Source organism: Amphiura filiformis, chromosome 13 (genome assembly GCF_039555335.1).
Source record: "Amphiura filiformis chromosome 13, Afil_fr2py, whole genome shotgun sequence".
Lineage (NCBI taxonomy): Eukaryota > Metazoa > Echinodermata > Ophiuroidea > Amphilepidida > Amphiuridae > Amphiura > Amphiura filiformis.
Genome location: NC_092640.1, coordinates 49,166,453 through 49,238,541, shown reverse-complemented (window position 1 = coordinate 49,238,541; position 72,089 = coordinate 49,166,453). Strand labels below are relative to the sequence as shown.

At 38.7% G+C, this 72,089-nt stretch overlaps 1 protein-coding gene across 1 annotated transcript; it reads right to left on the bottom strand.

The window, feature by feature from the left end:
- Positions 1-18,440: 18,440 nt before the first annotated feature.
- LOC140168473 (cytochrome P450 2U1-like) lies at positions 18,441-41,474 on the bottom strand. The gene is made up of 3 exons (XM_072191871.1): positions 40,979-41,474; positions 20,163-21,107; positions 18,441-19,921 (listed from the first exon to the last, which is right to left on the bottom strand). The coding sequence occupies exons 1-3, from the start codon at positions 41,343-41,345 to the stop codon at positions 19,740-19,742; spliced, it is 1,494 nt and encodes a 497-aa protein (XP_072047972.1). The 5' UTR covers positions 41,346-41,474; the 3' UTR covers positions 18,441-19,739.
- Between the last annotated feature and the right edge of the window lie 30,615 nt (positions 41,475-72,089).

Sequence of the window (72,089 nt, the reverse complement as noted above, 5' to 3'; positions counted from 1 at the left end):
GAAATGTCAAGGACTTGAAAACTAACACGCATCAGTCGGTCAGCGCCATTTAATATAGGGCATAAAAGTGAATTTTTTAAAGTGCAAACGTGTTTGCTTACTATGGATTTGCAATAAAGCTGACTAGAGGATAACATAAAATGCAAATACATTTGAAATTAAGGACATCATACCAATAGATCGCACTAGAAGGGCTCACTGCGAGCATTAACACGATATCCTATACCACACATAAAGTATTTGGTTTCAAATAAAGCATATCTGTGGAGTAATACAACAAGATTATAAGACTGTGAACTGACGTACATAAGGATTTCACTCGACCGAAGATTGGAGTTCTCCAATATGTCATGTTGTTATGTGCTTAAAATGCAAACTAATGAACTTTATTCTTTGAAATGCATTTCAAGTGCTTAGGCTATGCAACGACCTTGTACAGTTATTTAAGTTTAAAACCTCTAAACTGCTGATACACTGGGCGATTTGATGGAAATGTTTGTTTTAAATCAGATATTCGGATTTATATGATACTGTAAGCAAATGTTTTCTTTTATTTAAGTAAATTCATTAAAAGCGACAACTATCTAGCATCGCTAGAAAGCAACGAAAATAAAACGCTATAATTTTGATGAAGGAGCAAAGTTTATCAAACCATAACCCCGCTTCTGGATATCGTTTGAAGTCAAATGTTTTTTAAGTTTATGATGTTTATTTTTTAAACACGAAATAAAACAAAATTGACCGGGGGAGGAATTTACGGCTCATTTGCCGTGGACGGTCACATATGACATGTAAAGGTTGATATCCTAAAGATGCTCTCAAAGATACACGAGGTCACCGTGACACACCGACATCGCCTGGCTAATAATTATTTGGTGCAGCAGAGATACTAAAATAAATACACGGGATCGATACACGTGAATTGCTATGCACGATTTTGATATCAGACGAAAATCTTCGGATACCGGGGTTGACAATGATGAATATATCCCATATCTCTCAAGAAACCAGATCTGGTCTCATACACTTGAAAATACGTGTTGAACAGATATGATAGTCGTTAGTTTGCGCTTTGAGAAAAGGCGTGAGTCTTGAACTCAAAATCTGACCAAAATTATAATTTTATATTGCGTTGGTCCTGTATGGACTACAGCGCGCAGGCATATAGCTGCACTCGCTACTCCAGTGGAGGCAGTATGACCATTGACCGCAATGTCGTATACAAGCTTACTCACACATCGAGAAATCAATTACCACGGCTATTGTCAGTAGCCTTAGGCAGGCCACTTGGCTACTGCGTCTCACATTAAAGGTGGAATAAAATGGCCGTGCGTGGCTGTGGATTCAACCTACCATGGCGATTTCTACCATGAAGATATCGGGGCGATAACACTGTGCCTGGTCACTGTACCTTTGAAATACAATAACGTAGGGTGATATCACGTGTACGTGTTCATTAATTTTCAAAATACATTGTGTTAATATAGCATTGAATTGCAACTATCACCACGATATGCGAATTATTAATTTACATTTTGAACAGATCAATCTGTATTATCATGCATTATGACATAGAAAGTGATAATCAAGAAAGTTGCAATATAACCATTACAGTACGTCATGTGAGTCTAGTAACGAATCCTGTTAGTGAGCCGATGTATGTTTACCCGGACAACGAGATCTTTATATTGGCTCAACTGCTTCACCTTTTCAAGTTGAACGACTTGAAAAGCGAACTTGATTTAATTTGTTTTGGTTCATCGCAGGTTTATTTTAAACCAACGAACTCTTTAAATATAAAAGCATTTCAAGAAAGAAATATTGCAAACTATCAATTGAACATATAGTATTATTTGGTTTCTAAGACAGTTAAAATATCAATACTATACTTTCAGGAACACTTTTCAAGTTAAGCAGTGGAAGAAATGTCAAGGACTTGAAAACTAACACGCATCAGTCGGTCAGCGCCATTTAATATAGGGCATAAAAGTGAGTTTTTTCAAGTGCAAACGTGTTTGCTTACTATGGATTTGCAATAAAGGTGACTAGAGGATAACATAAAATGCAAATACATTTGAAATTAAGGACATCATACCAATAGATCGCACTAGAAGGGCTCACTGCGAGCATTAACACGATATCCTATACCACACATAAAGTATTTGGTTTCAAATAAAGCATATCTGTGGAGTAATACAACCAGATTATAAGACTGGGAACTGACGCACATAAGGACTTCACTCGACCGAAGATTGGAGTTCTCCAATATGTCATGTTGTTATGTGCTTAAAATGCAAACTAATGAACTTTATTCTTTGAAATGCATTTCAAGTGCTTAGGCTATGCAACGACCTTGTACAGTTATTTTAAGTTTAAAACCTCTAAACTGCTGATACACTGGGCGATCAGATAATCGAATTTATATGATACTGTAAGCAAATGTTTTCTTTTATTTAAGTAAATTCATTAAAAGCGACAACTATCTAGCATCGCTAGAAAGCAACGAAAATAAAACAACTAAAGAAAAGGTATTGCGAGAAGAAAACTATTTCAAGCATATAAATATTTCTTTTCGGTCAGCAAACTTTACTTGATATGTTTACACTTTATTACACACATTTTCTAGTACACAACAACAACAGCTAAGGCTAAAAAAATAAAGTTATGTCTCAAAGCCCATGCCTGTTAAAAAAACGAATGCGGGATGCGGCGTTGATTTTGTTTGCTTTTTTATAAAGATTGTTAAAACTTAATTTTAGTCATTTTCGAATGTTCAAACGTATACACAGCATACAATTGTGGTTGATCGACACATTTGAAGTACAAATATAACTTGTTTTATGTCTAAACAATGCAAATATTAAATCAAGTAAATTTTCTACAATATATGTCTCAGAATGCAATGATTTTACGGCAAAAACCTATTAAAAATTGACTTTGCCGTTTCAGCTGCCATGGACGCGCTAAGAAAAAGGTTAACACGAGCAGGGACAACATGTGTGTTTAGCTTAACATGCTGTAACATTAATGTTTGAATAGGTAGCAAGATGCTGATACCATCACGAATATAGAAGGACGTTGGGTGTTTGCAAACAAAGAGGAATGGCGAACACCGCAATCGATGTTAAGAGGCATGGAATGTAATAACTGCATGGTGTTACCTCACTCTCACTGAAATCAAACACACAGCAAACGGGAAGGTCTTAAGGGATGGGTTTATTAAAGTAGCGTTCTCCGAAAAGTTTTTCGATAAATTCATTAATTTCTCAAAAAGTAAAAATCTCAGTTTAATAAATAACGGTTAAAATGAAAGCCATTATTTTGGGCCTAATTATCGTATCATTATAATAAGTCTGGCACCAATGCAAGCATTTGTTTTGGTGTCCCAAATTCATAGTAAAATATGCTGACGCTATTTTTTACAAATCGCCTGGAATTGCATATTTAGGTTTCAGCGATTGCTGAAAAAGTGGGGTATGTTTCTGAAAAGCGTTTCCGCTTGGAATGTAGATGCCTATTGTTGAGCTAAATGTCTATGATTTTAATTTATAAGCTCTTTCATTGACAATTTGCAACGTCTTTTTCATACCATACGGATCGCCTGCTTGAATCCCGATATTTAAAAAAAATATCGGGATTTTAAACCAAACAACCAGCAAAAAGAGTTCTCTAAACTGTCCTCTAACCGCAGATAACATTAGATCGACTGTGCTATTGGTAGAATTTAAACGAGAACCAAAAGTGTTCGCCGAAGTCATGCAAATATGGACTATCGGAGAATATAGCGTTTTTGTAAGAAGTTGCATTTTTGACAATGTTTTATATGTTCTTGCTATGAAGAACATTAAGAATTTACTTCAAACGTCGTATGTAGTTTACATACCTATTCCGGTTCGGCTATGTATATATTAGAATCCTTGATCGTCGTTATTTGCAATGTCTTTTGCACTTTTCTCCTCCATAAAATGGCGAAAATATTCCTATTACAGAACAACACCTCCAATCACTTTAAAATACCACAGCACTATATAGCTTGCGTTGACAGTTCTGACAGAATACAAGTCACTCTGCATTGAGCGCATTGGAATCCCAATTCTTTCTCACATTGATTGATTTCAAACAATTGATTCGAACCAACGCCCTTGATCCTAATGTACTGTGTTCAGAAGTTTTGAATTGAGTTATCAAATTTGTAACAGCTGGACTCAGTCTTGCGTATAATAAGCGTCACATTGTAATTCACATTAGATAAATGAATGTGAAATGAATAAGAGAGTAATTTATCGGTGAGTTATGTACTGGGACTGTTTTCTATATAACTGTATTATTTCTTGTTGTTTTCTATTATATTTGTTGGTTTAGTTTATCGCTATAGCTCCAAGATATATTATATTAGTATAGTGCGTTTTATTTTTTAATTCATCCTATTATTTTGGCTTCAGATGGACATAAACCATTTTTTACAGTTATTGCTGATATTATTTCTTTATTTTTGGTAAACCGAAATAATAAACTATAAAACCATTAACTGATAGAATATATTTCCTATAAGGCGCGTGAAAGTCGATTCCGAGTTTATCGTCCCCCGCCCGTGTCACTTTTTGGAAACAAAAATACCCGCATCAAATTTTCAAAAATGCCAAAATAATTCATTATTTTCAAAGTATCAGTGTTTTCACCAGTTTTAGCAATTGGAAACATATATTTTTGTTTGTAAAACATATATTCATAACTTGGAAGCATGAAACCAGGCTCTTTTCTAATTTTTCTAGTCCTTACCCATATAAAAAAAAACATGTTTATAAATCATATGTATGAGTTTGGCTTCAAATCAACACGCATTTTAGGTCAATAATGAAATCTGATGAAATAATGAAAAATGAAAAAAGATAAAGTCACCTCACCAACCTGAAAAAAGTAACGATAAACTCGGAATTGACTTTCATGGGCCTAATCTATACTGTCATGTTGGTGCAAATTAGAGCATTTGAGATTGTTCATCAGGTGGTAAAAGTTGTTCCTGAGAGCATCCGAAAGTCCCGCTGCCTTTAAATTTCAAGCCGTAACAGTATCAGAAATGTTGAATGATATCAGGCAGCTGTTAATTGCCTAACCCACCCTCCCCAAGCCTCGAAATAAGCAGGCACCCAGGAGCCAATGGTCATAACATTTTGGCTCCTGGTCCACACCAAAACCAGGCTCCTCTTTTTTTTTCAAATTAATAGAGCCTGTTAGTTAAATCGGTTTTTGTATGTAACATGTACAATTAAAAATTAAATGACTCATAGCTCTTTAAAAATGCCTCCTGGTTCACTAGATAATCACAGGACCAGGAACCGCTTTTTCCAAATGTGTGGTTCCTGGTCCAGATCTGCTTATTTCGATGCTTGCCCCTAATAATATAAACCCCGGGCCATAAACACAACACATGCCCCCCACATCCACACACCTCGCTCTGCTTTCACTTTGCAATGGAGCTTATAACTCCCCATTAATAACTCAGGAAATCATTTTGTATTCTTACATGTCAAAACTAAGCATACGCCTGTCATTATTTTGCTATCGGGGGAGCACTTCATTATATTATATGAGATCTACTAATGACGCCTACTAATTTCAAAAGACTTTTTGGCAACATTATCAGTGATAAATATAATAAAAGTTGTCAATGAAACAATAAAATCGTCTAAATCATGATGACGATAGATCCAATGGGAAACAAGTGGGTGTGTGTGTGGGGGGGGGGGGGGAGGGGGGATGACAAACCATGTGCTGGGTGATAGCGAAAGGTAAGGGCTATTCATTGATCCCAGAGAAAGTATAAAATGGTAAAACAAATTTAAATTCTATATAAAATGCCTAAAAGTGAAGGATAAATCATTAAAATTGTCATTAGATATTTTAAAACGTTTTGGCAAGAACCGAGGAAAGCAGTATAGTATTGATAAAATTATAGCCCCGTTCCATATTTTTTTAATCTTTTAAATCTCCTCTTGGGATTGTTCTTCATTATTGCCAATGCCATGATTGCTTTTTATAGTCTGGTACAACTGGTACAACATGTTTGACATATTTAATCAGTGGCGTAGATTTCTTTTTGACATGGGGGGAATGGAGTTGGAAAAAATTGAAGTATAGTCAATCGAGCGACAATATATGGCAATTATGGTACAATTGCGCGCTAAGTGCTCGAAAAATTTTGGTATTTTGAAGCTAAACTGATGAAATAAGGTGTAAAAGTAGAATAAATGCGCACGAATCGCGTGAAAATTTGCACTTTTGGGGCTAAAATGGGCAAATATGAGGTTAATTTGATCAGAAACCCATTATCAGGCATCGACATGGGGGGTGACTGTATGGACCATCCCTGGCAAAATATTGGGGGTAAATCCCCATCCCCCAGGATCTACGCCTATGCATGATATTTTTGGATTTGAGTATTTTTTGATGTTTTTCATAGTGCAATAGTATTTTGGTTAAATTAATATTTTGCGTGCAATAATATGACCGAGTGCTTTCTGATCTAATACTTTTTTCCCTATAGATGCAATTGTTGATGTCTTTTAAAAGTTTTCTTAAAGTGTTTAATATTTATATGTATGTTCAAATTGTAATTTTACATGTAATTTGGCCGTTTGGCCACGATATGTGTAAAATAAAATACCGATATTAAATAATAATAATAGCTGATTTCTCTACTAAGTAGAGAAATTACAGATTCATGTAAAATAACTTACTTTGTCTTTAATACAGGGCTTAAGGTTTGCACATCGAAACTAACAAAGATACTGGACAAGGTGCTAAAATCTAAATTTTGCTGATTCATGGATTTCTACATTCTCCGGATGAAATCACTGAACAGGCTTTTTACAGCCCTACATACATGTAGGCCTACTACGCATCAGTCATATTCACCACAGACCCTAGAAAATAACGCCACTGAGCTATATGGAAGTCCCCCCCCCCCCGGACAAGACAAATTTCAATACCATTTAAAGTTAGAAGTACTTGCCCACTGAAGCATGATTAATAGCTGCTAGTATTGCATAATATTATTACTATAGTCTGGTCAGTACTAAAATCGCAGTGATTTAAAAATATTACTATAGTCTGGTCAGTACTAAAAGCGCAGAGTGACTTTATTTATTGCATTTTTAATTAAAAGAACCACTTTTTAGGTAAGTTACACAGCTGAAGTTGTGATAGTATTGAGATACAACAATATCATGGTATAAACAAGAATATGTTCCTTTGGTAAAAATTTCTATAGTCTCTACCCTTAAAGGGGCATTTCGTGATCCACAGCCTCATCCCCCACTTTTCTCAAAAAAGTTGAGATTTTTATATCACTGGAAACCTCTGGCTACATAATGTTTATGTACAAAATATTTCTTGCAGATTAATTCATTTAGCAAAGTTATCGTGAAATTTGAATTTCGTTCTGGTGCACCAGAACGAAATTACAACGTATTGTCTATGGAGCAGTGTAATACATATAATCATGCATAACTCGCAAACGCAAATTCGGAATCAACTGAAATTTTGGGAATAGGCTTTTCTCGTGGATATGTACTGAAAAATGTAATACAATGAGGATGATAGGATCACGAAACACTCCTTTAAGTGTCATTCTTTGCGTGATTTCCCAAAATCACTTGATGACAACGAGTCGTGATGACTCAAGGCCAAAAGCACCGATATCTAAGTCTTTGATCTAAAGTAAAGCATGATTTAACAATAATCCTGCGAGTGAACATAAGTACATACAATCAGGGAGAATCAGTATACACTAACGTTTAATAATTTACTTGTCCAGCAGCCTTCTTCGTGTTATTGATTTCAAAGTTCTGATGCATGTCCTGATTCTCTTGTCCTGTAAATATCACTGTTCAACGAAGTCCACTAAAGACTTGATATCATTTGCATGTAATTTTCGTACAGTTGGCTATTTCCAAAACAGGGTTATTTTCACCTTTCACACAATTTCTTAAGAAAAACAAGCCTGCCTCCTTATCCGCTATGTTTCCACTAATATTGACAGATGTTCATAAACCAGACTTCAGACTTCATTTCTTGGAACAGGTACGCACTTTGACGTATTCTAGATCTACTCCAATGTTACTGGATTATAGTGCATTGACTAGATAACATATTTCTGGCTCGCAATAGGTTCCTTCCTTTGAAGGCATGGACTGTATGTAAGCACCCCGATGAGCCCAAAACAACACTAAACTGTGTAGACTTGTGTTTACATTTGCCTATATAGGGGCCTACCAAACATCAGAAAAATTCCATTATATTAATAGACAATTACTATTATTTCACAAGTTATATGTAATCTGGGAACTTCCAAAAATTAGTATTAACACTAACCTTTTACATTACATAAATCCCTGCAGGGAATTCCAATATGATGTCTTATCCACTTTACAATCTCAGAGGAATATCAAATCCATAACTAGTCCTAGTTTTGTTTACGGTGATTTAGAGGATCCCAAAATACCTTTACACGCCACCTCCTTGCAACGGAGGTTTCCCATCTTTGATGGAAGTAACTAGTATTGTAAACAAATTAAATTATCCAGGGCCTACCTACCTACCTATCCTCTTCGGGCCCTGTGGCCCATAAGGCTGCAAGTCTCCTCCTCCAGCTGTCCCTTTCTCTAGCTACTGGCTTGGCTTCGCTCCATGACCTCCACCCTAATTTCTTCATTTCTTTTTCCACTGTTCGCCTGCATGTTGTCTTAGGATGACCAACATTCCTTCTACCTTCTGGAGCCCAGTGTTGTCATGCAGTGGCTATTATCTTCCATCCTTAGCACATGGCCAATCCATTTCCACCTCCTTCCCCAGGGCACCGGGCAATTTATTCTTCGGCGAGCTCAACATCTCCATCGTGAAGAAAACTATGTTTTTAAATCCTTTTTCCCTTTCCTAGAAGATCAGACCGAGCGGCAATTGCCATGAATGACCAACATTATGTAAGTTAATTCCATTTTAGATAAGTAGATTTAACCATTTTATCATTGATTGCCATTAATCTGGCTTATTTTGTTTTTCTTATATTCAATCAATTTTCACCATTTGTATAACCTTTTCAAAAACTTCATGGTCACATTATGGATGATTTGGTGCCAATATTGTGCTTCAGAAACGAAACAAAAAAACACAGAAAATTATTGTGATTGTATATTTACGTAGCAAACCACAATCGATTTAATTTCTGAGATTGCTCAAACTTGTTGTTTGACTATAGTATTTTAAAAGACTATAGCATTTTAACCATCTTAAAAGATGGTTATTTTGTTATATAAGATTAAAGTAGAAGTGTTTGTATTATGCAAATCCGCGTATTTACGCCCAAAATACATAAGCTAATCGTAGATCCATCCTTTGCGCTCATTTTAGTTATACAATTTTACCCGCATGTAAGACCGACCATCTGTGGTGAAACCCACCATTGGTTTCTACAGTAACATTGACGATTTTACTTCCCTCTTGTAATTTTATAGAGATATTGACTTCCTACTTATTTGTTAGTATTTTCGCAGAATGTTCAATTTTAATCAATCAGTTTTGCCGATTTGTGAACATTTCCCGATTTTGCAAGAGGGTGCTCAGATGTTGACGTCATAGCGTTATTATGGGGGAATATTTGTATTTATTTTGGTATCGTGGATATGAGATGTATAGCTATACGATTTTTACTTCCCTCTTGTGATTTTAAAGAGATATTGACTTCCTACTTACTTGGTATCGTGGATATGAGATGTATAGCTATACAATATATAATTGAAAATTAAGGGGTTGTACATCCCCTTCCTTTCATGATGCAGTCATGTCTACAGTAGAATCCACCATGACCTTGCAGGACTTAAACCCCATTAAAAGCTATTAATCCAAGATAACACTCATTGAAAACAGCTCAACTGATTAAATCAGATCTTCTCTGGTCAAATCCACACTTCACATGTTTCTGTTTTACCTGAGAAATGAGCAATGAGCTGGTATTATAGTTGGGTGAACGATTATAAAGCGAACACAAGGTAATAATACCGTGTGAGCTTTTGTTTACGAAATGAGACAATAGTCTGCTTATTGTTAACCAGCGTTCTTGAAAATGAGAAGCATAATGGTTCACAGACTTAATACGGTTTGGAAATAATTTCTTCATATTTGTTGGTGTTATCTGTCGTTTACATATCCTTCCTAAAACACAAAAGTGCGAATATTTTCAAACACCTAAATTAGCTAAAAGTTTAGGACATGTTACAAAACTATATTTTCTAGAATTTCAGAAAATACTTTAAATATTGGCCGGTTATTTTACTGCAGTATGTGTAGTACATGTTACGAAATATGGCTCAATGGTACTAAGGTTAAGCATCGATAGACAACATTTTGGCGAAAATGAGAAATATCAAATAAAACAACTTCAGAAGCATTATGTTGTTTGGTGTTATTTATATAACAGCAGCTAGAGCAAGTGTTATTAGGATCGGATTTACAGTAAAAATACTACAAAGAATGAGAGATCAACTGCATCTAACTTTATAATGTAATTATTGTAATTTCGCTGTCGATGTGATGATGTAACAGGATTAACTACCATAGCAACATATGAATACAAATTTTGATTGTATCGCCCCGCACTACAACATTCACGCGATACATATGCATTGAACCATAGACGTAAAAGAAATGCTAATCACTAGCAGCTGTAAGATTAGTATCATTAAAAAGAGCGCTATTGCATTTGATATATGAGTGCATGAGTGCATCCTGCTTGTAGTGCAGGACGATTTATTAAAAAATGTTATTCATATATCGTTATTGTAGTTAATCAGATTATTACATCATTCGACAGCTAATATTCAACGAACTGCAGCATTTATTTATATTAAGATTATTACTCTATTTAGAGTAATGTTTAACTTCTAACGAATGTTTGAACACGTTAAAAATAATATATTCCCGCCAAATATTCGACACAACATAAAATACATCGTCTGTCTACATCTATGTGGCAGACTAACAGTGGGATATATTTAGGATCATAGTAAACGTCACAACACAATATTACTTTATAAACTTAGAATCTTAATAAAAACGTGAGTACGTCTGAAAGCAAGACGACAAATAGAATCAAAATGAGAACTTTTATCTCGTATCTCGTACATCAGCCATGTTTTATATCAACATATACATTACCACTAATGTTTTATCCAGCCACTTATCTCTTCCCATAAAAACCATAAGCCGACAATTGAAGTCAACCAAAGTATAAGACCTACTTTCATGACTTAAGTCGTCCGGCGTTCCACATTAGTTGACCAAGAATTGTAGATAGAGTACGTTAATAGTATGTGTTTTTCGTCTAGCGCATTTGAAATGATTGCGCATATATTTTTCACCGGGTCTACTCTTTATGGTGGTGGACCAATCATAATGTAGTTGTGGAAGTTTTAAAACACACGGTATGTATCGCCGTTCTGGTAAACCCTTGAAGCGATAATCCGTCATGCTTACACGTGTATGTTAAGGGGAATCCATAACATCGTCCCCAAGACGACTCGCCTTACAAACATTGTACAACACTTTTTTTGGATTAAAATTTATCATCCCATTTGCCAATGAACCATACCTGGAGTCTTGGGTTGGTTCTTTCGTAGCTCTAGGGTTAGTTAAGCCCCACTTAGAGATTTAAAAAAAAAGTTGTAGTTGATAAAAGTTTAACGTAATTGTAAAAAAGGTTATGCCGACAGATGTTGGTTGAAGTAAAATCAATTTTAACATTGCATTATTTGGTATTATAAGAACTATAAACCTTATGATGTCATAAGCCGTGGTTAACCAATGAACGGGGCTGTTCTTTCCTAATTAAGAAGAAACAGTAAAGTTCATTGGTCACACCATATTCAATTAATGAAACGACTGATTTATTTAAGTTATACTACCCAATATTGCTTCTCCGTGCCACTTTGTACGACCATCATGTAACGATGTGAAAACCCGTCAAAATAATGATTAAATATTTAATTTATTGATTCATAATTTTCAGTACCACTTAGCACTTAAGTTTAATCCAATTTAGGTAGTTATTTTATTAAAATATCAAACTAATATTGTAAAAATATTGGGACATATCTCTTTTTCAGTCATTGATGGTGTCGGCAGAGTAAGAAAGCTTTTAGAATTTCCATTGTAATTCCTCACAATCATATTACACGACCTGTATATTAAAATGTTACTTTACAAAAAACGTCAATAATAGGCCTAATTTTTATTTTACTGATCCATAATTCCCATTCATATTTCACACTTAGCTCTGAGTGTATCTTGTAACCCTGTAAATTTAGTGCATTTTGGTTTTATTAGAATGGATGACATTTTGTAAGTGCAAGGCGAAATAAAAAAAAAAAGAAATGATGAACTAAAGAAAGAAAAAATGATGAACTAAGGGAGTGTTCATAAATACTTTGGTGGCGGTATACTCGCAGGATATGACATTTCGTTGATTTTCTGCATGGTCAAGGAGCCTTTTAGGCGTTTCTTCCTCATGCCGCTATCACCATGATGGTATATAGCGACTGTTCCTTGGAGTCAGTAGGTAACTGCGAAAGCTGGATTTGTTAGAAGCTGTAAGAAAACCATCATATTCGCTTGTTTTGTAATACTATTGACCAAGACCTGATATCCTTCTGATAAAGGCGAGTATCCATTGAGCAAGTATAGATGATAAACAATAGTTACCACTTTTAGCACATTAATTTCACTCATAACAGATCAAAAGTGGAAACGTGTGTAAGTTTAACCCTAGAACTACTGAGCCATATTTTGTAACATGGACTACAAAGGGGTGGGGTGTTGCAACCCACCTAATTTTCAATTATAAACGTCATATGCCGTTATATTTGGTACCAAAGTATAGCTATAGGTCTACTCTCTCCAGTGATTCCAAAAAAAGTCCACATTCCTGAGTCATAATATCGCTATGACGTCATAATGTGAGCACACCCTTGCAAACTTGGGAAATGTTGGCTATCTACAAAAGTATAGGCAAAATAGATTCGGCCAAAAAAATCTACGATTTTAAATCTAAAGTGCGATTTTCACCGAATTTTCTCATAAATATAAAATGAAATGACTATTTCAACCTAATTAACAAGTAAAAAGTCAATATATCTTGGAATAATTTTACAAGAGTGAAATGAAAATCATGATGGGCCTCACCTCCCCCACCCCATGGCCATCTTTGATGGTCGGTCCTACCCCCGGGTAAGATGCTTGGGCAAACATTTTATCACTAAAATGAGCGCAATGGATGGATCTACGATTAGCTTAAGTCGTTTGGACGTAAATACGCGTGTGTGTTTTTTTATGGCGGATGAAAAACCTTTGGGGTGGTACAACTCCTTGCTTAGTTCTAGGGGCTTATCACTTTACTTATTGAGTTATAATGATTTCCATAATATGATGTTTCATATTATGGCCGCCAAGGTCTTCAAGTTCCCAGGTTTAGAGATAGAACTAGTTTACATTTTACGGGATATACAACATTTTCAATCGTCTTTGGACTACCTTTTTAAATCATAATAGATCAATGGACATCAAATGTGATCCTTATAGTGTTAGTTAGTATTAGTATTAACAATTGGTTTAATGACGCCATTTTGAATGTTTTGGGCATCTATGTTCCATTCATAAGTGATTATATTGTAACACGGCGACTTTAGATTTAAAACAAAAATTTAAGTCCCAAGAGCTATATGATAATAGATAAAATCAATATAAAATTTGCAATTTTGGCCACCATTTGATTTTTTAGCATAGGGCAGCCATTCTAGATTTCATCAACTCTCTAAATGACTTGGTCATGTACACTATAGCCTATATGTCAGAAACATACCTAGACACCAATATCGCTACCATCAGCCTAAGAATATCTTTCAAGTAATTTTTACTAAAATTCACTATTTTAGCCGCCATTTTGAATTTTGAACCATAGGGCAACATGTTTGGATTTTGTAAACTAGCTAAATGACTTTGTCATGTCCCCAAACATATAACTGGACACCAAAATCACCACCAGCGGCCTGAGAATGCCGTTCAAATGATATAGACTAATATTCAACATTTTGACCGCCATTTTGAATTTTTTTGGGCATAGGGCATTTTGGATTTTTATAAGCAATATAAATGACTGTTTCATGTCCACAAACATATACCTACACCCAAATTACGACCATCGGGCCGAGAGCGGCGTTCAAATAAGTTAGAATAATTTTCGGCATTTTGGCGGCCATTTTGATTTTTTTTTGTATAAGGCAGCCATTTTGAATTTTGATTAACTATGTAAATAACTTTTTCATGTCCACAGACATATTCATAGACACTCAAATCACCACCATCGGCCTGATAAAGCCGTTCAAATAAGTTTGGCTAAAATTCACCATTTTGGCCGCCATTTTGAATTTTGGAACATAAGGAAGCCATTTTGGATTTCATAAACTGTCTAAATGACTTTCTCATGTCCATAAACATATATTTAGACACCAAAATTACCACCATTGGCCTTAGAATACATCGGAAAAAGCACTTTGGGCACATTTTTAATTAAAATGGACTACGGGAGCGTGTTCTACGCAAAATTTCAGTCTAGAAACCGTATCAAACATAAAGTGAACACTATTTCCCATCCGCGCGTGAATGAGAGCCCGACTATTTCTTCATCACATACTTTTAGAAATATATACATTTAGAATATGTAACAATATTATGAATAGCTCTTCTATAATTCGAGCAACCACCCTCTGAAATTGGGTAAAGTTGTTTTGGCCCACACTGTACAGGCGTCAACATTGGGGTGATGATTGTATGGATACATTGGGTGGATTTATACCCCATCCCCCGGGATCTACCCCTATGGTCATTAACTCATTAGCTAAAAATAACCGTTTGGAGTTATTACTCATTGGAGTCATAGTGTTACACCCAAATTTTAAAGTGCGCATTTTTTTTTATTTGTAGCTTGAGATTACACAATTGAATACTTAACATTCATGCGCGCTGAGCGCGCAAAATGTTTGGAATGTACATGCCTTCTCATACATTTAACCCCGGAATTTTACCCTCAATTGTTGTTGATTCCCCCCTATTAAGGACTGATTTATTTTGACACCCCCTTTTAAGGACACAAATTTTGTTTGACACTCCCTAGGAAAGAAAGAAAAAAAAGAAAGAAAGAAAGAAAGAAAGAAAGAAAGAAAGAAAGAAAGAAAGAAAGAAAGAAAGAAAGAAAGAAAGAAAGAAAGAAAGAAAGAAAAAGAAAGAAAGAAAGAAAGAAAGAAAGAAAGAAAGAAGAAAAAAAGAAAGAAAGAAAGAAAGAAAGAAAGTCCTATTCCTTTTGACTTATTTAATTAATGATTAGAGCTGATAATAGTATGTTGACATAAAAATCCTTTAACAATATTTTAAGGGATAACCGTACTTCTCTGTCATTTGAGTCCATGTAAAAATATTTCTATTAAATTCGTTTTAGAAAAGTTATATAAAAAGAACATAAGATGATGCAATAGGCAGTTTTGTCAACTAGAAACTAACTTTTATGCACTGCCCACGCTGTGAAAACAATCACTGAAAATACACGTTTTTCAAGAGAAAAATTGAAAAGAGAACATTCAACATCTTTGAACATGTCAAAGACACGACAAAGTGATTCATGTATTATTGTTTCATTTACTTCTCGTTTTGAAGTCTTTGATCGTCACAGGGTACCGGTATATATTTAAAGAAATACAATAAGCCTGCTGAAGCAACAATTGAATTGGAAAAATAATGCAATTGTGTTATATTGGAGATCATGGAAACGCATTTTATTGCAAGCAAATGACCTAGTTCATTTATCGATACTAAAAGACAGCCTTCTATTTTTTTATTGAATTTTAATGACCAATTCCACAATTGAAGACCTGAGCGCAAGAAGACCGTAAGCCCACTTGGCCTCTCAACATGTAAACACTAAAGTCGCATATAGTTTCGTATAGTTTTGTAATGTGTTATACATGTTCAGGGACCAAAACAAATCTTTCACAACCTTTCATGATGTTTTCACCCTGGAACATGTATTAAACATTATAAAACCCTAAGAAAATATACGTGGACTTACGGTCTTCTTGCGCTCAGGTATTCAATTTACTCATTCGGAAAATCGTAAATAATCATTTGTCAGTAGCATAGATGTATTAACTAGCCCTGCTTGTGTTCAAGCTAAAAGCCGTGTATTAAAGAAAAAATAATAAATTTTGCATGAATCTGTAATATGTTTAGTTAAGGTTACTTACCTTTTGCCTACAGTATAGAGACACTGTCACACTATAATAAAAAAAAAAACATATTTAAAGATTACCACGATGTCTTCGAATAAATGTATTTTCATTTGTTGTGTTAATAATACCCGGCTCTTTTCCTTCTGAAGTAATTGTATCACTTAAAAAAGAGACGTACCTTATTTCGGTCGTTTGCATCATCAGAGTATCCTCATATCACGTGGACATTTTGACCCCAAAAACGGACGAGGCTTTAGATTTCACGTTGCTGCTGTTGTAAAACTCATTTGATTTGATATCTTAACTTGGCAAAGTTTGGCAAAGTTTGGCTCTATTAGATTGTAAAACTCCGTGCTGGTACTAGCTTCGGGTTCTTTATTGAGATGCGTCATTCGTTGACGAGAAACTCGCTCTACTTACAAGCCGAGATACTTATGTTAACACAAATATAAATATAAGTCGGCCAATCGATTGCATATTTAAGATAAGTCACGCAAATACTACCAGACTCTGATTTGTTATCGCAACTTTTACATCATCATATACATTTGCTTAGCTTGCTATGACTTTCTCTTATCTTAGAGATTTACATATGCTCTGTCAATCCCCATTTCTTACAAGCCTTTCTTTTTAATTAAAATGCCTGACTCTATTGAACAAACCGTGTACTTGATGTAAGAGGGTTATTAGTTCAGCCTATTAAGACCAAATACCGATGAGCTATTTTTTTCTATTGTTGTCCTATTTTGCCATTAACCATCTACTCAAATTACCCGACCATTTTTACTTTGATTAAAAGTATGAAACTGATAGCTTCATATTGACGATGTCATATAAATGTACTTGATAAGTTTTAATCAAGGACGTTGTTCTAGGCTACGTCAACATGAAGAGACGGTATCAAAATAGTACTGGCCCATTGGAAAGAAAGGGCTAAACAATCCCAATTGTCTCAGTGACGCGTATACGGGATTTGAAGAGTTCGCGTCATTTTAAAGAAGACACTTCATGGGTTTTAAATCAAAAACAAAGTTTTAGATTCAAAACCCATTCAACTGCAATGCCGATACTCGCAGGACCTATTTTAGTACATCCTGTATAATGAAAGCCGTTCAAATGAAAAATGAGCATATGTGAGTTAGATCGAATGGAAATAAAAATAAGGGTGGGTTTAGGTGACAAAACACGTGTTAGGAATTAAAGCCATAATGTGTGATTTGCTTCACAGCGACGCCCTCAATTTTATTCGGATTTCTACTTTTTGCATATTTATAATGCCCAGTGGTGTACTCAAATATCACGTAAAAGACTAAGCCTGAAGTTCTTTAATAACAGTAACATGTAACTGTTTATATTAAAGCCGGGTCGACCCGGTTTTATTCAGAGTTCAACGATCAACTGGATGTGGACGTCAGCTTATGTGTACATATGAATGGCCAAGTGGACCAAAAAAACGTGTAAGATTATACGTGTAACCTTACACGTGTAAGATTGCATCTTATGCGTGTAAGATCGTATATAATACGTCTTAGAATCTAGCGGGTTGCTTAAATTGACGAATCATATATAAAGAATCTATATTTAAACCCCAGACAACCAATCATCTTACACGTATTCATCTTTGACCAATGAAATCTCGCCATAGCATTTCTTACACGCGTAAGAATTGCCTATTAGGGATGGGCGGTATTCCAGTTTGACGAATACATACGACGAGCGTCGAATAATCTCAGTCACGGTATCGATATGTACCACGGTAGATTTCGCAAACGTGATCATTTTAAGTTGCTTTAACCTTTTGAAATTTACTTTAACCTTTTGAAATTAATTGATATTGAGGACAAATTGACTCCAGATAACTGAGAAAAAAATAACCAGAAAGTGAGATAAATCGGGCCAACAATCGGAATAATTCCTGACAGAGTTTCGGAAAATGCCTTATTTACGATGTTGGTGACGAGCTCTATACTTATCCTTGGTACGCCGCTAATAATATCGCGTATCGTCCATCACGATTGTTTGTGATTTCTTACTCTGTGATTCGTCAACTTAAGAATCCCGCTTCATTCTTACACATGTAAGATGCAATCTTACACGTATAAGATGCATTCTTACGCGTATAAGATGCAATCTTACACGTGTAATCTTACACGTTTGTCTCACACGTTTTTTGGACCACTTGGCCATTCATATGTACACGTTTCAAGCGCGATGCTCCGTGTAGTATTGCATATTACGATCGGCGAGCGTAGTACACGCACTGTCGGCGCTGGAATAAAATCGCAATTTTCTTCGTTATACCTCATTTCTTTGGCTCGAAATTAAAAGGGATAATGTGATCACTGAAAATAGACATTTAAGGGTATACGAGGTATTGTTGGTCGGTGTTACCCGGTACTGCCCGGGTTGGTCCGATTTTATTTCTTTACCCAAAACTTTAACAATTATACCTCACCCGACGTTTCAAAATAAACCGCGTCAAGTGCCCTCTTTTTAAAATTAGCCAATGAAAAGAGATATAAAGCATAATGTGCATCCTTTTCATCAATTTTAATGACTTTATCCTTCTCTACTACCTTCATGATCTGAGTATCTAAGGCTTTGAATACAAAATAACACCACCGCGACATTTAAAGGTCATGCTTTAATTGCAGATACATTGTGCAGCTAGTATTCGCTGTAGAAGTGACGTAATGATCGGATTACCAACCATAGCAATTGATTAATACAATTTGTGCACTGCATTATATATTTAATGCTGATCACTCGTACCTGTAAGATTAGTATCTTTGAAAAGATCTGTATTGTATTCAATATGTGATTCCAGACATACACAGGTGATGAGTGCAACCTGTTTGTAGTGATATAGTAGCGATATAGTCAAAATTGTATTCATCTATTGCTACGGTAAGTAATCCGATTTATTACGTCACTTTTACGGCGACTAGGAAAACTGACAATGAGTTGCAGCATCATTTCGTATTTTGCAGAAACTTATTGAGACTGATGTTATTCCTATGTGAAGTTTTATTATTCTCACTTTAGAACGATAGTATACCCAGGTGCTTCGATTCATGTTAAACATTACGTCTAATTGTTTTCCCACAGCATGTTTTCGTACATTGTTCTTTCTCATTAGATCATATCAGAGTTTCAAACAGTGAGTGATCTTTTAATATCGGAGGACATTGGACATCTATGAACAGTAGTGTATCAAGTATTCGAAACAAGCACGATTCTATTTGAAGAGATAAGTCGTCGAAATGCACACTTTAAAAAATACACACAGTGACTATATAGAAACCGGAGAGGAGAGGAAAGTATAAAAAGGAAGAAAATATAAGAAATGAAAAATAAAATAAAACTTAAGGTTTTTATAGTTGCTCATAGTTGTCATAGTTGCCCGGTAACTTAGTTTCTGGGAAGAAATACAGCCCTGAATGGATTTGGTGTAAAAGTATGCCCGTATGTTCCTTCAACAACTACACATGGCACATCGTCTGGTTTGACAAGTGAAAATCGGTGAAGGAGATGGGTGAAAAAGACAAACAGCTCCATTTTGGCAATGTTTTCCCCTGGGCACATGCGACGACCTGTTGAAACAAAACACACAACATAGGAATAGTCAATTAAACATGTTATACCTGTCGAATGGTAAACATAGATAATTAATGTGACTCTCAAAACGATCAATTACATGCAAGATTTCAATATGCCCCTGACCTCAAGTGCAAGACAATGGAGTTGAGATGCATGAGGGTGCATCTTCTGATGAGGTCATAGGAAGATTCTTGTTTAATGTAAGTACATGTAAGTCAATTCGGCAATACTTACCGAGGCCGAAAGGAATAACCCCGCTCTTTTCAAAATACTCTCCATTTTCATCGATGAACCTTTCAGGTCTGAACTGGTTTGGTTCTGGAAATGCAGTCGGGTCTCTCATGACGGCGTAGGCGTTTGAAACGATTGTCGCACCTTTCGGAACATGGTACCCAGAGAGTAAAATCTCATTACCCGCCGCATGAAAATCAAGGAGTGGCAGCATTGTGACATGACGTTGTATCTCCAGCAACGCAGCTCTTGTATATGGGAGGTTGCTTTGATCGGAAAGCAGTGGAAGCCGATTACGGCCAACAACTGAATCTATTTCCTCTTGAATCTTCTGCTGGATACCTGGATGTGCCATCATGTACAAACAACACCATTCTAAGGTAGTAGACACCGTATCAATTCCCGCTAAAAACAAGAAATTCAAAGCAGTTTTCATATTGCGTTTTTGCAGGTACGAGTTAGGGTCTTCTGGTGGTGGTTTTTCATCCATTTCCTTCAAATATATATCAATGAAATCAAGTGGGTTCTCGGCATCGAAGTGTTCGCGATGTTCTTCAATAAGTTTGTCGAGAGAAGCCATTATATCTTCTTGAAGCTTCAACGTTTCCTTGCTGTCCTTACTTGGAAAATAGTACGGAAGAAGCAGAGTCCAGCCTCCAGCTCCAGCAAGTTGCAAACGTCTGTGATTAAGATCGAGCAGATGATTAAACTTTTTATCACCGTACTCATGGCGCTTCCGAAACAAGATCTTCGACATAACGTTGGCGGATGTGTTCGCCAAATAATGGCGTAGACTGCATGCCTTTTCCTTTTGAGTGTTTAACTCATCCACCAGAGCTTCAGATTCTTCCAAAATATCGGCTTCAAAGCTACGTTTCCCGATACCCAAACCTCGGAAAGTGGTGAGGAGAAACTTCCTTAGTTCGGCGTTGTGTTTGTAAGAATGCACTGTTAAAAGACAACATAAACAACAGTTATTCGGAAAAATGAACATAATTATGTCATTCAAATTCTTGAATTTGTATACCACCACCGCGAGGCACTCTGTTTTTGCAATGTCAATACTTCAGACTTCAGATTTTCAGGATAGTTCGGTCATGGTCAGAAACTCTATCTATTTTTGGGTGGTGTTCCAGGTCATATACTAAGGTCAAAGGTCATTTGAGGTCTACTTATTCGTGCTACCGTCCGGAGGCTGTATTTCGGGCATGGATGGGTGGATTGACTTCATAATGCCAGGATAGGTGCATCATGATCAGAAACTCTAGCTACTTTTTGGTGGGGTTCAGGATCATATACTAAGGAGGTCAAATGTCATTTTGAGGTCGACTTGTAAATACCATTATTTTGAGAATTACATTAAAAAAATAGAAGATAGCCTTTGAAGTGCAAACTTTAATAAATATTTCGCTGGAATGTACTGTTAGCTTTTGCCAAAATGATCATCCTCAATATAATGAAATCATCGAAAAATCAGGGGAGGGGAGGTGCAGCACTGCAGCTTACTTGTGCGAACATCGCGCGAATCCTACCCTTCACTTTATTATTTGATCACTGACCTTGAAATTGGCAATTTCCCGCGCTTCGCACGTAGTTTGTTTCAATAAGTTCAATGGTCGTGAATTCGAATTGCAAATTTTTGCGCGCTTCATGAGCATTTGTCCAATTCAACGGTTCATACTTGGATCATGTTAGCTTCAAATTATTGTTGTTATTAGAGAAACCTAATCTGGGAGCAAAATGCCACTTTCAAATTGCAAATGTGTGCGCGCTTTGTGCGAATTTGTCTCATTCAATGTTCATTTTGATTATTGGCAGCTAAACATACTACTTTCGCTCCGATTATGTTCAATGATTTTACACCAACCTCCCTCCGCATGTCACAAAAATTCATTGCCCGATCTTGTGACTGGCATTAAAATGAGAAACTTGTAGCACATACTTGTATATGAATACAACATGTATGCACATTTTGCACTGTAACTGCAACACATATGCCGACTTTACAAGCGGTTTGTGATGGACGGTCACATATAAAATTTACATAATCAGAATTCATAAAACTCACATATATCGGCTTATAAAGGGCATTCTTAGTGTAATATTTCGATCCTTGCGGTTTTTTATTTTCGTGTTTGATATGTTAAGTTTTATTTTAGTGCAATTTATAACTTCTACCTTATTGTATATGCAATGTGGAGATACTGAATCAAATCAAATCAAATCAAATTAAATCTAAAATCTAAAGAGAGTTTTAGTGTGAATTTAAACCCCTTAGTACCCACTGTACGAAAATCATGAATGCATGTTCCAGGGTGTTAGGAACAAATGTCATATAGTTTATTTATTGTTTTTATATATCATACTGGTAAACAGTTAATTGGCTAACCAAACATGGTCAAATGTGTATCACATCCATATCAAAACGATGCACTTGTCGGCTGCTACATGTGTCTCATTTCAAATAATAGCTAGGAATAAATACCAGACACATGAAGGTGGAGGTCACTTCAAATCATCCCCAAGTCACATGGTTAAGGAATGCTCTCTGTATTCGTAAACCTTGTGACTTGGGATGATTTGAAGTGACCTCCACTTGAGATGAGTTTGGTATTTATTCCTAGCTATTATTTGAAATGAGACACATGTAGCAGCCGACAAGTGCATCGTTTTGATATGGATGTACACAAATGTGAAGTGTGACTGTTTTCGTACTGTTGTTTGTTGGATCATAATACTGAAGGCCTGGGAGGGAAGATGCCAGTGGTGGCGCTAGTCAGAACTCTTGCCCCCCGTTCCCTTTGTAATAACCCAAAATTACGAAAATGTCCTCTTTTTGCGGTAATTTTGCATACAATTGGTTGATTTTGCACCCTGAAATTCACTTTGCCCCCCCATGCGCCCCTCCCGAAAAAAAAATCCTGCCGCTGCCACTGAAAGTGGCCCACATAAAATATGTGTTCCTAAAAAAACCCTTACCCCTCCTTGAGTTGCCCAACATGTTTACACTCCCCACAAACCCGCTCACAGGAGCTGACAAACAATGTTATAGTTAGGGGATAAAGTTCACTTTGGTGACCACTCTCTGGCTAGTAAGGTTTGACGATTGATTCGACTTCTATGGACCATTTAGAGAAAAAAATAGCCACCATGTCCCTCGCGAAAATCCCGGCATTTTTTGCTAGAGGCCAAAATCCAAAATGGCCGCCGCCACCATTTTGAAAATTTAAGTTTTGAACCAGAGCAACTATAATCATGCACAAAGACACTTTTTCGGATATGTCGACTACAAGGATTGCGATTCTGACATTAGTTTGACATTACGGCATCATTTTCACCCAGAAATCCAAGATGGTGGCCGGCACCATCTTGAAAAATTACGTTTTGAACAAGAGGACCTTAAATCGTGTACAAAGACACTTTTTTGGATAAGTCGACCACAAGGATTTCAAATTTGACAATACTTTGACATTACGAACTCCTATTTACCCAGAAATCCAAGATGGTGGCCGCCGCATGTCTTGAAAAAATAAGTTTTGAACCAGATTACCTAAAATCGTGTACAAAGACACTTTTTCCGTTAAGTCGACCAAAAGAAATTCGAATCTGACATTAATTTGACATTACAAAATAATTTTTGCCCAGAAATCCAAGATGGCCCCCATTTGGTAGAGCGTAAATGTGATTTTTGAATGAGAGCAGAAGCATAAGTGTGTCATTTCCGCCTTATCTGGGGTTCATGTCTCTTATATGGGGTTTCAACTGCCTTATCTTGGGTTTACATCCCTTATCTAGGGATAAGGCGCCTTATCTGTGGTTTAGACGGCCTTATCCTGGGTTTACGTTCCTTACCTGTGGCTAAGATGCCTTAACCTTAGCATATCGCAGTCTAAACCCAGATAAGGCATATAAACCCCAGATAATGCGCCGTAACCCCAGATAAGCGACGTAGACCCCAAATAAAGCAGTCTAAACCCCAAATAAGGCGCCTTAACCCTAAATAAGGAACGTAAACCCCAGAAAAGGCATCTAAACCCCACATAAGGTGCCTTAAGGTGCCCACATAAGGTGCCCAGATAAGGCGCCTTATCGGGGGTTTAAACTGTCATATCTGAGTTTACGTCTCTTATCTGGGGTTAAGGCGCCTTATCTTGGGTTTAGATGTCTTATCTGAGGTTTACGACCCTTATCTGGGGTTAACGACCCGTATCTAGAGTTTGGGCACCTTATGTGGTGTTTAGATGCCTTATCTTAGGTTTATGTTCCTCATTTAGGGTTAAAGCGCCTTATTTGGGGTTTAGACTGCTTTATCGGCTGTCTACGTCCCTTATCTGGGGTTACGGCGCATTATCTGGGGTTTAGATGCCTTATCTGGGTTTAGACTGCGATATGCTAAGGTTAAGGCATCTTAGCCACAGGTAAGGAACGTAAACCCAGGGTAAGGCCGTCTAAACCACAGGTAAGGCGCCTTATCCCTAGGTAAGGGATGTAAACCCACGATTAGACAGTTTAATCCCCATATAATGGACATGAACCCCAGATAAGGAGGAAATGACACACTTATGCTTCTGCTCCCATTCAAAAATCACATTTACGCTCTACCAAATGGGGGCCATCTTGGATTTCTGGGCAAAAATTATTTTTGTAACGTCAAATTAATGTCAGATTAGGATTTCTTGGGGTCGACTTACCGGAAAAAGTGTCTTTGTACACGATTTTAGGTAATTTGGTTCAAAACTTATTTTTTTCAAGATGGCCGGCGGCCACCATCTTGGATTTCTGGGTAAATATGAGTTCGTAATGTCAAAGTAATGTCAAATTTGAAATTCTTGTGGTCGACTTATCCAAAAAAGTGTCTTTGTACACGATTTAAGGTCCTCTTGTTCAAAACTAAATTTTTCAAGATGGTGCCGGCCACCATCTTGGATTTCTGGGTGAAAATGATGCCGTAATGTCAAACTAATGTCAGAATCGGAATCCTTGTACTCGACATATCCGAAAAGTGTCTTTGTGCATGATTATAGGTGCTCTGGTTCAAAATTAAATTTTCAAAAGGTGTCGGCGGCCATTTTGGATTTTGGCCTCTAGCGAAAAATGCCGGGATTTTCGCGAGGGACCTGGTGGCTATTTTTTTCTAAATGGACCATAGAAGTCGAATCAATCGTCAAACCTTACTAGCCAGAGAGTGGTCACCAAAGTGAACTTTTTCCCCTAACTATTATTGCACTCCGCAAGTTCTAAAAGGCCGCCCCAAATATTTGGAAAACATATAAGTTGGGAGCTGTGTAAATTTTGGTGGTATAGAGGTGAACATTGACTTGATTATATTGAAACGGGAGGAGCTGTAGGCTAATGTAGATTTTTTTAAGCTTACCTAATTTATTATGTCATCGCATTGTATTCGTTTATTGGGATTTTCGTCATGCAATGTCAGGACTTCCTGGCCCAAATTGATGCCAAAAACTGCATCGTTTATTTAATTTCCATGCATGTACGAAGCTAAATTGTCCACGTAAACAGTCCGATCCAAGGAAAATGGGGTTCTATCGGCACAAAATACGCCAATTTTACCTCGTGGATCGGCTGACATTTCGGTCCATTTCAGTATAAAACATGGTTCAAATTCTTAGATTTTCTATATTTATATTCCTCAGCAATTCAGGTTTCTGCTGATATGGTGCCCAATTTTGGAGGTGCAACCATTGTTTTAAAATTCCCCGCCACATTTCAATTTTTATTTTTGGAAAAGACGCCATTATTGTCATTTTGTCGTCGTGACTTCTTCACATTCGGCGAGGGGTTTCTCAAATAACAGTGCGAATTCGTAATACTTTATTTCTCATTAAATTATTATATTCATAAGAAAGCAGCTTCTCCCCAGTTTTGGAACTAGGTCAGTTTTATAGATTAATGAAGAATTAGTAAAATTATAGTTAGAAATAAAAGCAATTTAAAGAATTACTAATTACTAGGATTACCAGGAATTTTCAATCCTAAAAACACTTAATACGTCATAACAAATTATTGCCCAATCAGCTTTCAGTACGTCATTCCTCCAATTTTTCTAGGCCAATCAGCTTGAGGCATTCTCAAAAGAAAGAAAATTGTTCACTGTTCAAATTACTTCCGACCAGAGCAGACGTGTAAAAGGCATACTCGTGAAATTATCGTCTGCACTCAAATTTTGATATACTGTACACAGTGTCGACTTCCTATTCGATAAATATAAATTTAATACTCCGTTGGTGAGCGACGGGCGACTGGTATTTCACCGAACGCAAGAAAAGGAGTTCTATCTGATTGGCTAGCAATCGATCGCTTAGGTCGCTTAGTAGTCAACTACAAACTCAAAACTGAGCATCGTATTCAATTCGATTGAAATCGATATTCTATTATTGCCGTAGATAGTGTGTCAATAATGTACATTGTATTGCAGCTGGATTTTACATGCATTCTTTTATATAAATTTTTTCTCAAAGAGTTGAATATGATCAAAATTTTTACTCAGGATTTCAAATTTTTTACCCGCAAATTGCAGTTAAACATATCCACAGCAAAATACCGGTCCTCACTAATTAGTGTATTTAATTTCCAGTTAGTGTATTTAAGATAAAACCTGACAACAAATAAAATTTTCTTGCAATAGAAATATCATATGGGATACTGATATGGTAGGCCGCAACCGCCACAACGTGGAGCTGGATATACGCGTAGCTGACTTTTTGCTCCGTGGAGCCAAATTGACCAATCATGATCATGTTAGAGTTTTTCATTACTCGGAGGTAAAACTGACTAATTAAGTACCGATACGACTTACTCATTACGTGAAGCGAATTTATTCATTAAGAATTTGCCAGACGAGCGTCACGTAGTTGCAAGATATCCTCGGTCACGAAAGTTGTGATTCAAAAAGTAGTTTATGAAAAGTACGAACTGACTTATTATTAAGATGGACATGCACTCATACTCATACAGTATGGTACATAACTATATAGCTAGGCAGAGTGGTGGTAAACTATGCACACAGTTCTGCGATCTGCAGTGTATCGCCGGGAGCTAATTTGTATAACTTGCGCGGTGTCCCTGCGGAATTCGACCTTCAGCAAACTGAAAACCAGTTCGGATTTACTTTATATACTAGTAGTAGGCCATACATACTGTAGTTACTGTCCGTTTTCCTATACACAATACTCAGTGCGCTCACCATTGACGCGTGACCTCTACAAATAGTGTATGTTAGAAGTATAGGCCATTGCCTAGTTGACGTCACTACTGTGTAAAAAATAACCGACCAATATTTAAAGTATTCTCGGAAATTCTAGAAAATATAGTTTTGTAACATGTCCTAAATTTTTAGCTAATTTAGGTGTTTGGAAATATTGGTACTTTTGTGCCAAAAAATATGAAGAAATTATTTCTAAACCGTGTTAAGTCATTAAGCTTCTCATTTTCAAGAACGCTGGTTAACAATAATCAGACTATTGTCTCATTTCGTAAACAAAAGCCCACAGTATTGTTACCTTGCGTTCGCTTTATAATCGTTCACCCAACTGAAACTATAATACCAGCTCATTGCTCATTGCACAGGTAAAACAGACACAAGTGCAGTGTGTATTTAACCAGAGAAGATCTGATGTAACATAGTTGAGCCGATTTCATTGAGTGTTATCTTGGTTTAATAGCTTTTAATAGGGTTTAAGTCCTTCAAAGGTCGTGGTGAGTTCTACTGTAGACATGACTGCATCATGATTATTTTAAAGTCAACAACATTCAACAATATGATCACCGTGATAGTATGAGAGTATCAGTACCGTGGGTGTCAGTGATCCTGGCCTGACACAGTAGACAAACAAACAAACACGCCACACACATGACACATGCATGCAAGGTAACATTGACTATACACTAATCAAACAATGGTATTGATCCTGTACAACTGGTCGTGGTTTATTTACAATCGATTCATTTAAAATCCCCATAGTAAACATTAATTTTGGCAAGAGTTTTCTCTCTCTGGAACGAGGATGCATCCACTGGCTCCGCGTAATGAAAAGATCTAACATGATTGGTCAATTTAGCTCCGCGAAGCGAAAAGTAAGCTACGCGTAGCAGCTCCACATTGTGGCGGTTACGGCCAGCCATATATTGATCATGCGAAAATCGTAAAACATAGAATAGAAACAGTATGGCAGGCGCTCAAAATCTCAAATTGTATGCTTAGCCTGAGTTGCACGGCCTATCTCGAATAAAATCACCATGCGTAGTTGTTGAAAAAACGTGAGGATTCATCGTACTATCACGGCAATTTTTAACACGAAGATATAGGGATGATGACGGTGTGCTGTATTTCTTCATATACAGACTTTGGAGGTTAGCAATTTAGCATGTAATCCCCAAGCTCTTGTTGGGTGATTCGAGGGAGTCTTGGAACGGTATGGATGCTGCAGTCCCGCCGGTTTACGCCGGTAGGGTCTCTGGGGAGAAAATACCGTTCCGGGATTCCAGCTTGACTCGATATGCCCTTCGGGGTCATAAGCCACTCGGCAAGAGCTTCTTTTAGGAATCAGAACGACGGACATTATCTTTTTATACTAGGCCATTTTTATATCTATTTCATTTATTCCAAATTAATCATATTGTAAGTATTTCCTGTGCGATAGAGTCACAGGAAATCCATTCGGTAACTTTCTGAATCGAGTACAGAGTTCGCCATTTTGTCCAATGGTACCCGGTTCAAGCAATGGCTCATTTAGCTCGTACGAATTAGGTCGGAGCCTTGCGAGGTTAATTGCTCACGGGGATCACCCAAGTCCCATGGTTACTGAATGGTTTATCATAGAAACCGAGTCCGTCGTTCTCTCCTGTCCCATTCCCAAAGTAAACAAAGAATAAAAATCCCCAAAAGAAAGAAAGAACAATGAACAATTCCAAATAAATAAATAACTATCACATGAATTGCAAGTCAGTTTTTATATCAACTCCTTCACCTTGTTGTGTGCTCGTTCGATTGAGAGAATTTGCGACTTGTTTGCATACACTTTTGGTATGTTATTTTTAGAATGTGATTCACGTGATTTGAATCAGCTGATTGAAGTTCAAAACAAGCCACAATAATCCCGTAATGTTCAGCTGATAAGCATTGACTGACAAATATGCAATTTAAGTGATAGTTATGGACGTTCTTATTTCTTTACAAAATAACAAGAAATAAGGTAGCGGCCTTCCCCCAAAATTCTAAAAGTCATGAATTGACCTTTTATTTATAAAATTGGGCAATAATACATTAGTGTTATGTCAAAAACTCTTCTTGTGCAGTCAGTCTCTGTAGAAATTGAAAAGGCGAATAAAAGCGTATATTTCACCTATTTATTTTTCACATTATATATACGACAACCGTATTACCTAATCTCAGTTGTCAGTTACTTCGTGTTAGTGTCAGGTAATAAAAACAATAAGTGTTATAAACCAACAAAATAATGGTGTTATAAAACAATGAGGTGTTATGAACCGAAATAAGGTTCAACAAAGGTTAAAGGTTACGTAACCAGGTTAAAGGTTTCATAACAAGGTTTTAAACAGTCAAACTAGGTTATTAAACGAACAGTTCAATTCGAACCATTCGAAGTGCCGTGCAGATTAGATCTTCGATTCGCTCGTCCATTCGTTCGTACCTGTTCCAGAACTTGGAGATTGCTGATTCGCCTGACGCTCGACGGTTTGTATGATTTCTTTATTTCTACCCCAAATTTAGGCCAGGTCAATTCCATATTTGGTTATCTTTTGCTCTGGGTCCTTTATGGCCGCTACCAAGAAACGCTACCCTGTATATAAGTTTGAGCCATCGAAATGTAGCTTTAAGATTTATTGGTTTATTTTATTCTATTTCCTGTTTAGGTCACAAACTTGCCAGGCCTATAGAGGCGCCCGTTACTTTCATTACATTGGTGTGCTAGCGGTGGGATAGTATTACATTTCTCCAGGAAATAAACCCATAATTATTAGTCGTAACTCGTAAATAAGAAAGTAAACAAGATGGCAAGTCAAGAAATAGGCCCAGTAAGTAATAATGACAAATTAGTAGATGTAGAAAATAATAGTAATAAAATAGGAATAGGCATACAACGGGAAGAAAATGTAGGCCTAATAGATTTTTATGGAAACGTTCTGTCTGATAAGGAAACGGATAGTGAGGACATAAATAATGAAGTTAAAGTTGATGATAGTGTAGAAACTGTAGCTAAGAAAGAAGTAAATACGAAACCAGTGAAACCAGCGATTTTGATGGGTCCACGTGTTGGTCTGATTACTTAATGCAGTTTGAAATAACCGCCAAATTTAACGAGTGGAATACAAAAGAGAAAGCTATGTGGTTAGCAATGAGTTTACGAGAAAAAGCACGTAGCACTTTAGGAGAATTTGAAGATATTGACGATATTCAGTATTCAAGGTTGGTTGCTCGTCTGAATCAAAGATTTGGCACAGATAATCGAAGTGAGTGGTTTGAAATGCTACTTAAAAACAGAGTGAGACATTGCGATGAAACATTGCCTGAACTTGCACATGAAATAAGAAAGCTAGTAAAATTGGCATACCCTGATTTATCACGAGAATTAAAAGAGAAATTTGCTAAAAAGTATTTCTTTAGAGCAGTAAGCGATGATGAGTTAAGACGTAATGTAGTGTATATAAGGCAGCCAAAAACGCTTGATGATGCAATAATAGATGCAGTACAGTTTGAATCAGTAAGAATAGCTGAAGAGTACAATGAGGAAATTAAGTTGAATTATAATAGACCTTTGGTTGAAATAGGACCACACTTGCATGATACAGTTAAGGAAAAGTCATATGGATCTGAGATGGTAGGCCTACATGAAGTAGGCCCAATCGAGCCATTAATCAAAGTAAAGAGAGCGAAACCTGTCGCAAAAGTTTGTCCTATGTTCAAACAAGGTACCAGACATAGTAATGATGATTCAAATGAAGTAGAATCTGAGGAAGATTTAGTAAGAGTAAATAAGGAAAATAAAGCTAAAGTTAAGTCAAAGAAGGAGTCTCCCGCCAAAAAGGGACGCGGAAGATTAAGACTATATTAAGAGTACAGTGACAATAAAGTACCACGGTTTGTGTATGGAACACGGCCAACAGTGACAATAAAGTACCACGGTTTGTGTATAGAGAAACACGACCAACAGTGACAATAAAGTACCACGGTTTGTGTATGGAACACGGCCAACAGTGACAAAGTACCACGGTTTGTGTAGAGAAACACAGCCAACAGTGACAAATAAAGTACACGGTTTGTGCGTAGAAAAGCACAACCAACAGTGACAAAGTTTTAAGTACATGATTTATATTTTGTGTAGACTTAAGATTAGAATAGAGTAATTAGTTGGGATAATGATGTGCGGAAAAGCCCTCGCCGTTAGTCATTGATCCTCATGGTGGTATTGGAAGTCTGGAAAAGGGCTCGCCGGCATCTGGTACTGCGTCTAGGGACGATAGTTGGGGCCGATGATTTGCGGAAAAGTCCCCGCCGTTTAGTCTTTGGTTCTTGTGGTGTAGGAAGTCTGGAAAAGGGACTCGCCGGCATCTTGCACTGCGCACAAAAAGCCGCTAATGCGTGAAGTTTAAGTTTTTATTTGAAGATAAAACTAAACTAGTTGATTTGTATAGTAGTTTGCGGAAAATGCATAGGCCTACCGTGGACGGACTATGGAGTCAGGAAAAGGCCTCGCCGGCACCATTGTCGTGTAAAGTTCTAGCGGCTTTAGTGAAGTTGTAAATGAAAGAATTAGAATATTCTTGTAAGTAACTTAGTATGCGTATTCAGTGCGCGTAGGCTATGTGAGATAATTCATAATTAGAAATTATGATTAAGATTTACCGAACATGACATAAATAATAAGATTTATTAATAGTGGCTCCGCATTTGTAACTGTCTGCAGCGGTAATACATAAGCGTTTAGAGTAACTTTAATAAACTATTATTTACTTCCGAGATCGGAAGAGTAATCCTAACTGTGACAAGATAAACCTAACTGTGACAAATTAAAAATAACGTGACACTAAGTAATGTAGAATATGAAACTTTGCTATAAACTTGAAAGTGTGTTGAAGGTAGAATACAGTTGTTGAAGTAACGGAAAATAAGATTATTTATAGCACATGTAGATAAGTTGAATATTTTACAGAAGTAGATCTTGAAGTTTCCTTGTCGGACATGAACGGGGTGTATTAAAGTAAGAAATTGTAGTATGGGACCTTCATTTGTTGTTATAAAAGTAGAAAAGTTAGTTTGCCTAAAATTTAATATGGAAGTACTAGTATCGTGAGCAGTATGATAAACTTGAATTTTGTACTCGAGTAGTCTTTTTGAAGGATGTTGTAGTTTATCACATGATTTGAGATGTGACAAAAATTGTTCAAAATTGTTTAATTGTTGTTGTTGTTTTTTAACCAAAATTAAAAGCCATCAGGTTTTTCTTGCACCCTGTTGCATTGTCTGGGGGCGAGGTGTGTGCTTCGACTCTCATTTCGTAGGACGTACTAGTTCCTTTCAATCCACTTAGGTCAGGCTTTGTAGGAGGAAAGTAGGATTGACTCAGGTGGTTTAATTTTCTTAGGATTGTTTTGTTGACTTGTTCTAAAATGCAACATCTTCACACTACTCTTATTTGTCATTGTTATAAAAATTATCTAAACTAAACAGACGAGTCTATTTGTAAAGTAGAGAACTAAATAAGTTAAAAAGATTTTGGCGATGTGGGCCTATGGTATAATTGAACTGTAAACGAACTGATAGCTTAAAATAGGTAGAAGTTAAAATTTCAAATAATTTATAAATTTTGGCCTGGACGGTGTTGCTTTTAATTATTTATGTAAGCAGGTAGCATTGATAACATTAAATATTTGTGAAATCAATAATTGCATAAAATGGTGAGAAGACATTGAGTGAACTTGAACTGTTTCAACTGTAAATTTTACGATGGATCATTCTACGAATGCTGGGAACTTGTTAACAAGATGGAATCAGCTAGCTAAAATTGGCATTGAATGTAAAAGACTTTTCAAAAATGGAACGAACTGTTAAGCTATTGATTCTGAACTGAAACTAATATAAAATTGACTCAAAAAAAATAATTTCACGAGTGCAGAGAAAACCGACGATGTTCAGGATGTCAACCATGAAGTAAACGACTCCAAGCGTATCCAAACAAGTATTGAAGCAGAGAAGATGGCGGCGCCCAGTGACACGGAGATTGAGAAAACTTCGGCAACGAAAATGGACAGAATATTCGCCCTCTTCTTACGCTTGCTCGTCATTGAAGTTTCTAAATTATATATTTGAGGATTCTACAGTTTCTGTGTGCCTACGAACTGACATTATAGCAGGAAAAACGTAAGAAAATCGACGATATTTACGCTAGCAAAATTCATTGTTGTGTGTGTGTAGTAAGCTTACATTTAGTCATTTACATGCTGTTTGTACATGTATCAAATACATGCATGGATTGTATAATGGACTGTATTTCATCATGATTATCATATGGAACTGAACTGAACTCATAAAATAAAAGAACATTCTATGACCATAATATGGACATTCATTGATTTGATGATTGATATTTATCATTCAATATCAATAATTTTACATGGAAAAAAAATGGACATTTCATATCTGCCACTGCGTACTGGAAGTTGGAATTGGTCATCAACGTCGACATTGCTGTTTCAATAGAACTTTGAAATCAAGAACTGTGTACTTTTGGTACTAATTTTAAGGAAGCTTACAATAATACACACACACCCCACCCTATTTATGGACTGTATCAGTGGATGTTATTCGAAATGGACTTTATAATGTGCTCCAAATGGACTGCGCCACAATACTTCTATATTCAAAATGGACTGTTGCACTCAAAAAGAACTTTTATTCAAAATGTTATCAATGTAAACTGCATAGGCCAACAACACCATAGTAAATCAAAATTTAAATTATATTATTATGAATAGCTGAAGTTTGTACTGTTTTAAAAGAAAAGTAATTTATTTGTAGGATGAAGCACACTAGCCAGGCTGTCAAATTAAGGTAACTGTAAGGGCCGACAGCCGGGCTACACGAGAGTACCACACTGACTGGGTCACAAGGAAACCGTTGCTTCATGTTGTTGAGGCATGCCTTTTTGTAGATTTTTGATGGTGCTCAAGATTTAATTAAATGACAAGTTTGCCGACCCAGTCAATGCCCGTGGTTTTGCCACTTTTATGGCCATTGTTGTTAAGTAAAAATAAGGGTGTGTGGGACTCGTTGTGTGCGAACATCCGATAAAAATCTGTCGACTGCACTCTTTACTTCTCTTAAGCATAAAAATTAGGCTGATACTTTGTACAATTTCGGGGCGAAATTTTTCATGAGGGGGGATAATGACACGGGAGGAGCTGTAGGCTAATGTAGATTTGTTTAAGCTTACCTAATTTATTATGTCATCGCATTGTATTCGTTTATTGGGATTTTCGTCATGCAATGTCAGGACTTCCTGGCCCAAATTGATGCCAAAAACTGCATCGTTTATTTAATTTCCATGCATGTACGAAGCTAAATTGTCCACGTAAACAGTCCGATCCAAGGAAAATGGGGTTCTATCGGCACAAAATACGCCAATTTTACCTCGTGGATCGGCTGACATTTCGTCCATTTCAGTATAAAACATGGTTCAAATTCTTAGATTTTCTATATTTTTATTCCTCAGCAATTCAGGTTTCTGCTGATATGGTGCCCAATTTTGGAGGTGCAACCATTGTTTTAAAATTCCCTGCCAAATTTCAATGTTTATTTTTGGAAAAGACGCCATTATTGTCATTTTGTCGTCGTGACTTCTTCACATTCGGCGAGGGGTTTCTCAAATAACAGTGCGAATTCGTAATACTTTATTTCTCATTAAATTATTATATTCATAAGAAAGCAGCTTCTCCCCAGTTTTGGAAACTAGGTCAGTTTTATAGATTAATGAAGAATTAGTAAAATTATAGTTAGAAATAAAAGCAATGTAAAGAATTACTAATTACTAGGATTACCAGGAATTTTCAATCCTAAAACACTTAATACGTCATAACAAATTATTGCCCAATCAGCTTTCAGTACGTCATTCCTCCAATTTTTCTAGGCCAATCAGCTTGAGGCATTCTCAAAAGAAAGAAAATTGTTCACTGTTCAAATTACGACCAGAGCAGACGTGTAAAAGGCATACTCGTGAAATTATCGTCTGCACTCAAATTTTGATATACTGTATTTTTTCAAATACAGACTTTGGAGGTTAGCAATTTAGCATGTAATCCCCAAGCTCTTGTTGGGTGATTCGAGGGAGTCTTGGAACGGTATGGATGCTGCAGTCCCGCCGGTTTACGCCGGTGGGGTCTCTGGGGAGAAAATACCGTTCCGGGATTCCAGCTTGACTCGATATGCCCAAATCCCTTCGGGGTCATAAGCCACTCCGCAAGAGCTTCTTTTAGGAATCAGAACGACGGACATTATCTTTTTATACTAGGCCATTTTTATATCTATTTCATTTATTTCAAATTAATCATATTGTAAGTATTTCCTGTGCAATAGAGTCACAGGAAATACATTCGGTAACTTTCTGAATCGAGTACAGAGTTCGCCATTTTGTCCAATGGTACCCGGTTCAAGCAACGGCTCCTTTAGCTCGTACGAATTAGGTCGGAGCCTTGCGAGGTTACTTGCTCACGGGGATCACCCAAGCCCCATGGTTACTGAATGGTTTATCATAGAAACCGAGTCCGTCGTTCTCTCCTGTCCCATTCCCAAAGTAAACAAAGAATAAAAATCCCCAAAAGAAAGAAAGAACAATGAACAATTCCAAATAAATAAATAACTATCACATGAATTGCAAGTCAGTTTTTATATCAACTCCTTCACCTTGTTGTGTGCTCGTTCGATTGAGAGAATTTGCGACTTGTTTGCATACACTTCTGGTATGTTATTTTTAGAATGTGATTCACGTGATTTGAATCAGCTGATTGAAGTTCAAAACAAGCCACAATAATCCCGTAATGTTCAGCTGATAAGCATTGACCCACAAATATGCAATTTAAGTGATAGTTATGGAAGTTCTTATTTCTTTACAAAATAACAAGAAATAAGGTAGCGGCCTTCCCCCAAAATTCTAAAAGTCATGAATTGACCTTTTATTTATAAAATTGGGCAATAATACATTAGTGTTATGACAAAAACTCTTCTTGTGCAGTCAGTCTCTGTAGAAATTGAAAAGGCGAATAAAAGCGTATATTTCACCTATTTATTTTTCACATTATATTGTGGCGGAAATGGATTCAGAAGAGAGATGGCGCCCTTCTGTTATTTTTGGTCACGTGATATACCTAGAGTATATAAGCCGGTGCGCCAATCATTCTTGGCTCTTCCATACCCTGCGATCGTCGAGGCAGGTTGGTCAAGACACATCCCTCTCTCTCTGCATCAATGACCACTACTACCGCTCTCCAGCCGATCACTTGGATCAGCCCAGAACCCTAATAAAGGATGAGAACAATGACATAATTATATCCAACGTCTGACTCATTAGTGTGACTAGTATTATAGTATTCATAAGACTGTGCGGATTGGCCGCACGCCCACGTCATATCACCAAGTTGCCTTAGACGCTCGCTACCAGTTTCCGCCACATTGGTGAGCAGCGGTGGGATTGCAAGTCTTAACGGAGCAGAACAAGCAGAACAACAAGAAATAACATCATAAATTACTCCGGAGCGCCGGATTTATCATGAACTACTTAGAGAGCCGGAGTGCCGGATTTATCATGAATCACTCCGAGAGCCGAGAGATACAGGACACTGAAGAACTCAAAACAATCATGTAGTAACCAGTTTGAGAGAAGCGTCGTTCGCCCGCAGGGTACGGAAGTGACACAGCGTCGGATAAATTATTGATTACATCCGATAGCACTAAAAAGAGAACGAATGAGAAAAGTAATTCAAAATCATAAGAAAATCACCGGAGTACATTTATGAGAACTGTAGCAGAATGAACTTGTCGCCGGATATGTGCATGTTGATAATAATCGGATCAAGTCCTCCTTCACTGTTGCCAAACAATGTTAATTAAGCAGTAATGAGAGACTCCCACGAGGAAGTTGAGATGCCGTGTAGGAGCAGTACTGAGAGACTCCCACGAAGAAATTGAGATGCCGTGGACGATGCAGTGATGAGAGACTCCCACGAGGAAAAATAGAGATGCCGTGGTAGGAGAAATTATGTAGCAGACTCCCACGAAGAATGATACCGTGGTTGGAGCAGGGTCCGGAATGGAAAGCGGACCAAGGGGAATTAATTTAGTAGTTTGATAGGTTTCGGCAATGTGTAAAGCGAGAGGTTGAAAGAAATCCACATCTACAACAGGATTGTTATCAAGTTGAATCCGGCAGGATAGCTTGTGTCCGGCAGGATAGATTCATCCGTATCCGGCAGGATAGCTTCATCCGTATCCGGCAGGATAGATTCATCCGTATCCTGCAGGATGGCTTCTATCCGGCAGGATAGCTTCAGATCCAGATCCGACGGATTCATCCGAATCCGGCAGGATAGCTTCATCCGTATCCGGCAGGAATCCTTATCGGTCAAGTTGATCCGGCGAAAATAAATACGTGTCTCCGGAGAAGTTGCTCCGGTGGGAATGATTACCGATGATCCGGAGATGTTGCTCCGGCGTAGAAATTGAAACAAGCAAGAACTGCGGGGAATTACTGTGAACTAATGCGTGATTGGTAATTTGCATGCATGGTCAAAATAATTATGTGATTCCAGTTGTAAAATGTTCTAAATTTCATATGATTGTCCATTTTCATTTATCCCTTACATTTTTCATCTCATTCCATCATCCGTCCATCACAACACATTCCGGTCATAATTCATCCCATCTTCACCTTCCAAACCATAACATTAGTTCATACAATGTGATAATAATTCTTGATTACTGAAACAATTTAATTTAACAATGTCTATTGCTCCAACAAAACTTGGCTCTTTTAAACCTCCGGAATGTCGGAGCAAGTTTAAATATATGTGATTGGTAAAGATCTTGCTGCATAATCTCATGATCTCGTGTACAAAGTAAAATCCTATGAAATTGTACAATTGTTGTGTGAGTTAACACAAGTATTGGTGATTGGAAGATCTGATTGTTTAGTTTAAACAATACAAATGCATTGATGGTGGTAAATCATTTATTCCGGATTCCGGGAATTGTTGGATCATCGGTTGTGATCCCTGGTGTCATGTATGGGCATTGGTTGAGGATTTGTCGGAGTCTTCCCATGTCGTTGCATTTCGCTGTATGGGCCCTTCCGCTGCTCCGGTGATTCCTGAAAGCATCTAGGAATGAATGGAATGCCTACCGTAAGTGAAATGTTAATGTTGCACAATGATTAACATTGGTGGATCAGTCATTCCGGAATTTTAGTTATCAGTCGGATTGATTAGCGAATCAGTCGATGAGGGACACGCGGGGAAGCTAGATCCCTGGTGTTAAGGATCATTGGTCCTGTCACAGTATGTGCCCTTCTGGTGATTCTGGAAATGGGAATGACTGGTATACTTGTGTTGTTTGTCGGTAGTTACAGTGCATGATTTGATGAGATCACTGCACATTCCCTCCTAGGCTTTTTTTTAAACTCCGGAATTTCGGAGTCAGTAGGTTATATAGCGCGATTATAATGCATGAGTACCAAAGTTGCAATGTGCAGAGATTCATGTAAAATTATTTATGGGATCATGGCCATGCATTTTGTATTAAACAATAATCAGGTTGATTTTGCATGATATGATTGCTTTTAAATGATAATAGGAGACATTGTTGCTCCGGATGCGGATTCGTCGGGTCGGATAGGGAGTCTACCGGTGAGGGGTATGTTCACTAGCGAGGATCGGTTGCCTGTCATAGATGTTCGATCTATGTAGGTTTCTCCTGTGTTCTTGCTCATCGCTGGCCGGCTCTTTCTTTGATGCGATGGCTCCGAGAAGGAGTAAATTGTAACTCCTATTATTTGCTTGTGAGGTAATCGTGGAAGTAACAAACATGTTTTTTGATGAGTGATAACTAGAGATAATGCTTGTACCGGAGCTATGATACAGTTTTTAAAGGCGACTCCGGATTTCTAACTATAATGTCATACAGGTTACCAGCATATAATATACATGCTGTGAAGTTATTTACGGCTTTGTTTAACAATTCAATATCACAAAGCATGACAACAAGTAATTTCAAAGTTGATGATAATATGTTTTGGATATGCCAAATTACTTGTTGGAGATATTTTGGAAAATTCAGTTAATTTTCCCACATGTTATATATGTTATAAGTGTTGAAGCGTTAATATAAAGATGATAGTTTTTAAGGAAACATCATTTACTCCAGATTTTGGACCCGGCGGAGCACTAATTGAATCTGAGAGCAATGTGTATGGGCACCGGTGAGGGTAATGCACGATCATGGATGATCTCGTTCCATGTTCGTATCCTCCCGCATGCTCTTGCATGTCGTTGTCTGGCTCTTTTGGTGATCCCTGTTCCGATTAGGCGTAAGTGATCGATCCTTACTGAATCAGAAAGATTCAGTTGCGTGTGATTTGATCAGTTTTGAAAAACAATCACCGCACACATTCCCGCCCGGGCCCGACTATGTACGATCCGGGACGGATCGGTTTGGGGAGGGGGGTGTGTGGCGGAAATGGATTCAGAAGAGAGATGGCGCCCTTCTGTTATTTTTGGTCACGTGATATACCTAGAGTATATAAGCCGGTGCGCCAATCATTCTTGGCTCTTCCATACCCTGCGATCGTCGAGGCAGGTTGGTCAAGACACATCCCTCTCTCTCTGCATCAATGACCACTACTACCGCTCCCCAGCCGATCACTTGGATCAGCCCAGAACCCTAATAAAGGATGAGAACAATGACATAATTATATCCAACGTCTGACTCATTAGTGTGACTAGTATTATAGTATTCATAAGACTGTGCGGATTGGCCGCACGCCCACGTCATATCACCAAGTTGCCTTAGACGCTCGCTACCAGTTTCCGCCACAATATATACGACAACCGTATTACCTAATCTCAGTTGTCAGTTACTTCGTGTTAGTGTCAGGTAATAAAAACAATAAGTGTTATAAACCAACAAAATAATGGTGTTATAAAACAATGAGGTGTTATGAACCGAAATAAGGTTCAACAAAGGTTAAAGGTTACGTAACCAGGTTAAAGGTTTCATAACAAGGTTTTAAACAGTCAAACTAGGTTATTAAACGAACAGTTCAATTCGAACCATTCGAAGTGCCGTGCAGATTAGATCTTCGATTCTCTCGTCTATTCGTTCGTACCTGTTCCAGAACTTGGAGATTGCTGATTCGCCTGACGCTCGACGGTTTGTATGATTTCTTTATTTCTACCCCAAATTTAGGCCAGGTCAATTCCATATTTGGTTATCTTTTGCTCTGGGTCCTTTATGGCCGCTACCAAGAAACGCTACCCTGTATATAAGTTTGAGCCATCGAAATGTAGCTTTAAGATTTATTGGTTTATTTTATTCTATTTCCTGTTTAGGTCACAAACTTGCCAGGCCTATAGAGGCGCCCGTTACTTTCATTACAATATTGTAAGCCTTGGGTTGTAAGTTGTTAAGTTTGCCTGGTCAACTGGATGGGTCTTTAAGCCTATAGGTTTTATTATAACCAGCTGGTCGTTCTATATGTATATTAATTTTAAATATGCATACGATTTCATTATCTTACCGTGACTACCCATCAATTCGGATTGCAAGAAGTTGTTGTATCCCTTGTTGTTCAACGCAGGGTCATTCAAGCCTTCTTGCATAATAGAGAAATCGTTGATAACCACAACAACCAGTCCGAATAAATTAAAGCTGTAAATCTTTCCATATTTGTTTCCAAGCCGTGTCAATATCGTATGCAATTCTTCTCCTTTGTACATATACCACATCAATTGAGGAAAGAAACCAAGTATTGGAAAACCACATGGTCCTGGTGGCAAATTGCGTGGTATCTGCAGCCACCACGCAACCGTTATAAAAATTAATACCAACACAAGGAGCATGATTGGCATAATACTCAAGGATTCGATTAAACTACTAAATGTCATCTTGATACGCTGTTTCACAAAGTATATATCTTGCTACTTGACGCTAAATAATATGCATAACTAAACCAAAATGCTGTGTTACACACATATAGGCTACGGAAGAAAAATATACCCTGACCTTGTTGTACAAAGCACATACAACTGTGACCACTAATACACTACACTGTCGGAGATATAGTATATTTTTAGCTCACCCGGTCGAGGTCACAGCAAGCATGGAAGTAAGAGACATGGAAGCTGGTCGATCCAACACCTATTGAATTATTTACGTAACATTCTATAGAGGGTTTGTATCAAGCTATTGTGATAACAATGTAGTCAGCGTGTCTTTGATGTGGATCATACGTGCCGCCTTTATTGCCAGTTCGTTTTTTACAGGTTTATTATTATGAGCAAAAATCATATTTTTTTTCTTGATTATGTTTCAAGTATGTTGTTTATATTCGGAAAAAAGTGACATGGATGTTAGATTTGTAATCCATAATTACAGAAATCCAATCAAAATATCGAGTTCAACCCTATACTTACAGATTTTCTTAAATTTCACAATATTGGAAATCATGCATTTACTTCTAAACCGCTAATTAGCCGTAAAATTTGATATGCGCACTTAAAATGTAGACATTTATATAGCGCTTTATGCCGTAAACAGCCTCTAAGCGCTTTACATTTATTCCGCCGTCATTAGAATATGTCGGAACCACGTTTGCAGCCTACAAGTGGCGCAGGGTCCATCAGTACAACGACTGTGACTACCCCTAACAGCTTCCCATTGCACCTGGGTGGGGTGAGGCAAGCGAGGCAAAGCGCCTTGCCCAAGGGCGCAACACGGTGGTGGGACGGGGAATCGAACCCACGCACGTCGAGCAAGCTCTCAGATTATGAGTCCAAGGCCGTAACCACTGAGCCACCGTGCCCTATTTGGCACATGCGTTACATTAATTAATTAATCCCGCATCTATTTGTGTGCCCGGGGCTGCCCGAAATTGCTGTTGACCAGATTGTTCCAGGGTCGGGTATTATTTTTACATTCTGCGTAAAATAAATTGTATTTCATTTCATTTTCTGTTTTAAAACTGCTATCTGAGAGTCTAGCATTATATACATTTAATCGGTAGCTTTTACATAATTACATACCTTTAAGGGATCTAAAATGAGCGTTTATTGTGTTTCGACAGTATTTTTTGTGGGACATGAGAGCACCTCAGACCTATCGAATTGCATTCTGAATACGAAGCATGTATTTCTGATATCAAATAATTTTCATTTTTTGAAAATCACAATAATAATACAAATTTTATGACAAATTATAAAAATTTGATATTTTTCAAATTTTTGATATATAACAGTCCTCGAAGCACATCAGACATATCGAATTGCATTCTGAATACGAAGAATGTCATTATGATATCAAATAATTTTGATTTTTGAAATTCGCAATTTAATACACATTTTATGGCAAATCATTAAAATTGATATTTTTGATATTTAACAGTACTTGAAGTAAACTTTATAAATCGCAATTTATAATATTTCAGAGTTGAAAGAGTTTCAACCATACAACATAATTCTGAAATATGTCTCTCTGATTGGTTGATTGTCAAGAGGATTACGGCATCCTCAAAGCCTCTTGCTGTAATTCTCTAATCGATATCTATTATAGGACCGATCTTTTGAAATCCATACAACCGTGTCAAATGAAATAGTCTCGGATCATCATGAGTTTGTGGACGATACAACATTGATACGTCAGATTTCGGAATTGTATTAAAAATAGGCACAAATCACATTGAACAGGTTGAATGCTGGCAAAAGTAGATAACATAACTATGGGTCGAATTTACATTAATCAGTGTCCTGGGCCAGGATAACATTTAGGACTCCTTCGCATTCTAAAACAATACTTTGAACACCAAATGTCCTTGCTTTAATTTTCTCATTTAATTTGTTTTAATTGTAATTAATTTCTTTGTCCACTGGCTCTGTGGTAAATCTGGTATTGCCAACTATTTATCGTCCATTACCCGTGTTAATCTATTTATTTATTAAAATGCACCATCTATTAAATTCCTGTAATACAATGTATAGGCCTAGTGTATTTGATAACAAATTTGTTTTAATTTTTTATTGGAATTTGGATGCCATTACACGATTTCATATATATATAAAATATGTTTGGGCATTGCGGAATTAGTATATGATTAAAGATAGACATACTCTTAGGCCCCCCTTTTTTAATGTTTGTACATTATTAATATTAATATTTATGTACACAATGCAAACGAATGTAGGGCCTATATATATTTGATTGTTTTGTAAACATTAAATTTGATGTTTACTCATAATTATGTCTAAGCAGCATCGGTATTTAGTTTCCTGGGAAAGTGGATCAGATGAGCAGTGAGTAAAAGCATTCGCCCTAAATCTTTATTTGATTTTTATTTTTTTATGAATTTATTAGGCCTACTGGTAAAGTGCAGAAAAAACCTCAAAACGCACTCTAGGATTTTTCATCAGCAGCAGTAGAAATTTATCTTGCATAGATTTTCTGGTGTCCTCGCTTGGATTTAGCAAACAATGAACCGTCAGGGTTATAGCGCGTTATTTAATCTGATTCAACTAGTCGTTGCACGTATATTTATTGCACGTGTACTACTTTTTGACGTCACGAAAAGTATTGTACATACAATATTGTACGTACAATACGGAGTCTGAAGCTAGTGTGACGGGACCGAGCGGCTAGGTACTTAGCAAGTGGCTTTATAGGTGGGCTTGCCGGAGCTAGAATCCGGCTATGCACTGGAGGAGACTGTGATGGACCTCAAAGAAAACTAACAGTGATATCTTGTTTTACTTCAACAATGTATACTGATTTATTCGTGGCACTTGTCTTATCTGTATTACATACTACGGCTTCCAGAATATACTTTATCTCCACAAAGTAATACCATCTCACATATCGATCAACACTAGCTTGTTATCTGGCCAGCAGGCTGTCTCACGCGTCACAATAACCGGGCAGCAGGTAACAGTAACCACAAGTTGCCGTACCACCAATAACACGCTACACAACGGCAACAGTCTGATTTGTAAACCCGGGCCAAATTAACATGCTAGAACACGCCACACCAAGAATCTAAAACGATCATCACCGGAGTCAAATAAGAAAAATGTGTTAATATAATTATATAACATGTTTGGCCTACAAAATCTAAGTTATCTAGTACAAAATGAAAATTTGGGCATAGTGGTCCCGCGAAGCGCCATGCTAATATCGACGACACTTGCGTACGACATGCAAGCATGTAGTGGCAAGGTATCATCACAAAGTTTGACAAATATGATATAAAACACAACTACCTATTGGCATACGAAAAATTGGGCAGCATGGCCCCACGCGGCGCATGCCAATAGGTATAATACATGCAAATGACATACTAGTATGCATTGGCACATATTAATATTTTGACAAAATACATAAGTTTTTGAACGCAATTGAAAATTTGCACATAGAGGCTCCCCTCTAGGTGCAGACCAGATTTTCAACAATACATAAAAGATGACATACGTATGTATCTTTACGATACATGACGTATATATCTCTATGCATCATCACTCCTAAAATTACGACATGGTAAACAACAATACAGATTTCAACAGACTATGTGTTATAAACAATAGCACTATACAAACCATTAGGCCCTACTATACCATTAGGCCTTGTCACTACCTCCATCACTCAGCATTTGGATTGGTCAACTACTTCCATCACTCAAAGCTCAAGCCCTCCATCATTCAAAACTCGGACCGACTAACTCCTCCATCACCCAAACTCGTACCAGTCAACTCCTCCATCACCCAACTCGGACTAGTCAAACTCCTCCATCACCCAACTCGGACTAGTCAAACTCCTCCATCACCCAACTCGGACTAGTCAAACTCCTCCATCACCCAACTCGGACTGGCCCAACTCTCCTCCAAATACCCGCAGTACCAGGGCACCAGCCCACGTTGCACCAGGACACCAGTCCACGTCGCACCAGGACACCAGTCCACGTAGAACCAGGACACCAGTCCACGCAGAACCAGGACACCAGTCCACGTAGAACCAGGACACCAGTCCTACCCGACGTGTTCCTCCTCTCTACTACCCTTAACTCTCCCAATATCACTCTCCGCAGTAATTAGGCCCCCAGACCTCCTCTCTGCTACCATTAACTCGCCAAATATTACCCTCCGCAGTAATTAGGCCCCCAGACCTCCTCTCTGCTACCATTAACTCGCTAAATATTGCTCCCCGCAGTAATTAGGCCCCCAGACCTCCTCTCTTATGGATCCGTGCTCCTTGCTCCGTGCTCCTCTTTTATGGATCCGTGCTAGTACCTTTTGATCCATTGCCTCTCTCTCTCCCGCACTGAAAAGCAAACATACACGTGCACGGAACCCTAATATAACACAATCATGTCTGTTGAAATCACATATAATAATGATAAAAAAAATATACCATATCATCTTACCAATAACTTTCCGTGAGCACTTAACATCCACATATTATAAAAATAAAAATACATGAATATTTAAATATACTTCACACAATTTATAGGCCAAAATAAGATCATAGGCCCTGTACATGACATGTTTTGTAATAAAGACCTAATTAATTTAAAATAGTATCTGGGTGTGACTTGCGTGAGTTCCACATAAATAATCTGATCCAAATGTTAAAGCCTCCATGATTTGACAAAATGTAAAACAATTGCTTTTAGCTGAGGCTACAGTGTTTGCATATCAATAATAATCATGAATAATGTCAAAAGTCAGACAATATAAATAAACACATAATAAATTGTGAAAAGGGAGAAGGAGAGTGAGAGTATTATTTTCCAAACGAAAATAATACAACGCGAAAATATAATAATCCCTATTAATATTACACGCAACTCGCCATCTCAAATAATTAATTAAATCTAAGATCCAAAATAATATTCGGGGAAAACCCGAGTAATTGACGCAATTAGTGCATGTACATGTATATGTGCTACCTAGTAATGAGCTGTGCGGTACGTATACCTTTGACCTCGATGACGTGACTATGCACCAATCTGCACGTACGCCATCTCTCAAATAATGGAACCCAAATAAATTTAATTACAAAAAAATCTAAGATAGACGAACTAAATCAGTCATTTCTCTCTTTCCGCTTTACCTAGAAAGTCCTGTTACGCACCAAAATGAGCAGCAAAGAATACTATATTGTTTAAAACATATGATTTTGAAATACGAACACGATAAAGCATGATTTTGGGGGTGAATTTGTAGCCAAAACCGATAAGAAATGTGCAGAGATGCTATGCTTTCCGTATACACGCACACATGGAAAATAAAACAACGAAGCATCACTCGAATTGCTCACAGAAATTCGCTTAAAATACATTTTAAAATTAATTTCACGACTCCCAAATCACCTCTACGTGTTCTATACATAATAATCTAAGTTGAGTTGGAATGATTTACTTCCTAGTATTATTTATAATAATCAAAATAATGAAAGAATAACGAAAGAACAAGAGAAATATAATTACCTAAAACGATCATCACCGGAGTGGGGAAATTTCCACTCCAGCGAGACCGCATGGTAAGCAGCCAATCAGCGAGGCTTATTACCAGTTAATTGATTGATTGATAATGACGTAATGCAAAACGAAAATTCGCCTTCAAAAAGGCGCACTTCGTGATTTGGATAATAAAATTAAAAGGATACTAAATAATAATATTTAATATTTCGAATCCCGTCACACAGCCCCCTCCTAACATTATTGACGCTCCGTCAAAATGTGATCTTTGAAACATTAACGGGGTTCGAAATTGTCTTACACTACACATATATATACACAATTTACTCTACAACATTTTTAAATATAGCGTCCTATGCTCCTCCCGGCTCAGTCATGGCAATGGTAGTCAGCTTAATCATCTGGCATGCCTGAAGCCAACAAGTTCCTGGCAATGGTAGTCAGCTGGATCATCTGGCATGCCTGAAGCCAAAATATCCTTTGTCCAACATGGAGTCGGTCTTCTGATGACAGCAGATCCTTAGTCTTCTTCAGCTCCTAGCTGCGACCATTCTTCTAGACTCTGTCGATACTCTCCTTCCTCCTTCTCTTTTCTTTCTTGGTCCATGATTTGCCGCTCGAGCTCTTCTAGTCTCTGTATCTCTTCCTCTGCCTCCTCGATCTTCCTGTCCAATTGTCGCTTCTCATGTTCCTTCCTTTCTACCCGCTCTTGCTGTTTCTTTAACTTCCTTTCTGCTCTTTCTAATTTCCGCTCCAGCATACCCAACTCGTTTTCCTGCGCACTGACCCTACGTTCTCTTTCCATTAACTCCATCTCCCACTGCCAACGTTCATGTCTCCTCATTTCCATCCAGTGCTGATAGTACCCTTCCGCCTGACTCATTCTCCTCTCCCTTTCTCTTAATTCTCTCTCCCATACTTGGTACTCACGGCGGAAATCTTCTCGCCATCGTTCCTTTTCCTTCTCCCATTCTTCATCCACTCTTGCTCTATTAGAAGCCATGTCGAGTTCTGTAATATAAGAAAATACAAGGGATTAATACTTTACAATAATCTCTCCTGGTTTACTCTTAGGCTAACGGTACCTAATGGGTCTCTGTCTGACTCGGCTTGGATTCCGACGTCCCACCCACATTTGGGGTCCATATGTGTCTTTCACATTAGGTGTTCCTTTAGGTTCTCCTGTACCGCCAACCTGCACCACCATACGTCCACTCCCTGGGACTTTATTGCCTTTTCCCCATCTTGGGATGTGTCGCACTGCTACCTCTGGATCGAACTGGACTCTCTTTTTCTCTTCCGCCCTCATTGGACGTTTCCTTATGATACTTGGCCTCTCTGTGCCCTGTTCTGTACTTGAGTCCTTCTCTTTTCCACTCTTCTCTCCAGTTTCTTGACTCTCTACAGGTTTGTCCCCATTTGCTACAGGGTCATCTGGTTTAGGTGCTTCCACTAATCCTTCCACCTCTGGCAACACATCAGTCTCCAACTCAGACTGTTTCTCTGCCGGGACTGGAGCTTCGAAGACCCATGGTTCCAGCTCTGGTCCTTCATAGGGTTTGAGGCGGTCCGCATGCACAACCTTTGGTTTACTTCTGGCCGTCTTCTGTATGCGGAAAGTGACATCTGATAATGCTGTCACCACTAGGTAGGGACCTTCCCATGGTAGCGTGAGTTTCTTTGACAAGCCAGGTCTCCTCTTGACATCAAACAGCCACACAAACTGACCCTCTTTATAGATAGGATCTCGTGTTCGGCGGTCATAGTTCCGTTTCTGGCGTCTACTACTCGCTTCAAGAGCATGCCTAGCCCTTTCGTGTACACCTCTCATTCTCTCTCTCAACTCTTCTGCATAGTCAGTTGCACAGTCTCCTTCTCCGGGCACTGCACCAAACACTAGGTCAACTGGGGCAGATACTTCACGTCCTAACATCATCATATTAGGGCTTTCACCGGTAGATGCTTGGACACTTGATCTATATGCAAAGCCCACATAGGGTAGACACTTGTCCCACTCCTTCTGGTCTTGTAGTGGCAACAACATCAGCGACACTGCATTGGTTATCGTACGATTGTACCTCTCCACTAAACCATCAGACTTCGGGTTATAAGGGGTAGTTCTTGTCTTGGTAATGCCCAGTATCTTGCACATCTCACTGAAAACTTCTGACTCGAAGTTCCTCCCTTGGTCTGAGTGCAGTTCTAGGGGAACTCCAAACCGGCACACAAATTCATGCACTAATTTGTTTGCTACTGTCTCAACACGCTGGTCAGGTATGGCGTATGCCTCCATCCATTTAGTCCAGTAATCCCCTACCACAAGGACATATGAGTTTCCTTGGTGAGTCTCTGTAAGGGGCCCTAGGACATCGATTGCCACTCGCTCTAGGGGGGCTCCAACACGGGTTTGCTGCAACGGGGCTCGACGTTTGCACGGAGGGTTCTTCTTACGGGCACAGTCTACGCACTGCCGCACATAAACTCTGACATCAGCACTCATACCAACCCAGTAGTACCGTTCTCGCAGCCTTGGCAAGGTTTTCTCTCTACCCAGATGGCCTGCAGTCTTCGATGCATGCAGTGCATCAAGTGCCTTCCTCCTTAGTGACTTCGGAAGCACTAGTAGCCATTTGAATTCTTTGCCATCGTCACTTTCCCATCGCTTCAGAAGGACGCCCTCTTTCACCGTCAACATGTCCCACTGGCCCCAGTATGTCTTTAGTGCAGCCGACTGATGTGCAACTTCTTCCCATCTGGGTCGTTCACCCCCAGATTCCTTCAACACTATAATGGGTGACATAGTCTCATCAGCCATCTGAGCTTCTCGGATAGAAGTCAGCGAAACTTCAGGCATGGTAGTGATACGCCTAAGCCATACTTCAGTGTCACTGTTCTCTGCTGCTTCTGTCACTGATGTGTCCAGCATAACACCAACTCCTTCAACCTCAAGAGTGTGCTCTCCACCGCTACTATACTCGTTTTCAGTGCTGACTTGGGCAATTTCAGCCCCCTCACGACTTTCCAGCTCAAGTTCTGGCTCTGTCTGGGTCCCAATTTCATTTGTGGCCATAGGAATCTCATTTGTTTCTATTAACTCAGCCTCCTCAACTCCTGCCTCCTGTCTTTGGCTTTCTTCTGCCTCTTTGGCCATCTGCCCTTCCCATCGACCACACTGTTTACATGGGCGCCTGGACAAGCCATCTGCATTCTGGTGACGCCTACCAGGGCGATACTCAAGGCAGAGATCGAAGCTTTGCACTACTTCTAACCACCGGGCGAGTTGGCCTTCAGGATTCTTGAAGTTCGACAACCACCTTAAGGAGCTGTGATCTGTCCTCACCTTCACTTGGCCCCTCCCAAGTAATGTCTGTACTTCTTCAAGAACTCCACAATTGCTAGCAGCTCTCGCCTCGTCACACAGTAGTTCCTCTCAGCTCTCTTCAGTGACTTGCTACCATATGCAATCACCTTCTCCTCTCCTTCTTGCTCTTGTGACAGTACACACCCGATTGCAAAATTACTTGCGTCTGTGTCCAGGATGTACTGTCCTGCTGATTTAGGGTAAGCAAGAACTGGCGCCGTTATCAATGCTTCCTTCAATGTGCCAAAGGCTTTCTCGCAATCTTCATTCCACTGGAACTTTGCACTTTTCTCCGTCAACCTGTGCAATGGTGCAGCCGTATCAGCAAAATCACGTATGAATCGCCGATAATACGACGCCAGTCCCAGGAAGCTACGGACCTGTGTCTGTGTAACTGGCGTCGGCCAGTCCTTCACGGCTTCTATCTTGTCTGGGTCGGTGTGTATCCCCTTCTCGGACACAATATGCCCCAAATACCGGACCTCTTTCTGCAGTAGGGAACATTTGCTTGGCTTGACCTTTAACCCTGCACTTCCAAATCTGTCAAACACTGAGGACAACCTTGTCAGGGACTCTTCAATTGTACGGCCAAATACAATGACGTCATCTAGGTAGACCAGCAACGCTTCCCAACGCAGACCTGCCAGCACATTGTCCATCAACCTCTCAAACGTGGCAGGTGCGTTGCACAGCCCAAAGGGGAGTACATTCCAGGAATACAGGCCACTTGTTGTCCTGAATGCAGACTTGTCACGGGCATCTTCGTCCAGCTCTACTTGCCAGTAGCCTGACGCAAGGTCCAAAGTAGAAAAGAACTTCGCCTCTCCTAGCGCATCGAGCGAGTCGTCAATCCGCGGCAGCGGGTAAGCGCTTTGACGGAAGCTTCGTTCAATTTCCTATAATCTAAACACAGCCTCTTTGACCCATCCTTCTTCTTCACAAGAACCACCGGACTTGCCCACGGACTATCAGAAGGTTGTATCAGACCCTTGTCCAATAACTCAGCCACCTGTCTCTCAACTTCTGTCCTCTGCTCAGGTGAAGAGCGTCTCAATGGCTGTCTAATAGGCTGGGCACCCTGTGTGTCAATGCTATGCTGGACCAACTTGGTACGCCCTATGTCATACTCGCCCCTCGAGAATATGTCCTGATACTTGACGAGTAGCTCGAAAATCTGCCTCTTCCCCTCAGGCTCTAAGTCAGTGGCACATCGCTCATACAATTCTTTCAGGTGCTCTGGAAGTTCCACTTCCGCTCCCACTTCTTCACATCTGCGTACCGACTGTTCGCATTCAACTTCCACATCTTCTTCCTCAACCTGGAGCAAACGGGCAACTACCTTTCCCGCCTTAAGCACCTTTTCTTCTGAGCCCAAATTCATAATTCTCACGGGTATGATCTCCGAGCTAGCGTCTACTACGGCTCAGGCTACCATCAAGTCATCATCTTCTATCCCCTGATCTATGGGTTCCACCAAGCACATCATGCTACCTCTCCTGTTACCAGCCAAGCATGCAGGGACCACCATTTCATGTTCTGCAGGTATACGAATCTCTGATGACGTAACCAGCTTTGAATACAATGGTTTGTCATCTTTTGTGCGACAATCCACTCTCTCGCCGCGAATTATCAGCTGCAGACTATCAAAATCTATCTTAGCTCCGCACTTCCTCAGGAAATTCGTTCCCAGCAAGTTATCGCTGACTTGTGCAACGTAGACTGGCACACTCTCAACATGACTACCCACTTGCACTTCCATATAGGCTGATCCCATTATCTGCACTCTGGACCCATCAGCCTGTCTCAAGTATACCTTCTCTTCTTTCAATGGTGGTCGTCTCGCCTGCGGGATCTGACGGTACTGCTCTGGTGTTAATGTTACTTTAGAGGCCCCTGAATCAACACAAAGCATTACTCTCTCTCCCTGTATGACAGTTGAAACCCATAGATCCTTTATTTCCCCAGGCTCATTCTCCCCTATCCCCAAGGCGAATTCTCTTATGTCCGTGAGAAGTTCGGTCTCCCCGGTGTCTGACTCTGATTGTTCCCCTGTCTCGCAAATTGGTTCGGCACGCCCGCCATCGGTCTCCAGCCTTGGTCCCTCCTCACAGGTGGCCTCCCCCAGGACCATTGGTTTGGCCTCGTTTCGTTTCCCTGCCATCTTGCAGGACAATTCCGGTACATGTGTCCTTCCTGATGACACTCAAAACATGCCAACGGGCGCTCACATTGCCACCAAACATGATCACGGCCTCCACAATTGCGACACTCACTCCACTGGTCTACCCTTCCACCAGCTAGCTGTGGACAGGACCTCTGCATGTGCCCTGGCTCTCCACATTTGAAACATCCCCGTGGGAAGTCTTGACGGGCTGGAGAACGCGGACTCACTCTACCATTTGGCGGTGGTTGCTGTGCCTTTGTTGCAGGAGATGGCCGAGGACTCTTATTAACTGGCTCTTGGCTCACACCACTCATCGTCTTCTCCATTCCTTCCACTTTCTCTAGCAAGACCCTCACCATCTCATCTTGGCTCTGGTATCCAAGACTATCACTCCTCTCTACCCTACCAGAGGCAACTTCGGGTCTGGCCTGCTTTACTGACCTCAATTCACGCTCCATCTCACTCACACGCGCAATCAACTCACTCACTTCAGGATCTCTGGGTGAGTAGTCTCTCTCTTCAGTCGCTATTCTACTATAGCCAACCTGCTTCCCACGACCCCTGGTTTGTTCTGTCTTGCAGAATGACTCAACATTCTCAGCAAGCCCTATAGCATCCACCAGAGTTTTAGGGGTCGACCGGAAGAGTTCCTTGCGCAACTCTGTATCAGCTATCGCCCTCTTGAAATGTTCTCTAGCTATGTAATCTTTCTCCGCTTTCTCAGACTTCGGGTGCGCCAACTCCACTAGCCTTTTGATCTGCTTCCCCAGTTCACGGAGGCTCTCTCCTTGCTTTTGCTCACGCCGAGAAAGAGACAGGAAGTAATTCTCGGGACACTCACGTGGACCGAACTCTCGTCTAAGTACCTTCACTACTTTGGCATAACGAGCCTCGCGTGGATTAATATCATTCACATTCAGCGTGGCCAGTGCCTCGTCTTGGCAACAAGAAAACATCTGGAACGCTGCCTCCCTATCTGACCAGCCATTGTAATCTCTACAGGCATCGAACTGGGCGGCAAAGTCCTTAAATGAGCCTTTCCCATTGAACTTCGGGGCTTCATACTTCCTCGTTTCTTAACTGTGTCGTCTGCACTTGTGGACTCATCCGTGGATGTCAATGCAGGTTTATTTTTCTTCCTTCCCCGCGACTTCTTCCCCTTTGAAGGCTTCTTTTTATTTGACTTTACTCCTGAGGAAGCTTTAGTCTCACCGTCACTAGACCCCTTGGACTCCCTCAACAGCTTTACCGCTGACGTGCTCTTCTTAGCCTTTTTGCTGACTTTATTACGCTTGCCTTCACTTTCTGACAATGTGTCAGAGTCACTGCTATCGCTACTCTCAGTTTCACTCTCTACTTCTATCGCCTTCTTCTTCTTTGACACCGATGCTCTCTTGGGAGACGATTTAGGCCTAAAGTCAGACTCCGATTCACTTTCACTGCTAGTTTCAGTCTCGCTAGCCAATTGTGACTTCTTCGAACCTATTTGTACCCTATTCTTCTGCTTTTTGGACTTTTTATCCCCAACTTGATCTGACTTAGTCTCCTGGCCATGCAGAGTGCCCTTTGCTTTTGCCTTTCCCGATAGGGATCCAAACTTGGCCTCAAATTGGCTCTTCCCCTTCAGCCTCTTATCACGCCTTAAGGTAGGTGGCTGGCTTTGCTCTGCAGTGTCAATACCCTTGTGCCCTTGGCGCAGTCCTTTTCTTCTATTCTGCCTACCTTGCTTCTTAGACTGCCGTCTCACTTCTTCTCCTGAATTCGAATCATCGGTCTGACAGCCTACTTCCACCCCGTCTCTGGATGGCCATGCCATATTCACAGGCCCGTACTTTTGCTCACGCTCCCTGTCTTGCAGTGCTCGCAACTCTACCCCTCGCAATTCGGCTTCACGTATAGCACTTTCAACTTCGCTCGCCTTCTGCGACATTTCCAATTGGAATGCCTGACTTTTGGTGTTCTTTCCCCATTCTTGCATGTCTTTCCACTGCCGCTCTTCATGCTGTGTTTCGCGTTTTCTCGCCATTTCTCGTTCCACCCTCTCACACTCTTCCTGCTCTCTACGACTATCTTGGAACTGGTTTATTCTCTCCTTCCTCTCTCGTGCTTCCCGTTTCATCACCCGTATTTTTTGATCCATCATTTGTAACTCCTGCTCCCCTTCCTCTTCCTCCTCTTGCATTTCCTGTTTCCTCTTTTGCCTTTCCTGTCTCTTAACTTGGGCTTCAGCCTCAAATTTCTGCATCTTACGCTCTGCCCGTGCATTTTCCTCCATTTGTTCTCTTTCCCGTTCCCTGCGTGCCATCTCCAGGTTTTGGGCATCCCGGGCTGCTTCCTCAAAAGCCCTTCTTGCATCCTCTATACTTCTTTCTTTCACCTTCACCCCCATTCCCTATCCGCAAGTTCTTTCTCGTGTTCGCGCCTGACCCTATCCAGCTCTGTCATTTTCGACATATGACGCTGATGTTCCTCCATCAACTCTTGTTCCAAATCTCTACTACTCACATCAAGCTTGTTCCTCGCTGCTCTCATCAGGGCATCTTGCTCTCGAGAGTCAACATCCTCACTTGCCTCCAACCTTGAAACCATCTTCTCAGATCCTCTAGATCTAAGGTTGTACCGTCTCCCTCTGCGCTCCTGTCTAGCGCCATCACCTTCAATCTCACTACCAGGTGCTTCTTCCTCAGACACATTTCGAGTCTTTCTTCTACCTCTCTTTGCAACCGTTCTACTTCTCTCTTCTGAGTCTGTCTCCTTCCTCAGAAGTACTATCCCTTCTTTTCCGAGCCATGTTCTTAGATCGTGCAGCCTTTCGCCCTCTATCATCAGGTTCGTCCCACATATCTGAGTCACTAACAGCGCCTAAACTACTTCCAGACTCACTCTCAATATCACTTTCATTACTGCCTGCCTCCTCCAATTGCTCTAGTTCAACCTTGCCCTCCGTTGACTTTAACTCTGATGCATTACTATCACCGGGCCGAGCTCCTTCCCACTTTTCCTTCCATCCAGGGCTACCTCCATCTTTTCCTACTTCACTTCCCGACATTGCTCAATACACCCACTGATCCTCTATTGTTACTTCAACTTGCTCTTTCACCTCTCTTTGAATCTACTGTCTTCCAAGACTTCGGGTTTACTATTTGCTCAACTTTCTCGACTTGTTACTCTCCGTTTACACCACCGCAGTTTCCGGTCCATCTAACTCACAACTCCTCCTAATCTCAAAACAAATCCCACCGCTGCCACCACTTGTGACGGGACCGAGCGGCTAGGTACTTAGCAAGTGGCTTTATAGGTGGGCTTGCCGGAGCTAGAATCCGGCTATGCACTGGAGGAGACTGTGATGGACCTCAAAGAAAACTAACAGTGATATCTTGTTTTACTTCAACAATGTATACTGATTTATTCGTGGCACTTGTCTTATCTGTATTACATACTACGGCTTCCAGAATATACTTTATCTCCACAAAGTAATACCATCTCACATATCGATCAACACTAGCTTGTTATCTGGCCAGCAGGCTGTCTCACGCGTCACAATAACCGGGCAGCAGGTAACAGTAACCACAAGTTGCCGTACCACCAATAACACGCTACACAACGGCAACAGTCTGATTTGTAAACCCGGGCCAAATTAACATGCTAGAACACGCCACACCAAGAATCTAAAACGATCATCACCGAGTCAAATAAGAAAAATGTGTTAATATAATTATATAACATGTTTGGCCTACAAAATCTAAGTTATCTAGTACAAAATGAAAATTTGGGCATAGTGGTCCCGCGAAGCGCTCATGCTAATATCGACGACACTTGCGTACGACATGCAAGCATGTAGTGGCAAGGTATCATCACAAAGTTTGACAAATATGATATAAAACACAACTACCTATTGGCATACGAAAAATTGGGCAGCATGGCCCCACGCGGCGCATGCCAATAGGTATAATACATGCAAATGACATACTAGTATGCATTGGCACATATTAATATTTTGACAAAATACATAAGTTTTGAACGCAATTGAAAATTTGCACATAGAGGCTCCCCTCTAGGTGCAGACCAGATTTTCAACAATACATAAAGATGACATACGTATGTATCTTTACGATACATGACGTATATATCTCTATGCATCATCACTCTTAAAATTACGACATGGTAAACAACAATACAGATTTCAACAGACTATGTGTTATAAACAATAGCACTATACAAACCATTAGGCCCTACTATACCATTAGGCCTTGTCACTACCTCCATCACTCAGCATTTGGATTGGTCAACTACTTCCATCACTCAAAGCTCAAGCCCTCCATCATTCAAAACTCGGACCGACTAACTCCTCCATCACCCAAACTCGTACCAGTCAACTCCTCCATCACCCAACTCGGACTAGTCAAACTCCTCCATCACCCAACTCGGACTAGTCAAACTCCTCCATCACCCAACTCGGACTAGTCAAACTCCTCCATCACCCAACTCGGACTGGCCCAACTCTCCTCCAAATACCCGCAGTACCAGGGCACCAGCCCACGTTGCACCAGGACACCAGTCCACGTCGCACCAGGACACCAGTCCACGTAGAACCAGGACACCAGTCCACGCAGAACCAGGACACCAGTCCACGTAGAACCAGGACACCAGTCCTACCCGACGTGTTCCTCCTCTCTACTACCCTTAACTCTCCCAATATCACTCTCCGCAGTAATTAGGCCCCAGACCTCCTCTCTGCTACCATTAACTCGCCAAATATTACCCTCCGCAGTAATTAGGCCCCCAGACCTCCTCTCTGCTACCATTAACTCGCTAAATATTGCTCCCCGCAGTAATTAGGCCCCCAGACCTCCTCTCTTATGGATCCGTGCTCCTTGCTCCGTGCTCCTCTTTTATGGATCCGTGCTAGTACCTTTTGATCCATTGCCTCTCTCTCTCCCGCACTGAAAAGCAAACATACACGTGCACGGAACCCTAATATAACACAATCATGTCTGTTGAAATCACATATAATAATGATAAAAAAAATATACCATATCATCTTACCAATAACTTTCCGTGAGCACTTAACATCCACATATTATAAAAATAAAAATACATGAATATTTAAATATACTTCACACAATTTATAGGCCAAAATAAGATCATAGGCCCTGTACATGACATGTTTTGTAATAAAGACCTAATTAATTTAAAATAGTATCTGGGTGTGACTTGCGTGAGTTCCACATAAATAATCTGATCCAAATGTTAAAGCCTCCATGATTTGACAAAATGTAAAACAATTGCTTTTAGCTGAGGCTACAGTGTTTGCATATCAATAATAATCATGAATAATGTCAAAAGTCAGACAATATAAATAAACACATAATAAATTGTGAAAAGGGAGAAGGAGAGTGAGAGTATTATTTTCCAAACGAAAATAATACAACGCGAAAATATAATAATCCCTATTAATATTACACGCAACTCGCCATCTCAAATAATTAATTAAATCTAAGATCCAAAATAATATTCGGGGAAAACCCGAGTAATTGACGCAATTAGTGCATGTACATGTATATGTGCTACCTAGTAATGAGCTGTGCGGTACGTATACCTTTGACCTCGATGACGTGACTATGCACCAATCTGCACGTACGCCATCTCTCAAATAATGGAACCCAAATAAATTTAATTACAAAAAAATCTAAGATAGACGAACTAAATCAGTCATTTCTCTCTTTCCGCTTTACCTAGAAAGTCCTGTTACGCACCAAAATGAGCAGCAAAGAATACTATATTGTTTAAAACATATGATTTTGAAATACGAACACGATAAAGCATGATTTTGGGGGTGAATTTGTGGCCAAAACCGATAAGAAATGTGCAGAGATGCTATGCTTTCCGTATACACGCACACATGGAAAATAAAACAACGAAGCATCACTCGAATTGCTCACAGAAATTCGCTTAAAATACATTTTAAAATTAATTTCACGACTCCCAAATCACCTCTACGTGTTCTATACATAATAATCTAAGTTGAGTTGGAATGATTTACTTCCTAGTATTATTTATAATAATCAAAATAATGAAAGAATAACGAAAGAACAAGAGAAATATAATTACCTAAAACGATCATCACCGGAGTGGGGAAATTTCCACTCCAGCGAGACCGCATGGTAAGCAGCCAATCAGCGAGGCTTATTACCAGTTAATTGATTGATTGATAATGACGTAATGCAAAACGAAAATTCGCCTTTAAAAAGGCGCACTTCGTGATTTGGATAATAAAATTAAAAGGATACTAAATAATAATATTTAATATTTCGAATCCCGTCACACTAGCCTTACTTCCATGCAGCAAGAGACCATAAAGGTCTAACATCAGCTTGCAGGTTTGTGCAGGAAAGTAACAACAATCACTTAATGTTTATACTAGGATTTGGGCAAGTAACCTTGTCCTTACATATAATAACACTGTTCATTAAGATAGTAAGGACCCCGGGGTCAGGACCTTGGCGAGTTGGACACTTTTATTATCATGGATTTATGTTATTCCATAAAATGCTGAGCTTGTGTTACACTTTATGAATAAATCCAAACGTGTTGTTATGTTAAAAGGTCCACCGTCGTTGGCCTGGTCAACTGGCAGGTTTATGCAGGAACTAAATACATACAATTACTAAATGTTTGTACTAGGATTTGGGCAAGTAACCTTGTCCTTACATATCACTATATTCTTTTTAGATGGTCAGGACCGTGGCAAGTTGGACAATTTTATTATCATGGATTATGTTACTAGCAGACTTGTAGTCGAGTCACTGAAAGTCGAGTCCGAGTCGAGTCGAGTCATCGAGCCCTCGAGTCTCGAGTCGAGTCGAGTCATGAAGCCTTCGAGTCCGAGTCGAGTCGAGTCATTTGAAGTTGTCAGTCGAGTCGAGTCGAGTCGAGTCAGGCCATTCTGTCGAGTCGAGTCGAGTCGAGTCTGATATATTTTGTCGAGTCATTTCGAGTCACTTCACGTTTTATATGCTCATGATACCAGCTATCAACTTGATAGCCCAATTTGCATTTCCCAGTGAGAGTACATAATATTAATTTATGAATCTATGTGCTCCATCCAGTGCATTGTGGAAATCAGTAATCAGTCAGACTTGTAGTATTGCCATTAGGACCCGCCATGAGTATGGGTACGGGTGCGTGTCCCGGTACGGATTTCAGGTCATGGGTAAGGGTACGGGTACGGATCCCTAGCCTTGAGTATTCAGTACGGGTCCATTCCAAAATAGGGTGCAAGTACGGGTACGGAGCCATGGGTACGGGTACGAGTATGGGTACGGAAATTGGGACTCGAGTACGGGAACTGGTCCAGTAGTGGTATGGAAATTGGGACTTCAAGTACTTGTATGGGTCCTATTATGGGTATGGGTATAAACAAATAAAATTAATCAAGTACAAAAAGAGATCAACTATTGGTGGTCATAGTGAATCTAGCCTAAAGGTGGCATATTGCAAGTGAAAAAACTATGTCCGAGTCCAGTCCAATGTCCAAATCTATGTAAAATGTGAAATGATTATCTAAAAATGTAAAAATAGATCTCAAATTTGTTGACTTTACTTATTTGGCCATTTTCCAAATGAATTGGGGCTGTCAAATCTGCAACCTGTTATTATTCCTACATATCCACCAAATTATTTAGATTTATCTGTCACTTAGCAGAATCATATTTTTGTTATCATTTAAAATGAAATAATTGATAAAAATTTCTACAATGTAGACTTCTTTCATGGAACTTTCCAATCCATTAAGCTCTTGAAAGAGAAACATGCACACTGGGCCATACATCTCAGCTCCCACTCAGTAGGATAATAAACACAGCCAAAAAAGAAAGTCTCCAGTAGTTCCATCCCCATTTAATCAGATTCTGATGAGTTTATGGCAAAATAATTTATATAATAATTTTCTATACACTCTCCTTCGAAGATTGATACCAAATTTGATATCAAAAGTTTAATCATCGTGAGCATAGAAACATTTGTTTGGAAATTCGTGCAATTTTAAAAATGACATAGGAATTGTATCACGTAGCAGAGCTAGCGTGAGTGCCAAGAATTACGTCGCCTGAATAGGCCGGCAGGTTAAAGGTTTGCCCATGCATGTCAAAATGCAAATCAAATACCCCGCTCTTTCAATTGTGCGCAGGCAAGTGTACAATGATTCCTGTACGGGCATGCTGCAGGCCACATAATAAGCTGATACCATGCATTGATTTTTGCGTGGTCAATTCGTAATTTGTCATTTTTAAAATTGCACGAATTTCCAAACAACGGCTCCTTTGCTCATGATGATTAAACTTTTGATATCAAATTTGGTATCAATCTTCGCAGGAAAGTGTATAGAAAATTATTATATAAATTATTTTGCCATAAACTCATCCGAATCTGATTAAATGGGGATGGAACTACTGGAGACTTTCTTTTTTGGCTGTGTTTAGTTTACATATGTAATACTGCACACAGCGTATAGGTATGCCAGGCAAACCTATCTGCTAGTCAGCCAAATTTGCCTAGAACACAATACATATTTACATAGAAATTTAAAAGAACAGGTAGGTCAAGGAAACCTACATAAATACTAGTATGTTGTCTATACTTCACTTGACCCAAATATATGATTTTTTTATGGCGATGAGACACTCGCACGTGGAATTTTAGGGGATTTTGACCCACATTTTGATAGCAGTTCCACATAGAAAAGCTGCTATCATCATGAGACTAAGATCTAGAAACACCACCGAAATCCCAGACAAACTAGTACCTAGACCAGTGACTTAACTCGCGTAGTGAAGCCGACACTGCTTAGCAACGACTTGAACAAGGACGCATACCCGGACGCAAGCAAGCAGATAATGATAATACAGAACATGTTGCATTTGACGCGGCGCGGGAGATAACGGCGCAGTAACCACGCAACCGAGAGCGTCAGAATGTACGCGATTATCTCCGCGCCTAGTAACCCTGTCAATCTGTCAATATCACCTTGGATACGGGGCTTCACCTCCCGCTGTGGTAAGGGATGGGCAGTCATAGGTCTAGGTGATATGTCTATGACCGAAACGCTGTTTTGTTAGCTGAATCTTTTAGATGAAAGTCAATCTTTGACAAGATGTAACTTTGCTACAGAAAGGGCTATGACAAAACGGTTTTCAGTTTTGACTTTCTTTACTCAAGGGCTTTAATTTGATATATAATGATGCAGTTTGATGGCAAATTTGAATTCACCTGGCATACCTACAGCCTTGTCCCTAGGCGCAATTAAGTAACTGTGAGTTTACATGTAGTGTGCTACACACACACACAAAATACCCCCACATGCCTGCTGTCTGATACAGGTAGTAGGTGGTCTGATACATGTAGTTTTTACCTTCAGGAGTAACCTGATGGACATGGCTTTTGAAGAAAGTGTATACGGTTGGTTGGTTGAGTCAACAGTGTTGGGTGGGGTTTGGTAGAGTGGTGTGTGGTGTGATGCAGTGAGTGACCTTCTCATCACATTTCTACAATTTTATCATCAAAATGCCATAAAATTATGCGGAAACTTTAAAATTGACCTTTTTCAGCAAATTTGTATTGTAAATTTTTCAAATAAGAAATAAAATATAAAATTTTGCTCCATTTTTGCAAATAATGACCCATTTTTTCAATTTGTTATACCCAAACTAAGCAATGCCAATAGGTAGATACCTGTCAGATTAAAGTTGAATGAACCCCCCCCACCCCCCCCCACCACCACCGGGCATGGACTCTCACCCCGAGTCCGGACTCGAGCTGGACTCGAGTCCGGACTCTGGTCTTATTTTGTTGGACTCGGACTTGGCTCGGACTCGGCACCCCTGGACTGGACTCGAGTCCGGACTCGGGCACACAAGGACTCGGACTTGGCTCGGACTCTGATACAAATGGACTCGGCTCGGACTCGGACAAGCTGGACTCGGGTACAAGTCTGCTAATTTCAACATTATATTTAGCAATGATGTAGCTTTCGAGTCTTATTATGCACATCTGGATAATTATATCCATGTTTTATTGATATTTTAAAATTCATAAACATCCCAAATTTCATTATGGTAAGAGCCTCTCTATTCATTTGACTCAGATGCACAAGCCCAAGCATGGGCACAAGAAGTACATGTCATGATGTGGCTGGTGGAAATGCTCACACCAGTCAGTCACATTGCAATGTAGTTCTTCATGTGTGCAGCATGTAGAGGAGTGTATTTGGATGGGGAATAATCAAAATGATTAATAAAAGCTATAATAATGATATTTTAACATGATAACTTGAAATTCACCACAAAAAAGAGAGTATCTCGAAATGTTTTCCCAGTTTGCTGGGTTTTTTTTCTGTATTGATCAGTCATTGTGTGAATGAGACATGTAGCATACATGTAGGGGTGTGTGCACTGGTGCACAGGCTGTTACAATGACATGTGTGTAGCATTCATGTACATTTTGTGTAGCCAGGCTCAGCAATGATGGACAATGGACTTTTCCCCCATGCCAAGTTTGAAGCATGTAAAAAAAAGGTGGATCCTTTAGCCAGATCGACAGGCAATCATACATGTACATTGTACACACATACATATAATTTATATTTTAAGTTATTATAAAGATGCTGAGAGATAGTAAGCCCACTTTGTAAAATATAAGAGTCAAAATACACTGAGATGTGTGGAAGAAAGCGTGCAGGTATATAGAAATATTAAGGTATAATTTATTTTTTCGAGTCATTTTTAAAAAGTCGATTCAGCCACAGTGACTCGAGTCACAAGCCTCGAGTCATCGAGTCGAGTCATTAAATTTCGAGTCGAGTCGAGTCATCGATTCATCAACCCTCGAGTCGAGTCGAGTCGTCGAGTCACCTTGCCTCGAGTCGAGTCATCGAGTCACCAAAACTCGAGTCGAGTCGAGTCGAGTCATTTCGAGTCGAGTCACTACAAGTCTGGTTACTAGTATGCCATATGCTTGTGAAACATTTTATGTATAAATCGAGATTTGCTGGTACATCTTTACCCATATCAAAATATAATAGGTATCGGGATAGTCTCTGATACTAATACCGGAATAGTACCCGCTACCTAGTGGGATATTAGTATCGGTATAGTATCCGGATATGTTTCACATGCACATTTTTTGTCCATATATGGACATATAGTATCGGGATAGTATCCGATACTGTTACTGGGAGACACTGATAAATAGTATCGGAATAGTGCCCGATACTAGTATATCGGGATAGTACCTGATACTAGTATCGGGATAGTATCTGATACTATTTGTTTCGCATGTAAATTGTTTTGCCCAAATATGGTCATAGAGATATGTCCAGAGATTTACATGGTATATGGACAAGGTCACTGGAAAATTTCAAATGATTATACAGGGTTCAAAAGAAATAACTCCCCCTTAAAATTACAAAACATTTCTTTGCATAACTTGACATATATTTTATTGGTTTGAAAAATTCAAAAAGCTGTGAATAGAGGAATCGTTTTTCAATCCTCTCAAAGTTGTTTCATTTGCAAAACCAATATTTTTGGTCAAAAATAATCACATTTTCCAAAAATGATGCTTTCAAAAAAAGTTGCACTTTACCACATTATGTACAAAACATTCTCAATATTAATGTTAAGGTTGATTTAATTCTTGCTCTTTCCTTCACTTTCTGTCTCCGATCCTTCAGGCACCCATGCAACCCTCATTCAGTGCAAAACAAAGATTTGTTGACCTTAATTTCGTGGTAAAATGAGATTTTCTTTGAAGTTTTTAATCAGCAGTTGTTTCAAAATGATAAAATCACTAGGTAGGAGAAATGAGCTCTCCACCCATAAATTTGACCAAAAGGGTGAACATTTACCTGTATTGGGTCAGTTGAAGCATCTTGCATTTTGATTTAAAATGATGGCTTTCTTGAATAAAGGTGTAACACTCATGATGTGGCCACAAGAGATTGGCTGCATGCAGTTAATTGGCTGAATGCTGACTTCCAACCTCCAATCTTTGTTGGCCATTTCTTCTTTGTCATGTACGCCTTTATTCAAAAGAGCCATTGCTATAGATCTTTGCAACTGTTTCAGTCTACAATTTGCAAGTAAATTTTTCATCTCTTCTAGCCAACGAAATTAAAAAGCACCACACTGCAAACCTTATTTCTACTCCTATAGTGATTTTACCATTTTTGAAACACCGACTGAAAACCCCATTCATGTCAAAATGTATGTCAATGAATCATTGTTTTATACTGAAAGATGATTGCACGGGTGACTGAGTAATCGGATACATAAAATTTAAGACAAATTAACTAACAATTTACATTGATCACGTTGATATCGAGAATGTTTTTGCACAGTACATGTACAGGATGTTGAAGAGTGCAACTTTTTCTGAAAGCATCATTTTTGGAAAATGTGATAATTTTTGACCAACAAAAAATGATTTTCAAAAAGAAGAAAATTGGGAGGGTAGCAAAAAGATTCCTCTATTCACAGGTTTTTAACTTTTTCAAATCAATCAAATGTATGTCAAGTTATGCAAAGAAATGTTTTGTAATTTTAGGGGGGAGTTATTTCTTTTGAACCCTGTAGTTGTACATACATGTGTAGCAATTGATTATATTGTACATACATGCAGCATTGAAATTTGTGGCAAAAAGCAATTGAAAATGTACATTAAATGCTACATTGCATGCTAAAAACATATAATATACACATTCACATTTATGGCATGCATCAGCTGATGCATTGAGCACCATGTTGTCTTGGGTGCAGAATTCAACATACTCCGTGGTTTGATATAGCCTACATTGCACGATGTTCTTAAGCTTATACTAAATTTAGATAAAATAAAAAGTTCTGTTCAAAAACTGTCACCCAATACAATCATACCTGTATTGTGAAGCCCAGAAATAGAACACACTGTACAATTCTTTGTACAACAATATATATTATCCTTTGAATCAGAGGAACTCATTCCTTGACTGTATAGCAATTTGGCTCCAAGCCGATATGGCAGTTATTCTAATTAGTCATGTGACATGGATTGGCGCCAGCTGAAAGCGGGTACTATTCCGATACTATAGTATCAGATACTAGTATCGGAATAGTACCACTATACCGATACTAGTATCCAACTAGTATCTGCTAGCAGATACTTTCGGATAGCTCCAGAATAGCTACCGGATACTATCCCGTATAGTAGCCGGAACTATTTGGCTTACCATTGCAGAGATCAACAGGCTCCAGCGAGTGCAAAACACTGCCGCTAGACTTGTTGCCAGGATATCGCGTCATGAACACATCACTCCTGTTCTCAAAACACTCCATTGGCTCCCTATACATGAAAGGACAATATACAAACTGCTTCTCCTCACCTATAAGGCTGTTCACGGCATGTCGCCTGTTTACATCGCTGAAAACATCTTGCTTTACAAGCCTAGTTACAATACCCGGTCGTCATCCAAACTGCTTCTAGATTATACTCGCAAGTCATCCACCAAATACTATGGTGATAGAGCCTTTGCTACTGCTGCTCCCACCCTTTGGAACAATCTGCCTTTCACTGTTCGCTCTTCAGCAACTGTGACAGTCTTCAAGACGCGGCTAAAAACTCATTTATTTTCTGTGAAATACCTGCAAGTTTAATTCATGTGTTTTTTTGTGTCGATGCTGGCCATCTTGACTCTGACTTTTTATCTGTTTTCAGCTTGTTTTTTATTATGTTCTTACCTGCATGACTTATGTATATATTGGTCTTGCGTATTTTATCACTTTTGTCTGGGATAAATTTCTGTAGTGTAAGATTTTAAAAATGCTCTCTGTGTATTTTATATATCTATTTTGCTGTTGTAGAGTAAGAGTTTACTGTAAAGCGCACTGAGACCTTGTTACTTGCGCTCTATAAATGCTTTATTATTATTATTATTATTATTAACTATACCGATACCTTTTCTTTTTGCTATGGGTAAGCTCATGCCTTACGGTCACTTTTTTCCAACGTACTTCCATACACTAATGGAATTGAAATGATAAATTACCTGCATACAGCTGCGCATATTAGTTCGAAGACAAATTTGACCATGTGACTGTTACTGTTTGGTCAAACTTTACACAATTTGGGGTTACAAAAATGTCAAAATAGTATGCAAGAAAATACAACATGTTCTTTTTTTCCTTAAAATTTTACAATATCTAGGGAATCATGAGCCAAATAGAACAAGAATATGGGTCGATTCATGGATTTTCACAGAACAGTTTAACAAGGTAAATAAAATATCATTATCTAGTACATAGACAGCTTTTTTGTTTTGCTGCGTAGTAGTAAGGCTAATAAAAGTCTTTGATTGGCGTACCATAAAAATAAAAAAATAGGGTGGGTCGGTCGGCATTTTATTTTTCATTATTATTATTTATGATTGGGTGTTTATGCATAAGAACTAGTATCAATATGCTATAGAGAAAACATACTAGCTCATAATTAAACACTACCTGTGATCTAAGTGACTTTCTCTTTCGAGAGGAGAGGTTCTTTTAAACACATATACAAAGAGATACAAAGTGAGGATCATAAAGATAATTAAAACGAGGCGTTCATCAGCTCTTAATCGGATTGGTTGCGAGTAGTACATTTTTTCACTCAATGAAATCAAGTGGGTTTTCGGCGGCGAAGTGTTCGCGATGTTCATCAATAAGTTTGCCGAAAGAAGCCATTATATCTTTTTGAATTTTCAACATTTCCTCGCTGTCTTTGGTCGAAAAATAGTACGGAAGAAACAGAGACCAACCTCCTGCTCCAGCAAGTTCCAAACGCCTGTGGCTAAGATCGAGCAGATGACTAAACTTGTCATCATCGTACTCGATGACGTTTCCTAAACAAGATCTTCGACATAACGTTGGCAGATGTCTTCGCCAAACAATGAAGTGGGCTGCATGTCTTTCCCTGTCTGGTTGTTTAACTCATCCAACAGGGCCTTAGATTCTCCCAAAATATCGGCTTCAAAGCTATGATTCCCGATACCCAAAAGTGGTGAGGAGAAACTTCCTTAGTTCGGCGTTGTGTTTGTAAGAATGCACTGTTTAAATGCGGAAAACAAAAGACAACATTAACAACAGTTTTTTCAGACATCTGAACATAATAATGTCATTTAATGTAGAGACATCCTATTAATAATTGGGCATGGATAGTTAACAATGCTACATAACAACAGGAGCTGACATTAAACGGTGTGTTTCATGGAATGTTGACGTTTTTTGTGATCATCATCGTAAGGACAACCTGTTGTTGTTTCTTTTTCAGATTGCATTTAAAAGGGCAACCCATTTGTTGAAAGTGGTTCACTATTGTTTTACAAAATGTTATCTAGAAAAGAAATTCGTACGGTAAATTCCGTTTTCATTAACTTTTTAAAGTTATTTTCAGCTCGATGAAAGTACACACCAGGTTCACTAAATTTTAACAATTTTAATCAGAATGCAAACGCTAAAAATGGCATAAGATGCATGCAGCTGCCTACTATATCATGATATTGCAATCTCTGTAAAATTTAATAATTTTACAATGGCAGGTTTTCATCATTTAAAATGTCAATCCAACTGAATGAATACATCAAAAAATAAATACAAAGAACTTACTTCACTATATGAACTTACATTGCAGTAGGCCTATACTCGGTTATATGAAACGATCTGATTCAATCTGTCCAAGTCAGCACTGGCCCTTTATACACACCTGCTCCAACAGCAACTACCATCTAGGCGTACCTGACCTATCCATTGTTACCTTCCTACCTATAGGCCATGTATACCTAAACATAGACCATATAGATGGTCTGTGCTATAAAATACCTTAAACCTATACCTATGCAATCTACTACAGCGTACTACCAACCCACAACCTAAATACCCACCTACCTATAAAACAGCTATCCATACTCTCCCAAACCCAAACGTCAAACATGACTGACTGACACCACATATTAAATCAAGAATTTTGCAGTACCATAGACCATGGAAGTAAAACACATGAATAGACTGTGGTAGTGCACTCTCTTATAGTTATATTGTTATTATGCAAAAGTTCATTAACCACCAAAATTATTCTTGGTCAATTGTTCCATGTCCAAGGACATGATAATTATTGGAGCAAGCAAGTTCAACATGTTATATTGTACACCTGTCAACAGTCATTAAAACTCATCATACCCAGGTCAATAACACTCACTACTGAGCACTGCCTTATGAGGGAAACAAGGCCCCAAACAAGGTTACCCTGGAGGTTGCTATTTCATCTCTGGGTCAACATGGTCAAGTCATAGAGTGCACTGCTGAATATATAGCTAAATGAATTTTGTCATGGTGGAGTGAGGCTACTCTTTAGCCTCCTGCAAACCCACCACTAAAATTTTAAGCATTATCCTACAACATTGTTTTACTGAGGAAGAAGCAAGTGCATGATAACAAGACTAGTCTCCTACTTCAGTTCAGAGGTCGAGGTCACAAACGAATGATAATATGACTTGGCTGGAGCCAAGCCAAAAAGGTACATAATGCTGTCAGTAAATTCAGCAAGGTTACATACAAATTACATAATTAAATATAATATAATATAATATAATATAATATAATATAATATAATATGATATGATATGATATGATATGATATAATATAATATAATATAATATAATATAATATAATATAATATAATATAGTGTTAAGTTAAGCGGTGAAAGTGTTTATTTTATTATCCACCTATACTTCTTAATTGGCACCAGGACGAGGTAAAACATTGTTACAAGTTGCGTAAACTTTATTGAAGATTAGATATGTGTTCAAAGTGCGTGTGTTCAAATATTCGTGCAATAGTAAAAATATATCAGTGGGTCATATTTTGACTGATCTATTGCACTCGGCTACGGGTCGTGAATTAGAAAAGTCAAAATTTGACATCATGATATATTTTGCACTATCACCCTCATAGGCATGTAATACATGCATTTGTAATCTGGTAAACAGTAATTGGCTAAGCAAACATGGCAAAATGTGAACGTGTGAATGTTTTCGTACTATTTTTAAGCCTTTTTGGATCACAATACTTGCAGGAGGGAAGATGCAATATGTCAAACACGTGTCCTTAAAAACGCTTACTCCTTGTTGGGTTGCCGAAAATGTCACCCCTACCCATAAACTCGCTCCCAAAAGCTTACAGATTATTGCACACATTCTTAACCATATATTTTAAAGTTTTATTATTAGGGGCTGTGCAATACTTATAAGCCCCCACCCCGAACGGCCCGCCAGAAGCCGCTTTCCCTGTCGTCTCGCAAAAATACGCTTGTCCCCCTCTTGGCCCGCAACAAAATATGTTTTTTTTTCCACAATCCCAATTTCCGAACCTTAAATGACGTAGATGTATGTTGCGAACATTAAATGATGTAGGTGGTCAATTCCAGCCAAAGCGGGCCAAAATTCTCTCTGGGGCCATTTTGAAAATGTTTTCCTTTTCAATTCTAGACTTATCAAATGAGACGATCATGTCTAGTGAATCATCAGGTGGAAGTGCCATCGGATTGAAAAATAACTTTTCTTGCTAGACCAAATAAAGTGTTAAATGCGCATATGCATGTTACCCACGAATTCAAGCATTTTTCACCTGTTGTACGCCATACAATTTCACCTTCTTTAATATCTTTCAATATTTTATGTGTGACTCATATACACTAGAAATCGGTGAAGACTTTGAACGTAAAATAGAATTTTATTACATATATCTACAAAGAAATATTTTGGTTATTACAAATTTTAAGAAAGAACCAGGTGTACAGTTAAGATTGTGTCAATTCTTCGAACTCTTTCCAAAGTGGCTGTCATTTAACATTACTGTATTATTTCGAAAGATTAGAATAAATGCTTCATATAAATATAAAGATAGATTTTGTATCTCGTCGCAGGATGAGGATCTCGGATGGATTCGTGGGTAACAGCGTCTGGAAAATAGCAATTCCTATTATTTTTTTTTTAAAAAAATAAAAATACTTTTCTGTCAATAATTCAGGCTGCAATGGCACTAAAATGAATTTTAATCAAAATACAGACAACATGGAATATTTAGAATGGATCATTATGACATTTTGGGTATAAAAATGTTGAGAATAATGAAGTTGCCAAATTCAAATAGACAGAGCAAACAGTTTTATATTATTATTTTAGTAAAATCATTCCATATTTTCATGCAACAATATTCTATTAACTCGTGTTTGACAGTTCCTATGAACTAAAACACTATCAATATATTGTTAACTATAATTTAAGTAGGGATTCGTGGGCAACCAAAATGTTCGTGGGTAACACATATTTGAAGGTATGTATTGGTAACCGGCAAAATAGAAAATATTACAGAAGGTTGGAAACCACCATGCGGTTATTCCTCCATTGTGTTTCAATGATTCCCGTTTCTCTAACCAATTGCATTTACCCAAAAATGGTAATTTAGGATAATCAATCAAAACTTCATGATACAGCTTCAGTATATACCTTCGAGAGGACGCTATTAAACAGGACTGTTTTGGAACCTATTTCGCATGTTTTCAAAATGTTAAGATGCATAAGAAACATATAATTTACGAGTAAATCCTTGGATTCGTGGGTAACGCCGAATTCGTGGGTAAAGCTATAAGTACTATAGTACCGTTTGGGGTTTGCGTTTCTTAGGTGTATAAACTGTAAGTACTGTCAAAATTATAGCATACCCATGGCTTGAATATGTGCTGATTTATACTTAAAATAAACAATCTCCTTATTTTTCAAGGTTAGCATCTATTCGGGATTCGTGGGTAACAAAAGTTTAAACCGTCGTAGATTCTTTTTTAAAGCGGTGAACGTATTTTTACGATTTACAATTTTAAGCGCTTGTCAAACTAAATTCAGTGTCCAAAGTCATTAAATATTAATTTAAGTTATGGCAATTATATTTGCTGGACTCGTGGGTAACAGTTGATACGTGGGTAACGTCAAATTTGATTTTATGGAATTTTATGGGTAAAACGTATTTGCATAAAATAATCACTTGGACCTCAGAATTATAGAACGAAACTTCGTTTCATGATATAGTCATTTATGGCATATTCACTTAACATTTTCAGAACGATCATTTTATTTTTGATACGCGGGTAACAAAATTATTAGCCAAATTGACTTAATGGCCTCTAGAGTCCACAAACTTTGGTGGAATTCAATCGTTTTACATATGATGAGAGATCATGCAAACGTCTTTCTAACGGTAATAATTTCATTTTGATTGAAGGACATTCAATGACATATATGGTGCTTTATCTTTGAATTCGTGGGTAACGCCAATTCATTTAAGCTATCATAACTTGTCCCCTGGTATGACTTGCTAGTAAAGGCCTATATGCACAAAGAGAGCACATTGGACGTGACATGATATGCTCCATCAATAACGTGATTTCCTTTATTAATGACATTTTAAAGTGGAAAGTTAACATAGAGAGAATTGTGTCCCGCTTTCGCTGGAATTGACCAGGTATATGTTGCTAACATTAAATGATAAATATTGCGTACATGAAATGATGTAGATATATGTTGCGAGC

Excerpts from the sequence above, each read along its gene's own strand:
- LOC140168473 (XM_072191871.1), bottom strand. The coding sequence starts at position 41,345 with ATGACATTTAGTAGTTTAATCGAATCCTTGAGTATTATGCCAATCATG. Across the intron at positions 21,108-40,978 it reads CGAATTGATGGGTAGTCACG|TGCATTCTTACAAACACAAC; the intron begins GTAAGATAATGA and ends GTCTTTTAACAG. Across the intron at positions 19,922-20,162 it reads GGTTATTCCTTTCGGCCTCG|GTCGTCGCATGTGCCCAGGG; the intron begins GTAAGTATTGCC and ends TTGTTTCAACAG.